Raw genomic sequence first — 72,089 nt, 5'->3', positions numbered from 1 at the left:
ACAAAATCCTCACACTGCCCTTTTCAGAGCTCGGTGATGGAGCTGTTGTCAGTCACAAAAGCCAGCCAAAGTGTGTTGGTGCTGAGGATATGGTTATGTGTATGATTTTCCTACATACAGGAAATTTGTGGGGGGCAGAATTGCACATGCCAGTACCAAACATGTTGGACGCTGTCCCTGGGGACCAATCACACCCGGCACCCCACCAGCAGGATGCATCCCAGTTTTAGTGCCAGTGCCTCTGAGCTTGGAGGGTTCTTCCTCCTGAAAGGCAAGAGGTGTACCTACCCCACACAAGGATGTGTGAGGATTAGCTTTCTGTAAAAACTGATGTCTCCTCTGTGGATTGCAATTTATATTGTGTGAGAGGCCTCACCCAGGTCTGGGTATTGCTGACAGACGGGGTGTGATGAAGGGCTCCTGGCCTGAAAGTGTTGGGACAGGTGATAGAGACAAACATGTGGATGGGAGAGGGAGACGAGAAGTGATGGATGGAAATACAGAAGTAGCGGGATATCTTTGTGCTTAATAGCTGCCAAGTGCTCTGCTAGGGCTATTTGGCTCAAATAAAAAGCATGTGAACACTGCAAAAAATAGAAGCAAAATACTGTAATTGCAATACAAGAAGCCAGAGATACATACTTATAAAAGAAAATAACATTTAAAGCTATTTTTAAGCCTTAAACTATTTTAAAGAACATTTAAACCTTTTAATTTTAAGACAGACTTTTGTAAAAAAAAAAATTTAAAAATCCATGTGGACTTCGGCAAATCCTGGGAACTTGCTCTCTACTCTTCTGTCTCCTAGTGGGAGAGCAGAGACTTTGTGAGGACAAAGATGAAACTGTCTGTGAGAGGGCAGAAAATCCCATGTAGAAACATCCTCCTTCACCCTGAGGGTGCTGATATCTCTCCTTTATCTTTCCAGACAGCATGTGTCCTGAGGCCAAATGAGGCCAAAGAAGGAGCTGGTCTCTCTACAAGGCACTGTGGTCCAGGAGTAGCATGCCACAGGATTTTTCCAGCAGAAAATACCAATAGGATCAGCACAGAAGTGCCAACTCCTACAGCCGTTGGGGGAGCCAAGGATATTGTGATTTTTAAAGGAAGTTTGTTACAAGGAGGAAAGTAGGGTTGTGGAAGAGGGCCAAGGGAGCAGCCCTACAGAGCACACCTTCTAAGGGATTGATTCGAGGGCTGTGGGGTTTGTGATGGGTTTCCCCATTAATCCTTATGCTTTGTGTGGCTGGAGGGGCAGATCCAAGCTCTGCATGTTCCACTTCTAGACCATATAGAGGGAGCTGTTAACTGGGAGACTGAGTGTTGAATGGGGCAGAAGTTACTTAGAGTTTCTTGTGAGAAACAGCAGTGACACCAAGTAGTCGAGGGATGTGTTACGGTTACAATAATACAATGATCCCCTTTCTTCTTACATTCCACCATTTATTAATCTTTTCATTCTCCAGTCCCACAGGCTGGTTATCCTCTTGTGTAGGAAATGAGTCAGGAAGGGTGCCACTGAATTCAGTGATTCATCTGAACTCCATGCAGTAAATGCTGTATCTGATAATTTCCTGTTCAATGAGTGCAATGAGTACAGGAAAAAGTAATAACCTTTTTCGTCTTCTGAAAAAAGTACTTGAATTAATCATTCATTTATCTTAATTGGGGTTTTAAAAAAATCTTTCCAGAAGAAAGCTTACTTACAAAAATATTTCTTTTACTTCTTACCTGTGATCATTACTTATGTTTAATGCAACAGCCAATCCCCCATGCCTCATAATTTATATTCAGTCAAGCTGCCGTTACAGTCATAAGAAAGATTTCTATTGAGTCCAGGGAGAAAAGGCATTGGGCCCCTAATCTACTGGGAGAGACCCTGGCCAAATTGCTGCACCCTCTGCAAAGGCCAGAAACAAAGTGAAGAAGATGGGACACAAAGAAAAAGAGGGAGAGCAAGTGAGCAAGCAAAGGAGGGATGGAGAGACATTCCCAATGGCGTTTCTGTGGAAGTCAGTGGCAATACTCGTACTGGTTCAGTCTGCAGGAACATGCCTTTAAGTAATTGAGCTGAGCCCTGCCTTGGCGTAGGATTAAGCTGCACAGACCCCATCCAAATTTCCCATCCTATTCTGCACTAAGCCTGACCTGACAGCAGGTGAGATCCTAGTGTTAACAGCCCACTTCCCCTGCCATTTCTATCTCCATGGCGAATGACTCACAAGTCCTCCCAGAGGTCTTTGGAAGCAGGAATAAATGAACAGTTTTGTCTTTTTTTTGTACGGAATAATTTTAAAATAGCAGGTACTTAAAACAAATTAAAGGCTACAGCTGTGCATAAAACTGCTACTTGTAAGCATTTTCATCCACTAAGTGAATCTAGCTATGCAGAGCCATTAAAAAGTTTTCCTCTTGCAAAGAAGAATATTGGGTGGGATTGCGGTTTTAAATCAAACTCGACTTTTTCACAGTTGTGAAATGGGAGGAAGGAAGAAGAGATGCAAGAAAAAAGGGGGGGAAAAAAGCACCGGAATAGTTGATCTTGTACTAAACGGCTCAAATCACATTCACTCAGAATTATTTCACAGAGGTGCCCATGCGTGGTCTTGCTTCCAAAGATCTCTCTCTGATGTATTTTACTATATTAAGCTTGGAGATATGAAATATAGCTGGGGGTGGTAAATTGCTTTGCTTGCAGCCATATCCACTGGGCTATAGGAGTGTTTGGGATCCACACTTGGGGAGTTTTCAGTCTTTAACTGTGGAGGTAAAGGCCCATCACTAATGCTGGGGGGTTAATTTCAGGATTTCACACATTAGGCCAGTCTCCATAAAAGCAAATTCCCTTGCATGGGTGGCTATGTGAGCGTGCGTGTTGCAAGTCTTTTACAGGAGGGTTGGGTTGCATGCATTGCACATAATTCAAGAAGAAACAGAATCTAACGGATGTAGGCATGAAATTCCTGCTGCCTAAGGCCTATTGAGGTGCAAAACTGGAAACTGGAAATCCCCAGGGGAACATGCACACTAATCTGTGGTCCCCACTCATATTGTAGGCGCTGCCATTTTCGTTCTAGCCAGAGACCTATTTCTGAAATGGAAAACAGCATTTGGGAAAGCAAGGGTCACCATCTCAGGTGTAGAGCTTTGCAAAAGGGAAGCCTGTATTTTGGGATCAGCTCTTCTACAAACACAAACTCAGACACAAAGGGTTTTGACAGAAAAAAAAAGAATACTTAATACGTTATGCACTTACTGGAAATGTAGACAGTTATGTCTCTAGTACATTTAATTCCAGATATGTAAAAGAGTCACTTCCAAAATAGCAGGTGGCAGGACAAGCCACAGCCCTGTTGTAATAGATTTATCACAGGCTTATGTGTACATCACCTCCCTTATGCCCACTTACACTCCAGATCTCCAAGTGCAAGCAAATCAATATTGTAAACCAAGAAACAGCTATGTGAGCTTGCCTGTGTGATGTTACCCTTCATAAGCCTAGTTTCCCAAGAACAGGAAGGACAAGCTTTGGTCAGTTTGGAGAAACCAATGGATTTTATGTCCACTGCACCTGGGCCAGAAGTCAGTGCTCATTCCTCATACTGTACGTTTGTTTCTCCAGCAGGCTGAGGAAAAACCCCATAGTGGTGGCAAATCAAAGGATCCAATTTACATTATCAGAAAATTTCTGGTGTATTTTGTCCTAAAAATCTGTGGTGACTTTGGTTCGGTAGCTTTTTACATCTTGCAGGCTCTTCAGATACTCAAAATCCTTGGTTAGGAGAGCTCTAGAAAGAGGAGAAAGTTCTCCGCTCTTACACATGTTTGAGTAACTGAGCAAGTCAGACTGCAAACCAACAGCAACCTGTGTGGGAACAGCTCCATGCTTTCATGAGTCTGGCACAAAGAAAAGGAGTATTTTTTTCTTCCATTAAAATGAAAGCCACAAGCTGCTGGTCTCCACTAAACTGCACCTTTGGATTATGTGTTTATATGAACAGGCTGCCCATTTTTACAATACCTTCTTTCTCACCTTTTCCTTTAGTTATCTTGATTTTTCTTGCCCCATCTTTGGTCATCCATATTGGTTACAACTACAGTCTCCCACTGCTCCCAGTCTTGGGGTATAGGACGGCACTAGTCAGGGTGAGATGGATGAGCTCTCTGCTTCCCAGACCAGTGGCGATCTGCAAGACATCCTGACGTGTCAGACGCTGTCAGACCCCCTCTCCTGCCACAGCGTAGCCTTCCCACTCTGGCAAGTGAAATAGGACCGAGACTGAGAAACAGTCACAAAGGGGTGTCCTCCTGACACCTTTTCCAGCCTTGTGTTTGGCCAGCTGGACAAAATAATAATTCAAAAGCAGGAAGTTACTGACGTATTGCCTACAAGGTTACGATACACTGAAGTCCACTGCTTGGTTTCCTGGTAGGATGAAGCAAATGTGTATTTGGTGTAACAGCTCCTGCTCTGAAGGAAAAGGCGAGGAAGAAGAGAGGCTGTGCCAGAGCCAGGCAGAGAGGAACGGTATTAAACTCTCAGCCTGTTCAGACTTTCGGCATTGCACTGCCTCTTCATGGTGAAAACTTTCACGTTTAAGCCAGGAACCTTTTATCCGGAGAGCTAATTTCTTTTGTTTGAAATGCCCAGGAAGCCTCGCGGCCCAGTGTTTTCACAGGGTTCCCTCCAAGTATTCACTTTGGTCTTAAGAAGATTTCACCTACAAGTGCTTTCCTTTTCTGATAGATCCAAACAAGGCTCCCCACTTTCTATGAAGATTAATTTAGATTTTCTATTGCAGAGGCATCCAACCCCCAGCCACGTGATTCCCCTCCTTTTGAAAACTAGGTAAAGCCTGTAAAGAGGCAGCTGTGTTTCAAGCTCTTTGAACAGTGTCTCTTATAGAAGAGGAGAATAGATAAGCCGTCTTGCAAACACTGTTAGTAGAGACCAGTAATCAGTGTAGAAGAAGTCTGCACTGGGAATGAATGTATCAATTTACCTCAGGCTGTGCACTTCAGAGGTGGGCTTTGCCCTAGATGTGGTATATTTTAAGCTTGGCCTGTAACCAAAATTAAACCACTTTGTTATGACAGGGGTTTGTTTCTAAATTGCAGATTTTCCCCTTTGTATGAGAAGGCACGCCAGTGACACTCTAAACCTGCCTCTTTGGGGTTTTTGTGTCATGAATACGTACATCACGCACATGAGCACTCATTGCTTATATACGTGTGCATACATAAATCTATCTATCTATAATAAATGAAACTAAATGCAATTCAAAACTTCCCTACTACCTATGCACATAAGCTGGCTATAAAAAAGTTGTTAAACCCCACACATTGTACAATACATAGATTTCTTAATTTGCACATGTTTCCTACCAACACTAAGGAAGGGATTCCTGGGAGCTGTAAAGCATTGTTATTTGCATTACACCAATTTTTACGTCTTTTTGGTTTTCTATTCCAGTGCTTGTCGGGTGAAAACCTTAACTCTGTTATATATAAAGCTAAAACCCAGAAGATTGAAAAGTGCTCTCTCTAATCTAAACCTGTGCAGACTGAGGTGAGATGAGTAAGTCAGTCAGCTGAAAAAATTCCATTCCTCTGATTCCTGCAGAATTACCACTAGCTGGGAACAAAGTCAAGTTTTCTGTAGCTGACTTTCAGAAAAAAAGATTTCACATCCTGCAGGAAGATAAGCACATCCCGTTCTGGGAGTGCATGGTAAGACACTGAGATGGGGGAACAACTCCAACTTCTCATTCCATAAAAGGAGGGAAAGCTGAAATATAGGATAGAAACTCTGAAGAAAATAATGGAGAACTTGGCTACTCAAAAGATCAATGATTCAAAGCCACTATCCTGAAACTATTCAGTGAAGCCACTTCAGTTGGAGACCTCTGGAACTTCAGTATGGAGGAGGCTTTAAAATTCTTTAAATCAAAGGTACAAAAAAAGTGGCCCAAGTCTATTCTAGTGAAAAAGAAAACATGGATAAGGAAGATGTTCAGACCAAATGGATAAATACAAAAACTGCTTTAAAAAATGAGGGTAGATGCAAATGACTACAAGGATGGAGAGTAAAGAGCAGGGAAAAATCTGAGAACTGTTCTAAGTAGGAAAAGTATAAGCATAAAGTGAGAATTTCCAAGAGTCAAGCTGAGGTAAATATTTTTTGGGAAAAAAAGGCAAGTAACAAAAGTTTAATTCAGAATACCTATTTAAAAAAAAAAATCACATTCAGTGAGAATGCCAGGCACTAAAGATCATTCATTTGATATTCAAATGAAGTTGAGTAGACTCGTCTTCTGAGAAACATGCTGCTGTTGGTAACAAGATGCCACATGGGAAGGTGACTATAGAAATGGAAATGGCCATGGCATTGAAAATGAAATTGCAATTGCAGTGGAAGAAATTTTATCAAATTGATCATATGAAGAAGTGTCACCACAAAAACAAGGGGTTGTAATAGTGGCATATGTATTTCAAAAGAGGTAGAAGACCACGGCACCTTTGAGCCCATTGGTCTAATCTCAATAACACATAAGAGAACAAATGCTGGGGAAAAAATGACATTTAAAAGGAAAGTGCAACAGGATGTAAAAATATGTGACAGAAGTTTATTGAAGAGATCATGTCAGACATTGAAATTTCTTTGATAGCTGATCTTCTAGATGAAGGAAATCTATTATATGTACCCTGTCTGGCCTTTGTAAGGTGTCAAACATGCTGACACATGGGTAATCTTTAGAAAGTAGAAAAGGTGGGGATGAATTCAAGTATTAAAAGGAAGTAAAGAACTACCTGCCAGAGAGGCAAAACCAGATTGTAATGAAAGCAATTATTAAGCCAGAGGGAAACTACTAGGATAATTCTTCAAAGATTAATCTAATATTCATGCAAATAACTACCTCACAGAAAGTATGAACTTCACCAGAATGTTGGTATGCATTGCCAATACGTAGGAGGGGCAAAATATTCGAGAAGAAATGGAGCAATAAAACTGGATTAGTGGTACAGAGTGAAACGTCCTGTATTTTGGGAGTGGTAATTGCTAAATGTTCTTTTTATCGAATACCGACAGATAGAGGGAAGATACTGTTGCTGAGCAATAGAGAGAGAGAATATTTTATTTTAATATTAGCCAAATGACAAGAGTTTTATAACAAAATTACACTTATGGAATGCTGGATGTTTAAAGCATCTTGTAAGAAATAGGCAAGTTGCTGTGAAAGATCTGACATGTTTAGTTTCTCAGCATTCCTGAGAGCTAAGAAAAATATTCCCAACTTCCACAGCAGGACCAGAGGGATGTTCAGCAAGTTCAAGGTTTAGCACTGCAGACACCCAAGGCCTGTACATGCTGCTTGTGTGACATAGACTAGATTGGTATTTCAGGTTTAAGAGCTATTAACAGCTATACGTACAGTTGTCCATCACTATTGCTGTCACTCCAGTGGGGAACTGGGATAAGACTGTTCTAGAGGAAAGGGTACATTTTTCTTTAGTTTTTTTTTTCAAGTACACTTTGGAAAGTAGTATGCAAATACTGAAGCAGATACTCCCCCATCTGAAAAGCAAACCTGAGTGGGTTCCCCTTATCATATGGGAAGGAGCTGCAGCAGCTGTGGGCTGAAAAGAGAGCCAGTGCTCAGGAAGACCCCCACCTCCAATAAATCTGTACTTGCAATACTGCAACTTTTCAGTAGGTGAAGACACAGCTTAGTGATTCAAGTGGTTTAGCAGATTTAGGATCCTTCTGGGTCAGATTAGACCTGGGACCATCTCACCCCATGAAGAGGAATCTGATGAAACCTACAGAAATAAACATAGATAGTTTGATACAGGCATGGCTGGGGTTACAGAAGATCCTCTCCTATTCAGTGTTCCAGGGGAGAAGATCTCTGACCTAAGTTATCTCTGTTTTTCAGTCATGGAGATGATGTTTTGCTTTCCACCACAAATACATCAGTGATACGGTCTAGTGTGGAATCCTTTGGGAGTTAAAAATATGCTCTGTAAATGCTATTTTCAGAGAATCTGAAACAGTCTTTGCTCTTACTACTTTCCACATGTCAGAGAAACCACTAAATGCAACAAAAGAGCAGACTTGTGTGCAAATCTGGCAATGGAGTACAAGAAGGATCATCAAGGTGTCTCAGAACTGGTCCTTCTCTGCTTCTGTTAAGTTAAAATTAAATTTACTATTGATTTAAAGAGAAGCATTCGGACTAGTGTTTTCGCTTCTGAAAAATCTAACTCCTCTCTGCGTTAGACCTGATTGCAACGTCTTATTCTAGACTGGGAAAGAGTTTCATGGCAGATAGCCTAAATTGCTTGTAGGCTTAGACTATGGAGCCCTACCAATCCATGATGATTTTCCAGCTATGCTAATTAGTGTGTTAATAGCATGCCTTGATAGGGGCAACCTGGATTCATGCCAGAGAAATTACTCTTCAGAGTGATTAAAATATTACACCTTTATTTTAAATAATCATTTGAGAGTGCTTTTTGTAAGGGTTATACTCAGCACAAGGTTCATTTGTATTTATGTTGCGGAAAATGGTATCTTAAAAGGTCCAACACTTCATTTAAACACTTTGTTACTGTAACAGCAATAATGAAGCCTCTAAACTGCTCTCTTGCGGTCTCTTTTTCTCTTTCACTCCTTCCGCCACAAAATAGAATAGAATGGGACACCCAGGAAGATAAATAAGCTAACCTGGAATACAAGCTTTAGCAGAAAACACACAATATATGAGATTGCAGCAATGGCCCCAAAGAAAACAATGTTACGGCTTTTTCCAGGAATGTCCCCCTGCCATATCCACATTAAGCCCTCAGTTTTCCACACCTTATCTGGAAAGGTTCAAAAACACACAAAAAAGATGTAATTTACTGAAATATAACAAAACTGTAAAAGCCAATGATGCATAGATTTATTGCAAGACAAGGAATACTGAAAACATTTGGCATGCTCTTCAATGCAACTGAAAAGGGAGGTGTTTTTGATAAACCTGACATTTACCTCTTTCACATTGCATCCCTTAAGACAGAGCTCCAAAATATCTGAAAGCATAGATTTTCTTCCACAAGTCAGGTAACTTGAAATAATTGAAAATGGAAGGTACTAGCAACCACAAATAATTAAAAACTCCTTTGGAAATATGCTGATAAGAAATGTTTCTAGTGAAATAAAGGAGGAGTTGAACAAGAAGAGAACAGCATAGACAGAAGGGGCAAAAATATTTGCAAATGTCGTCCCACTGATAGAAGTCTGTGGAGACAGCGACCATTTTTATCCCACCAAAGGTTTGCTCACTTCTTTAGCATCCACTAACAAAACTGAGAGTCCTACCTCGGCTACTTGAAGTGAATGCCACAGTATACCAGAATGGGTCCTGGACATTCTCTAGTTCGTTTTAAAAGTGTGATCTCCCACCTCAAGTTGAAACATCCTTCGTTCTAACTTAGGCCATCAGCTGTTACAGGGCCAAAACACTGAAACAAAAAAGGTCCTACCTTTTTAATTGCAAACATTTGTTTAAGATTAAAAAAAGATCAATCAAGAAATCACTGAGGTTGCTTTAAGAATTTTTGCTGACTTCAAAATGCCTGGAAGGGCTTTTGAATTGTAGACTATAAACTTTCAATATCTTCCTTGTATGCTTGTGCTTCAAGTCACCTTTAATATCACAACGATGACTACAACTTCAGAATACAAGGCCTTTACAGGTTATTTTTATATTTCATTTGCTTAGGGTGTTTTTGTCAAGCATTGTTGCTAAAGAGTAATCAAAATGTGAAACTAAAGCAGTTTTCAGATTTTTATCCCACCAAAGGTTTTATCCCACCAAAGGCTCATTTCTACTAGAATTTGCTTTATGAATTAAATCCTTTGGCTTTTAATGTTATTCTGTATGCCCTCTGGAATTGCTAGAGGAGCATAATGTAATTAGGCAGAAGATTGATTCATTTAGACTGAAAATTTCATTGCTCCAGAAGAGGAAGCACTAGTCAAACAATGTACTTTAATACAAGAATAATGAAAACACCACCCATAGCATTGCTACTACTTAAGCATGTCAACTGCACTCACTGGAAAGAACAACTCTACAATAAAGACATACAAATCTTCTTTTTGTTATCATTGTACACAGTGATACACCAAGAGCTTAAACAGAAAACAGCTTATCATATTAAATGACACAGTAAATTTACTCCCGTAAAAACTGTATTTACTAACAATCAATTCGTGATTCTTAAAATTTTCATATTTAAAAAGTGCAGTCATGCAAATTATAATGTGTATTTTGAAGCAGCAACTGGAATCAAATAGTAGAGTCTATCACCACAGAGGTCACAATGTAAGAAAACTCAGAAGTATAGAGCTTTTGTTCAATAGAAGTTTTACCACAGTGTCGAGGGAAGCAAAGTTTGGCTCTGTAAATAACTTCCCTTGGATATGTCCCATGATCCTGACATTTATAAATCACTATTTTCTCAAGGTTACACTAGTTACATCACCTTACAGCTTAAAGTCTCCCCCCTTGCACTCTTTCCACTGAATCTGGTTATCATACTTCAACTTGTCTTCAAAGAGCTTCATTGTACTGATCCTTGATACTTCAGTTGTGACCCTTTTACTGGTCTTCCCCTCTGCCCAGGGCTCTGCTGTTGACTACCTGCAATGTGCATCTCACAAGAGGTCTACATATATGTTAATGCTAATCCAGAGGCGTATAGTAGCAGTTGGGAACAATTTTGCAAGATCACCATCTTCCGGCCACCATGATAAATAGACCTGCACGAAATGTGATTAATTGGCAATAAGCTATGCATCAGGTGAGGCAAGGAGCACTCAACTCAAAACAAGCATGCCCTACAGAGGCAAAATATATTTGGGCTGCAAAATTAATTTGTTTGATCATCCTGTAACTACTGCTTGCATGTTAAATGTTAGATTCCCCATGCCCCTTTCTGGCTTTCTCTTTTTTCTAATTGAACTTAAGCTAGGGACACTTTCTTCTCCTGTGTTTTACACTACTGCTAGTAGAATAACAGAATAGTTTGAGTTGGAAGGGACCTTGAAAGGTTATCTAGTCCAACCCTCCCCCCTGCAATAAGCAGGGACATCTTCAACTAGATCAGCTTGCTCAGATACCCATCCAACTTGGCCTCAAATGTTTCCACGGATGGGTTATCTACAACCTCTCTAGACAAGCCGTTCCAGTGTTTCACCACCCTCATTGCAAAATTTCGATCTTTGAAGGGAAATTCTTTGTCACCAACATTGCTGCACATAAAGAACAAACTACACATAGTCATCACATTGCACTGATCAATCAGGCCACCAAATTTTTGCTGTTGAAAATAATTCCCTTCCCCTTCCCTTTCTCCATCTCCTACCACGTATCCTTTGAGCACAGTGAACTTGGTAATTTCTGACTGGAGGAATCCAATGTTGTAATAAAAACTGATAAAAGAACTGAAGCATAGAAATATGGATATTGGACACATTACTGCTTAAATTTTAAACTGAAAAGGAAATTTCATGGAAGCAAATACAAATAAAATTCCAACTTTATTTTTTAAGGTTAGTTCAGCAACACATATTTGATTGCTAGTCTAGATATACTCAGTGGAAAAGGAAATATGTCCATCAGTCCTTTGATTTTAACAGTTTTTTGCATGCATACTGCAATGTAGCATCAACAAAGAAGGAAGACCACTGTTTTCAACTGGTTATGTAAATTCATATTAGAGGTACATTTCAAAAAGTCTATGTGGAATGGAGTTCACATTTATTCTTCAGTTTACAGATGCTAGGAGTTTCAATGAGAAACAGAAGATGCTATATTGTCCTGCAGAGTTTTTGTCAGAAATGAGACGTGCTATCAACTTGGCATCACAAAATTAAACTAAAAGAAAAGAGTTAGTGGATACGTGCATAAATGGTCAAATGGATAACTGATTTCTTAGGTAAAAGCATGGCTTTTATAGTAAGAAGTCATGCCCTTGCAGATCTCTTGGAATTGCCTGAGTCAACAGATGTGGACAAGGGAGATATGGTTGTTACACATTGTTGGGATTTTCAGACGGTTTTCAACAAGATTTTCCCCCAAATATTCTTAAGGAAAATGAAATTGCTATGGGACAGGAGGGGAGGCTGTGACATATTTACATTACTGATGAAAAGGTGATGAACATGGAGAAAAAAGAAATCATCTTTCTTTTCAGAGAAGGAAGGTCAAGGACGGATTTCCCGTGATTTCTGTGATATACCCAGTGGATATCACTTACGCTCTTCAGAACTCGTGCTCTTCAGAAATCAGCTGAAAGAGGGGATGAAGTGTAAGGTGGAAAAACTGGTATCAAAGCTAAATTATTCAGGATATTAACAAACAAAGTCAATTGCAGAGCTCCAGAAGGAACTCACTATACTGAGTAACTGGGCAACAAGAAGGCAGATAAAATTTGATGCAGAGAAATGTAAAGTAATACTCTTGGGAAAAAAGCTATGCAAGTTTTGCATATAAAATGATACTTTTCAGGCTATCTACTACTATTCAGGGAAAAGATTTCCAAGCTCTAACAGAGAGCTCAGCGCTTACTAGTGGTGTTGTGGTTTAATGCCAGCTGGCAGCTAAACCCCACACAGGCACTTGCTCACTCCCTGCCAGTGGGATGGGGAGAGAATCAGAAAAGTAAAAGTGAGAAAACTCATGGGTTGAGATAAAGATGGTTTAACAGGCAAAGCAGAAGCTGTGCACACAAGCAAAGCAAAACCCAGGAATTCATTCACCGCTTCCCATAGCAGGCAGGTGTTCAGCCATCCCCAGTAAAGCCAGGCTCCATCGTGTGTAACCGTGACTTGGGAAGACAAACGCCATCACTCCGAACACCTCCCTCCCTCCCTCCCTCCCTCCCCTTCCTTCTTCTTCCCCCAGCTTTATATGCTGAGCATGATGCCATATGGCATGCAATATTCGGCTGGGGTCAGCTCTCCCAGTTGTGTCCCCTCCCACCTCCTTGTGCACCCCCAACTTGCTGATGGGGTGGTGTGAGAAGCAGAAGAGGCCTTGGCTCTGTGTGAGCCCTGCTCAGCAGTAGTGAATACATCCCTGTGTTACGAACACTGTTTCCAGCACAAACCCAAAACACAGCCCCATACTAGCTCCTACAAAGAAAGTTAACTCTATCCTAGCCAAAACCAGAACAAGTGGTCAAAAAGCAAAGGAATATTATGACAGAATACCATGTTTCTAGACAAACCCGGAATGCCCCTGCTTCTTGATTACAGAGGTAGTGTTGATTTCTAGCCTCTATTTCTAGGCAGATGTTACAGAACTAGAGGTGGCTGGGAGAGGGCCAGGATGATATGGGAGAGTCTGCACATGAGGAGTGACCATAATCTAGTTTTGATGATCAAAGAGTGGAGAGTTTTGGAGAAAATAAAAGCATTGACTTTACACAAACCACATATAAAATCCTAGGTGATGTGGAGATAGTGAATATGGAACATTATTGATTGCCACTGTAATACACGAAAAAAGGGTAAAACTAAGTCAGGGTTATAATCACAACAAAGGAGGTATTTCTTCACATGACCTGCAGGCAAGCTGTGGAACATGCTGCCATAAAGCTTTGTGGGAGCTTACAAAGTAATATGGTTTCAGAGACCTATTAGACAAATTAGTGGAAAGGAAGTTAATCAAGCACAATGCTGCTGCTCCCTTTGACTCAAAAAGTCTCCAAGCTGGAGACTTGATGTGAGGATGACCCAGGTACGTGTCCCTCTGGGACTACGCCACTGCATTACACTGGCTGGGCATCTGCTAGTAGCCATTGACAGAGGTGGGAAACCAGGCTAGACAGATCTCCACTCTGCAGTGGCTCTTACGTGCACATATACAGGTTTACTTGTAAGAAGGTATGTACATTTAATAAATAAACGTGTCCCCTGGGTTGTAAAGGCACTTGGTCAAATCTATAAGAGAAGATTCTGATTTCCAGAACTGAACGGGAATTGTTTTTTCTCTTCAGCTCAGGCTTCATCTGTAGGAATCTTTTTCCCATTGCTTATGAATTTACTAACTAAATAGACAGCATTGATAATGTCCAAGAAAGTTCTTTGATGCATACTCTTTACGCTGTGCAACTTCAAATATGAGGAACTTCATTCATTATATTGAAAATCAGAATGGTGCCCTGGTTAAAGTTAAAACTTAAGGCTTAAGTCAGCCTTGGTAGGAAGAAAAAAGGTATTAAATTTTTGTGGAAGTGTAACTCAGTAAACAATGTCACATTATTTCAAATTGACATGCAGACTATGTGCAGATGTGTGTATGTGCACTATGCATGTATAAAGTTTACAAAATTTACATGTGTGAATGACAAGAGAATAATTTGAAGAAAACCAAATAAGAATGGATTAAAACTTGCCTCTAACTTCATTATGTTTTGGGAGTTACCATTAGAGACAGGATTCATAACACCACATGAATTGCCATTCCTGTATTTTGAAGCAGTATTTTTTTTAAATATCCATTGATCTGGCATGCAGGGCTCTCAAAAGAGGTACAGGGTGCCATAAGGGATTCTGTACCTCATCAAACCTGTTTTTCTAGGGGAATTGTTGTTAAAAGATGATTCAGGAGAGGAAAGCTTCTCCCTTCAGAATGAAGATTATAAATTCTGTTGCAATATGGATGTGTCTGAATGCAAACCAGAAGATCTGTAATACACACTCACTACAGAAGCAGAGCCAGTCCCTGGGTTTAGCAGAGAGCAACCACTCCAGGCTGTCTCCCCTGCTCCCCCATCCTTTTCTGTAAGCATGTTGAAGATGAGGTATTATATTTGATGAAATCCAGGACTACAGATCAATACACCATGGAATCAAGATATGCTCTGGAAAATGTAGTTCCTGCGTCTTTAATATTCTCCATTTCCTTTTATCCTAACCTTCACACTCCCAGGAGCTTAATAGCTCTTAGTCAGCTTGGTGGTTCCAGTGCCCCTCTTCTTCCTGCTGGCCGACACATGCCTTCCGGCTTGCAATGTCAATGCACGTTGGACAATCTAATTTATAATCCTAAATCTTCTGGAAAGGGCTGCAGAGGCCAGGCTGTACAGGGCTTTCCAAATTAATTCTGAAAGTAAAACAGTATATGCAGCAGGCGGGTAACTTTATCTAGATTTCAGAGATTTAGTTACATGAAAGTGAGAATATAAAAATGCTTTCGCATGTAGCAGAATACTGTTGAACACATTTGGAAAGGATCAAGTCAAGACTACCTAAATCATTCAATAAAATCTGCTACATAAAACATCTAATAAATTGTAATGGCAAGGACTTGTGCAGAGAGGCTGAAATTCCAGCTATGTGCTGAAAATAAAAGTTTGGTCACATAGTCACTCTCTTTTCTTTTCTTTGCTGACTTTACTAGCCATTGGGCTGGAAGTGTCCAGTTTCACTGGAACACCACAGAAAATGCTTGGCACTGGTCTCAAAGGAGAAATGATTTGGTATGCTGTGATTTGCTTTATGATTTTGGGGATACTTTATTAATCCCTGAAGTTTCAAATCTCTTAAGACCATGATTAAATAAAAAAACCCTCTCCCTTGGTGCAAAAGCAACTCCTATCATTAAGGAAAATGATCATAAAACTCCTGTGACAAAGCAATAAGGATTTCATAGTAAATTACAGAGTTAAATAATGATAGTATCTCACATGAAAATAAAACTTACTAAATCAGTTAAGCACTCTCTAAGTAAAACTGGAATGCTGCTAATACAATAAGATTTTTGTAATCATGTTAGTAAGAATGATAGCCTTATGTTCCATATCCTGTTCCTCAAGTTCAGTACCTATAAGATGCAGTGCAACAAAAAACCCCACAGAACACGTACAAAGAATCTGGAGGCATCTGTTATTCTTTGTTCTAGCCAATAGGTATTTGATTAAATTGCATTTATGTGCCTTTTTGCTGCTGAACTGCCTTAAAGACATAACAATCAAGACTAGGAAGCTATTCAACATACGCAATAACAGGTATTATGTATTGTCTAAAGCAAGCTCTCTTAGAGACAGTCTATAAGATACTTGTTATTAATTTCGAGTTGTCATGATCCAGGAATTAAGTTCAGTTTGGGTGGGTTTTAAAAACCGGACGTTTTTTCTCTCAGTAATCTTTTTGAAAGAAGTAACGTTGTCCAATATGTCCTCTTCGTTTTATATGTGACTTGTGATGTCCCCATGATTTTAGCTACTAAGTTAATCTAGTTTCAACAAGCACTGCACAAGTTAACATGGAGGGACCTGGAGAAATTTTTGATATATCAATATAGCCTAAGCAGAAGCAAAGGTCTCCTCAGAAATAGCTTCCAGACTATTTTTGTCTACACTTTTAATTTTAATGTAGATCATGGCCTTCTGTTGCATTTGGACCTGTTAATTTTTCACCTATTAATGGCTGAGGATCTCAGTGAGGCAACAAGTCTGCATGGTCCATGCAAAAGCTGGCACACACGTTCAGTTCACGTTACGAGCAAGCTTGCTCTGCCTGGTCTTGAGCTTCCTGGGCATGGCTGCAGCGCTAACCATTTCTTTCCTCTGCAGCTTCGCTCCCTCTAGGCTAGGCCGGTGACTTAGCTTAGAAATAGGGGTCAAACTGTAGCTGTACAGTGGGAGAAACTACACACTGTAAAAGGACTATACACCAGGTCTCCAGCTTGCGGTTGGTGCTAGCTCCTCTGACAAAGATGAGAGTGGTAGGAAGGTATGACCACACCTGGGTGAAGTTTCAAGTGAAATCAGCTGCCCAATATGGAAGAGAACGTAAAACATCTAAAACCAAACCAAAACAGGTGGCACGACTGCTGCAGCACAAAAGACTAAGGAGCTGAAAGCTACAAACCTGTTCTTTTCTGGGTTGTTCTTGCAGTAAGACTGTGACTTCCATGAGCCAATATTTGACATAGTTTTTAGCTCACTAATGTCTGCTTCTTTTTCGATTGGGGCTCAATTCCAAGCACTCTGATATTGCTGAAAATATTTTTATCGGCGGTAATGGGGATTTGATTGGAACCAGAAGTAGTAGATAACAAGCAGGGGTTTGGAGAACCCTTTAACGAAGTAGGAGTACCTGAGCAGAGGGGAACAAAACACGAAAAAAGTGATAATAAATTACCACAGGGTCAGGATAGCAGTCTAATGACATCTGTTTAAAGCAGACAGTAATAGACAGTCTTGCCTTGAGTTTTAAAAAATGCATCTGATGTAGAGAATTATATGAAAAAGTGCATCACGGGTAACAAAAGTTGAGTCATAATTACCCAGAGACAACGGCACATGCAAATCCCACGCATTTCCAATACACAGATGATCTTGTGCATATTACTTGAAATACTCTTTACAACTGTAAATGTGAAGTAAGTCCCAAGCTCACTCCCACCCTCTTGGACTAGAAACGGCAACACAATTTACTAACAGCACCTGATAGGAAGTGTGCAACTTAAAAGGTACCAGTAACTTAACACTTTTCTCCACTGAAGCAGAAAAGACACAAACCAGCAACAGCCCAGATCCCAGTGACCGAGAGATGCTGCAGTGAGACATACGTAGGGCTGCCATCCAAGGAGGTCGGCTTTCCCCTTGCACTGCTGGTGGCAATGAACAAAAGGACACAATCGACCATCAGGAAGGAAAAAGTGCTTCTGGTCTGAAGTCTGAATGGGGGTCTGACATTCTTGAAAGAGCAATAGCGAGAGGAAGGAAGGAGAAAGAAGGTGTGATAGGGTGGGGAAAGGGATAAGCGATGTCCAGTGTGTGGGGTAGCAAACCTTTTGAAGAAGCCAAGGCATATCAGACATGAGTCACAAAAAGGAAAGAGGAGGAAGAAAAATGTGTTTAACTGAAAGACCACCATTTCTGGAGACTCCTGCAATAAAGCCCAGCTGACTATTCTCTCTCCTAGGATAAGCATTCAGGTTCTGGCACCTCATTCTCATGACAAATATTCCAGCCAGAGCAGGAAGAGACACAATCTGAGTATGGTTTAACAACAACTTGTAGACAGTAAAATAGGAAATGGTGCATACATGAAATATTTTTATTATGTCACTTTGCAGTCTTCTTCAGATGGCTTATCACTAGTCAAAGCCTATTCTTGTATCTCTGTCCTATTATTGTTATTTTTATTTTTATTGTTGTTATTTTTATTACAACAACAACAATAAAGTATTTTTCTCAGTACACATTTCAGAAGTACTTTCTAGTCTTCCTACATTTGGCACAATACAGCAAGTTGCTTACAAGGAACCTCAGGACTCTCAGCCAAGTTTTGAAATATGTAATCAGTTGCAAATGTTTTGGGGTGGCTGACTGATGAATGCAGTAACTTTACCATTTATTCCATTTTTTACCATTAGCGAATCTTAGACATTTTCAGGACAGCAGCACTTTTCCTTTTTTAGGATTAAAAATATCTCAAAAACTTTTGAAAAAGATCAAAACAGCTGTTTAACACATTGATTGGTCTGCTCCTTGTAATAATAAATACAGTAGTGCTATTATAGTGATGAACTTTCTTAGGGACTAAGGTACTAGGATAATTTCTACTGTAATAAAACACAGTGTCAAAATATAGTTACCTGCCATTCTTTATACTTTACAAAAAACACTTTCTTTCCTGTATCCTCGTTTCAGTTTCTTCCCGTCATAATGATACACTTCATCGTTTCAGTAAAAAATCAGCAGCTCGCAGAGCAATCCCCATGCTGCCCTGGGCCAGAAAGCTTCTCATTCATTCACCCTCTTTCAGTTCCAAACTTGTTTATCATTTAGAGTTGCTCATTTTTTTTTTCCATTCAGCATGTCACCTGTGATTTACATGAATAATAAAAGCAGTCAGAGGTGCATTGGTGAGGACTTGCATATTTTGGAAGGTGTATAAAGCCTTGTATGTCAAGGCATAAGCCAAGGCCTAAGTAATAAAGAGCTCCTATTACATCAACAGCTCGAGCTAGGATATTTTGCAACTCCTTCATGCTGTTGGCCCCTGACCACTCTCAGAATGAGTATGGACAAGGAGGATCACTGGCCTGCTCTGACACAGAAATTCCACAAGAGATTATTCAGATGGTTACAATTTATTTGGGGGGGTGAGTGTGTTCAAGAACTTCTTTCTCAGCTTGCCAATGAGGAGTGAAAACCAAAATGGCTCTGAAGAACAAATATATATTGTCACATCAATGACTCTGGCAGGCAGGTTGTGAGACTGCTTCCATGTCAGGGAAAGAAGCCCTTGGCAGAATACCTGCAGGGTATTTATTGGTGACCCTGCTCCTCCAGTTAGTAAAATTATCTCACCTTACTCTGAGGACTGGAAGTCAGAGATTTTTCTCCCCTGTTCCTATTTCAACACCAAATACATCTTTCTCATTTTGCAGCATGTAAAATACAATTCTACCGCTTCGGGATATGAACACGTTCACCATCCATTAATATGTATTTTCAGAATCACGAAATACTGCAGTAATAAAACAAACCAAAACCGTCCTTCAGGTAAATAATTTTGATTCTTTGTCCCCTCATGTCCCTAGATAAAGTCATTTTAATGACATGAGGGATCTAAAATACAACTATCTAAGGATTTTTTCATTTGTATCCCAATAGGCTTTGAAACTGTCATTGGCAGTGCACAACCTCAGTCCATAGCATGACACATGGGTGCACAAGCAGTCCAAAACCAGGTTCCGCTTTTGGTGTTGATGCTGACCCTGCTGCAGAAAAGGGGAGAAATCACTGTGCCTCACTATGTCTCTGTATCTTTCCTATCTTTTGTCTTATATTTAGACTGCAGGCTCTTTGAGGCAAAGGCTGTCTCTTTGAGAAACTACAGATACAGGGTAGAACCAGAGACTTTGGTCTGTTTGGGTTTTTGGGTACTACCACAATCTAAAAATAGAAAGCATCTATTTCTGAGCCTGGATGAATTTTGCAGCAAGTTGCTGAAAACACATTCCATCATCTTCTTGACTTCTGCTCTTTGGCATTCCCAATTTTTCTCTCTCAAAATAGGAGCTCAAACTCAGCTAATTCGGGCTGTCAAAATGTATTTCACTGGCACCATGACAGTTCACACCAGCTGAAAATCTGCTTTGCACATTTCAGCTTCTACCCTGTAGATGATGTTCCATAACTTGCATAGCCAAGCTAGGATTTTTAAAGTTACATAGCTCAACTACAGCAGGGCCAAGCCAGAAACAACGTGATTACTCTTATCACATTCTCTTTCCCTGTAAATGTGCGAAACTCCATGCTTTTAGCCAACAAATCTTACAGTGACTTTTGTAACTAAATCTCTGAAAGGTGTAGAAGGAAATGGTTTCTGCTTTTAATTTTTTAAATCTAGGTTAGTACACGCATATCTCAGTTTTTTTGCTACTTATTCTTAAAAAAGGAGATAAATTTTCTTGGGCAAACCCCCCAAACCTTCAGAGGCTTCAAGTTCTTAATTCCCCATCCCGAACTGAAAAAGCTGCACTTGTTCAGTGCTGTAACAGAGAATATAGGTAAATTTAAGTACTAAGTCTCAACTGTTCTATAGACTTCAAATTTTGAATACAAAGTACTGAAAGTCCCTAGCAAACTCTTCAAGAAATCCCATGAGTGCAAGAAACACTAAAATATTGAAGTAAATTAGAACAAGTATGTTAAGTAATTGCAAATTGCTAATAGGCATTTAAGAACTAGGAAAGCTAATATACTGAATACATTTTTCATCAAGTTTTATTTGGTTGTTTCTAATAAATGTCTAAGAAATCAGTACTCCTGTTGTGTACAGCACTGCATGTCTTGTAGCATTAAAAATCTTTTTCCACCCATACTGCATTGCAAATGTTTAGGAAAATAAAGGCTTTCAGTAGTTTGGGTGCCTAAATAAATGTAATTTAGGAGCAGTGGTGGAGGGGGAAGAGCTGATGAAGAGCTCATTCCAGGGAGCCCCCTGCAAGAAAATCGCAAATTTGCACATCATCCTAGTCTATACCATGGCTCTGTATGCATTATAAAGGTTGTAGAGAAAATATTTACTGCTGTGCTTTGAGTGTATGTTATAATAATGGTTTCTTTCCCCAAAGAGTGAAATATATGTGGATGGAGTTAGTGATAAAGGCTACAGTAATAAGACAAAAATCACAACACTGTGTTGGGTGAGTGTTACTACTCCAGGATGTCACTGGCAACCCAGAGAGTATCTGTTGGTCTGTGTGGTCTCATTGCTGCTCCTTCATATATTCTTCCAGCTGCTGCATGATTTTAGAGATACTCCCTTTTCCCCTTCCTCCAGCCTCCGCCTGTCTCCCTCAGCTGCATCCAGTGACTCTTCCTTCCGGCTGTATCTCCAAGCCTCCCAATTTCCACCACTGTGCATGGTGCTCAGTAGCTGCTTCTGGAGCCTTGCCTTCCTTCCTTCATGTACGACTCAGATCTCCACAGGAGAGCAGTTAAAATGACCATCCATTACTGCAAAATCCCTGGACACCATCTGGTAAACCAAACTTTCCATCTGCTTTCTCACATGGAGAAGATGCTTTGTAGTGGAGATGGTTGAATTTTCTTCAACTGACAAAAACAAAAACCAAGCACTAAACATTTTTATTAAAACCAGAAGCATGTTCAGGTCCTGGTATTTTACCAAGACACAAAACATATTTCCACAGGAAATTAATTTTTTTTCAAAGTTTCCAGCATCCCCCTCCCTTAAATCAGCTCTAAACTTCTTTAGCAGCCACATGAACTCTCTGATAACCTCACTGTGCCGTCACGGTGGAAAAGGCAGATGGAAAAAATTCTGACCAACACAAAGAGGAAAGGATGCCTCTCTACCAGGGGCATCCAGCAGTAGTTGTCTGCTTAATCCCCTTCTGTGCCTCTGGAAACCTCCCTACTGCTCACTGCATTGCTAAAGAGAGGATCTACAGCTGTCCTGCTTTGCTTGGAGCTACAGTACAGGGTGGGTAAAGACACTGTGCGTCTCCAAACAATGGTTATCAAGCCCTTGCAATTTTCCCAAGTCAGAATAAATTTTTACCAGCCCTTCTCTGGGTTCAATGGGATCTTTGCTGAAGCTTTTACGAGCATGGTGAAGCTGGGCTTACAAAGGAGCTAGCAATCAGGAGTGTTATGTGTAGCAGTGGTTTTCTCTTCTTTTTACAGCCTAAAACTCACTTGAAAGAGTTGGAAACACTCTGAGCCTCACTGTGCTCAGTTTTTTCCCATTCTTTGCCATCTCCCTGTTTCCATTGCCCCACTTTGCCTCCTACTTCTGCAAAAGCTGGTTTTCATGCGGGGATAACTCACAGGACAGCACAGATCTGGGTTCCACCTCTCACCTACAGTTTATCCTGTCTTGTTTGAAATTACAGTTGCCTTTAAAAAGCTTTTTTTTTTTTTTTTTTTTCATGGCTTAGATCATTATAACTAATGTTTGTAACTTCTATTTGGAAAGTTAGGTTCAGGCTTTGATCTTCTTTAAGCATATAACTTAGACAAAGTTGTTCTATTGAACTGAAAGAGACTTACATTCCTGAAGTCAAGTATATGCACAAGCGTTTTAAGAATTATGGCTTCAACCTAAGTCAATCCTAAACCTTACATGAATTTTGGATATTAAAAAGAAAAATGTTTTAAACCCCAAGTCTCTAAGGAAAGAAATAAATACTTATATATGTCCACTATATTATGAAAACTACTGTACTTGAATAAGACAGTCATGAATGTTTTTTAGATTTAAGAAAATAATTTTGAAATAAAATATATCCATACATACATGATTAATGTGGCTTCTCTGTTCTCTTCTGCTCAAATTATTTATATTCCTAGTGAGAGGGGAAAAATTCTTTCCAGCTAAAGAAGCAGCCTCTTTTACGAATAGAAATGAGCTTTTTTTTTTTACAGAAAAGTGAAAAAAGGGTCTTTCAGTTTGATTTTCTGACATCAAAATAATATGGTGCAACTCTGAATACAATCTTCTCTCTTTCCTTTCTACCATGTCAAATTTTCATAACAGACTTCAGCAACACTTAGAGACTCCAATGAGGCATTTGGTAAAGTACACACGATAAGTGGGTAGTCATAGCCCAAAGAGCCTATAAGGAGGAGACAGGAATGGAGATAACACAGACAGAAACAATAAAATAGCACAATTCAAATAGTAAGCAGGTCATCGCACACCCATTTCCTTGCTATCATAGCAGAATGATTTCCCAGCATATATATTTATCGTAAATATTCCTACAGATAGCTGTGTTCAGCAAGATCCCAAAGATTCAAGTCAAGAAAACTCTGAAGAGGCCAGACACTTAGTGACCAAAGAAAGAAAACTGGATAATATGGATAAGTATAATCCACATGTCAAGTAGCCACATTACAAAGCAGACATTAGCCAGGGAGGAAATGTTAGAACAAAAGGTTCTTGTAGGATCAGGTTACTAAAAAGAGAGCTCTTGAGACAGCCCAGTAATTTGGGCAAGCTCCAGAAAGTGAGGAAGGCTTCCTCTTGTAGGGTTCTCTCCCTTGCCAGCTCAGTACATGGTCCGCTTCTTCAGATTATGGAAGCTTTTTCACTTAAAGCAGTGTCTTAATCCATCGGTAATGTCCACATTCTCTTCTTGGATCATACTGAAGTTGCTACAGGTCTCTTGCATTTACATATAAAGTTTGCTAAAGGGTCCTGAGGAACATTTTGGGGCTTGCAGTAATTTTTTTTGGCTCTCCAGACAAACTGTCTGTTTCATGCTTATTCATAGCTGTGGGAGATTGGGCTCTGTGATCCCAGAGGTCTAGTCCAGGTTCCTTTCCACTAGCCAGTCCTCAGAGCTGTTACTAACAAGTCAAAGACTACTGACTGCTGCAATAGCATCTTTCTTCAGTTTGCCAAGGGATGGTGGCCAAATAGGAAAGACAAGAGTTTGCAAAACTAGACTAGTATGAAACAAATATGGGTGTAGGAGCCTTCAACCAACATGAACAGCTCAGAGTTGAGAAAAAATGGTCAAACTGGAAATGGTATAGAGACAGAAAAGGAAGAAAGTAGAGGAGTGCAGATTAAAGGGAGAATAACAAGGATAGCAGAAAGAGAAAACAGTCTTTTTGTTTGCGTGCAGATCCAGCTCCTGGTATGCAACTTCTGACAGCACACAGGCAACATTATGTTTTGAAACTTCAGTTTTCTGAATTTTGTCTCAAAATGGCCTTTTGGTCATGGCCTTTTCCCATGACCTGATCTATGCTGAAGATCTCTGGTAACAAATAAAACACCAATAGGTTATCAGGCACCAGGACACTGTGTATCTGAAAGGTCCGTTTGCAAAAGCAGCATAATGAAACCTCCAGTAAAAATAAACTATTAAACCCCCACTGCCTAAAAGCTGCCCAGTCGAGACAAAGATAAGTCTGGATTACTTAGTGTTGCCCTCACCTCCCCCCCACCCAAGGAGGACCAAGAAGTTCCCTGTCTCCCAGCAGCTGATGAGACAGGGAGTGGTGGTGCCTCCCCGCTGTGGGCAATGCCCCGAGGCGGCTCTTGGGTTCCAGCAGACTGCCTTGCAGGGGCTGAAATAACATGGACACCAAAGGAGAAGGGAGAGACGTGCCTTGACATTTAGGAATTGAACAGTACATTTTTCAGAAATGAAGGTCAATTCTTCAGGGCCTCGCCGTTACCTACTGCCACTTCTCCCACCTTCACCTGCAGACCTAGAGGTTTAAAAGCGGTTTCAAATCATAATGGATTCTTCAAGAATTTTTAAAAAATCAGTCTGAGGGTAGCTATCCAATGGTCTAATTTGCCAAACCGTCTCAGGAAAAGCCTTATAAACCCCTGTTTGTTCTTAAATCATGAAAAAGAGAGCAACTTATTTGCTTCAATATTGTAGATGTCAGTAGTGATCCCGCTCAAGGTAACAGCAAACTCCTTTTCAATTTAACCTCAGTGGGACACTTGGCCACGATTCTTTAGTACAGGTACACAATGATTCAGTCATAAGTTATGCTGAAGAGCAAATCAAATTGTATCGTTTTCCATTAGTGAGTAATAGACGGGAAATGTGAAATGTCATTACAGGGCTGGTTAACCATCTGGTAAAAGCTTCTGTATGAACAGTGCAGATGAACTACATTGAAATATTAAGGAAACATCAACTGAAGCTATTTAGCCCCTCCAGAGACCTATAGTTCACGCATGGTGGGCAGGTAATAATGTCCAATTATTCTGGAAACAACTAAACAAGTCACTGTAAAATTATCTCATTTGCACTGGATCCAACATTAAGTATTTTTTAAAATATTCATCATTCATTCCAGGTAACAAAACAAAACAACTAATCAATCTCCAAGGGACTGCCCATAAATCAAAAAGCCATACTGAGAAGCTGGCAATTTTTCATTATTCCAGGAGTAATATTTTAAAGCTGACAAGCTGACAGGGTGGTCCAGGTCTGTCTGTGACATTATCACATCTGTGATGAACAACCAAGCTTTACACAACTACAGGAGTAATTGTTAACGTTACTCTACCAAGTTATCACAGAACTTGCTTAAAAATAAAGACTTTTTTTTTTTTTTTTTAATCTGAACTGAATTTACTTAACAGGCAAGTTTTATTAAAATGAAATCTTGGACAAATCAAAGCCATGTTTTTATTACTACACAGAGAAGATTTGGTTTTGCAGCCCCTTATGGCCATTAGTAACAGCCTTTCACAGAAGACTCATCTTCTGAACAGAAGTGTACGTTCAGCCTCTACTTATTTCAGAGCAAGTTAATGTAAAAAGGTTAAAAATACTTCAGTGAATGGCAAATCAGGTAGTAAATTTGAGGTTGTTCTCCTTGCAAGCGGTGCACATTGATTGATCACCTGATAGCGATGATAGCGCATAAAAATAAGGTTGTCCATCACTTTACACCCCTGTCTGCTGAGGATGTAGTTCAAGACTCCATCAGTGTCAATTCTCTACTGAAATCAGAGTTGGTAGAGCTTCTGGTGAATCATGTTGGATGCTCATCTTACCTCCTAAACCACTCCTAACTGCTGCCATAACTTAAGGTACAAGCAAGCAAATCCTGAAAGTCCTTTAAACACGCTGTCTAATTCTATGCGGTCCAGGAGTGATTGGTTACATAGGTGGGAGGAAGATTTGAAAGAGAGCAGGCAAGGCAAAAGCACAGACCCTAAAAGTGTGGTTTAGCAGAGCAATGGTATTGAAGCATATATGGGTCTTCTTGTAGACATGCAATTTATCACCTTTTCCTTCTTTTTTCCTTTTTTTTTTTTTTTTTTTTTTTCAACTCAGAGCAAATACCAGCTGCATATACATATGGTTTGGGAATGGCTTCTGTTTTGGATAGTTCAGTTTAGGAGATATATTCCTCCAGGCTTGCGCTGCAACGTAAGTTTGTTGTTTAGGGACTCATCCACAGATGAGCAAGCAACCACAGAAAGGGGGCTCTGAATCACAGATTCATTTAGCTTGGAAAAGACCTTTAAGATCATTGAGCCCAACCATTAACCCAGGACTGCCAAGTCCACCACTAAACCATGTCGCAAAGCACCACATCTACACATTTTTTAAACACTTTCAGGAATGGTGATTCCACCACTTCCCTGGGCAGCCTGTTCCAATGCTTGGCCACTTTTTCAGTGAAGAAATTTTTCCTAATATCCAATCTAAACCTCCCCTGGTGGAACTTGAGGTTGTTTCCTCTTGTCCTGTCACTTGTTACTTGGGAGAAGAGACCTACCCTGAGCTGTCTACAGTCTCAGGTAGTTGAGGTGAGCAATAAGTTCTCCCCTGAGCCTCGTTTTCTCTAGGATAATCAACCCCAGTTCCCTCAGCTACTCTTAAGGCTTGTGCTCCAGACTCTTCACCAGCTTCTTTGCCCTTCCCTGGACATGTGATGACATCTAGTCACATAGGCAAAAAGACTTGACTGACTGATTTGTCTGAAAGCTTCTGTACCCAGTGTCATGCTTAGATTTGACTCTTAACTAGCTCAAATATTTGCTAACAAAAATAGGGGACAAGGCAAGGAGTGTTACTTCTGTTTGCATTCAGATACACACACAAAAGCAGCAAAATGCTGCTTTTGCCTTTGGTCTTTTTATTTTGCCCCAGTTCACTTTAGCAAGTTTACCATAAGATAAAAGTGCTTACTTCCCTCATTTTTGTCCACTTTCTTCCCCTGTTTCTTTCCCCCATTGTCTTTTCTCATCCATTAAAATACAAAGGATTAATAGGTTTTTACAAATTATTTCTTTTCTATTAAATTTTTGATAGTACAAGAACACCAGAAGTTTTAGAAATCAAATTGCTATATATTCAGATGTGGCCACTTGCATAACACAGCCTCTATTTTTGGACATTTATCCTCTCTACCCAAGCCTTTAAGCTCTGTTTACATACGCAAATCCCGTTGTGCTTCTCAGGTGCCAGTGGCAAGCAGAAATCATTAGGTGATTATACATTATCAATTGTCAAAAGAGACAACTTGCAAATTCACACACTCAAACTTCAGATCTGGTTCCTTCAATCTTCAGCAAATTTTAAGAACAAATGCCACGGCACAATTCTAAGTATTTTAAACACAGCTTTTAAATCGCAAAATGCTCACAAAGGCGTACGGTTCCATTGCCAAAAGCTTCATACTGCTGAATCAAAGGACCTCAGAAATGTTCTCCAAGTGATTTTTGTTAAACTTTCAAACTGCAAATCTAAGGCTACATCTACATTAGCAAGCATGTAGCCTGATAAGAGTGGATTTATAGAGTGAAAAAATGGTGTTGAGTATCTGATGTGCAGATGATACATGCTTCAAGGGAATTTACTTCAGGCTAGTTTTGTTCTGGGCCTGTGGATTGAATATGTAGAAATAATTGGAGTGCATTAAGAGCAACACTGGGACACATTGTCTGGTTTCATTTAATCCAAAGGGAATCCCGTTTGCATACTCAGAGACTGCTCTGTGCTGTGAGCCAAAGCGTGGTAAGTGGCAATGATCAGGAGATCACTAACGTAGCTGCACCCTAATTAAGTGTCAGTCTGATCCACCAGGAAGGTTCAAATTCACATTTCCTAAGACAATTATTAGCAAATTTAATTGGAAAATTTATATTTATGGTCCTAAAGAAATCTCAGTGATAACAGAACTTGTCTCTGAATTGCCAAAACTTCTTTGTCCTATTCTATGGATACTTTGATCAAAAATAAATTGGAAATTCCAGTGTGTCCTTGCAAAATTCCTGTATATATCAAACCTAATGACTAAGGACCAGGGAGAGAATTTGAGCCAAGTCATGGCTCATAACTTGATTTTGAGCCTGTTCCAGTAACACCACCCTGCCTCACGCCAGTTTGATTTAGAGATAGGCTTTGTGCCCAGCATCTAATTTTGTATATAATTACAGATTTAATGTTTGTAATATGGTCTTCGTGAAAGGCAGAAACCTCTGAGGAACCTTCAAATTATGCCAACAGTTTGAATAGCTGCTTAGGTTGAGACTCAAATGCTTAAAAAAAAAAGACAGGAAAAGTGAAGATAATAGATGTCTACAGCTCCAGCATGCTCACACTCCGTGTCTGCTGCAGAACTGGCCCTTGCTCCGTGCAGGAAGCTGTCCTCTGTACAGATGTGTGCCCAATGTTTAGATGTGGAAGTAGTGGACTGAGATTAAGATCACAATAAAACAGGCTTGATTTCAGCATGTAATGTGAGGATTATTGCCTGTACCTCAGAGATGTGTTTTCTTTTTGTGATTCCTTCTTTATTGGCATATGGATTGCTGAAAAACAGGAATTAGACCCTGTTAGTCAGCAGGACTGATTCTGCAGCTGCTTCTGCTGCCTTGCTTCCTTCACCCTCAGCAATCTTTAGCCATGCTGCATAGGCTTGCCCTCAATAACAAGCTGATATGACTGGCAAGTTTCTGTAAAAGATCCACAGAAAATGGACAAGTAAATACCAGTTGTAGACACAATGATGCAGTAACAGCATTACACCTTCATGTGTGCCTATAACCCTTTGTGGAAGATTGCCCTGATAATAAAGCCGGAACTAAATTTCAAAATTATGCAATAAACCTTAAGAGTAACCCAAATAAGAACTGAATTTTTTGCCTCAGTAGTTACTCACAGAGGAGACTTCGGCATAATCCTGATCGCAAACAGTAACCAGACTGGTATCTGCTAAGATAATATAGAAGATCATAGTGCTGCAGTTCTTAGAACTGAAATTGAGACCAGGGCCAGCTTTACTCTCTCATGTTTCTGGATGACACAGCTTGATTGGTGTGTATTTAACAGGCACCGCCAACCTTAACAGGCATATTGACTTCTGGGACTGGTAATATGACATACTTCGTTGACTGAGTACTACTCAGAAAGTAAATCAGAAACTCTTGGTTTTTACTTTTCAAATAACCTGCAAGGATTTTAAATTATGTAAAAAAAAATAAAAATGTAATATCTTCACCTACAGATTTCTTCATAGTTCTGATACCCTGAAGCAACTCCTATTGATATGAAAACTATTTTGCTAATAGTTAGCCAATAGCCCCTTTGCCACTTACCATGAAGAGGGAAAATCGGTGGCTTAGTTATCGCAGTCTGTAAACATGTGTTGCATCCCAGAACTCATAATTGTAATTACTAGCATACTGTTCAGTTTAGCTGCAAATTATATCCCTCCATATTCTTTGAAGTGTCATTTTAAAAGAAATTATATTCTATAGCAAAACCAGTGTTCAAATATTCTCATCTAAGCTAACCTTTAAGATCGATGCTCTGCTCCTGTTAGGAAAAGAAAATGGATTTTTCTTTAAAATTAAGCATTTTTGGCAAAGTCCCCCTCTTCAGGCTGTTGTTGTGACAAAAAAATAGACCTCTTTCACACACAGTCTTTTAGAGAAAATTGTTGGTGCACTGTACCAGCACTGAGAAACAGGCCATGTAGCTGAGAACAGATTTTGAACTGAGCCATATAAACTGTTTTTCAGCTGCAGGACTTTGGATTACTCCCAACTTCTGCATTCATGGAGCTCCTTGTCTAGGCTTTTACATCACCCAGAATCAGGTGAGACCAAGGTATACATCAGCCTGTCCCGCACCCCACTTCTGGGAGAAGAAAACCTGGCTATGTAAGCCAGAGGAGAGCCGTGGTGCAGCACAGCCAGGTCACCGGATTAAGAAGGATGTGCCAGACACTCCACGATGGCACACAGTCTAAACACAATGAGAAAACCATTTTAGGAGTTGTACCTAATAGGAATGTGAAAACTGGATGTGGAGATGTCCGTGTACTGCTCTAACCTTTCCCTGAGGAAGAAGAGGCTATGGAGAACAAGCACAGGAAGGTAAAATCAGAAGAAATATCAAACAATATTTACCTCCCAGATCAGTAAACGCTTGAAGCATACAAGATTGGGCACAAGGGCTCTTGCTAAGCAAATTAAGTCAGTGAGATGCTCTGTGCCAGTAGTCTTCCAAAAGAAAAGCCACCTCCTTGTACGGCTCTCCCGGTTTCTGATCATCTTTCTGATAACCACACTCTCCCAGATGCAGTGCAGCTACCATCCGTGTTCCCCAGCAGCTGCCTTGCAGGATCCTCTGCAGGACGGAGTGTTGCTGAAGCCCAGCAGCTGCCTTGTCCCACTCCCTTCCGATGCTGTTTCCAGCCCCCAAACCACAAAGAACCACTTTACACAAACCGCAAGCAAGAAGACTGTACTGCAAAACCAGCGCTCCTTATGCTGCAAGGGTAACGGCAGAAGATGATGTTGCAGAGTCAGAGTCACTTTGGCACCTTGCAGGTGGCAAAGGATCTCTACCACTCACTCCCTTAATGAAAATGGTAATTGAAGAGTTTTGCTTTCACAAGATTTGGTGTTCTCCCTCTCCATCTCTGTTATCAATCAATAAATAAATGTCATGGGGAAATGTAGGCGAGGTTTTCTTCTTCCTTTGAAACATAGAACAGTCCAGACTTTTTCATTTTAAAAGTTTATTCAGAGCATCTGACCAGCTCAACTACTTGACTGCCATCACCCATATGACTGTGACAATGCAGCATAGCCAAGGACAGCTGTGGTCACAGTCCACTAATGGCATGTTATGAAAACCCATTTTTGCAACAAAATATATCTGGTAACAAAATGTTCAGAGCTTATTACGTAAGTGCTTTAAGCAATGCTCCAAAGGAGTTCTGTGAAAGATTAAGTACTGTTTAGTGGGGAAGATGAGCAAGTCAGCAAAAACCAGGGATGTGAAAGGATATACAAAGATCATACATTAGCTGGTATCACAGAAAAATAGGTTCATTTACCCAGCTAGCAGAATGACAGTTGTTCCTTTTGTTTTCCCTGTCACAAGACCCTTTTATGTCACTAAAAGTAGCTGTGTATTAATAACTCAATTAAATGCAGGTCAGAGGTGACATTAAGAACCTCTTTGCAAGTAATGCTTGGAGCTAGAAGAGAAACTAAAAGGATTTGGAAGGAGTCAATCAACAGACATCAGTGAAGATTACTTATCTGTTTTCAAGCAAGAGAGATACCTCCAACTGAACGCAGCTATTTCCATTCCTCATAAATCAAAGATTTAAACGTATGTGCTACAAACCTCACTGAGTTTGTCTGCCTTATAAGTGGTTACAGCATTACAAAAAACCTGAACAAAACATACACACACACTCCCATTTTTGTGTACACGTGTGAGACATCAGGGTTCTTCACTTGGGATTCATGTAAAGGAAGATTTTTCAAACTTTCTTGAACTGAAGTGGTGGTTGAGAAGAGCAGGTTAAAAGAGGGTGCTGCACAAGGCTTGTCAAATGTGTCCTTTCTGAGACAGTGCAATATGGTAGTTCCAAGAAGCACTGCAGGGAGGGCATAAAGGGAGGTTAGCCATGATGCATCAGCTGTCCATTTTAAAGTAAATGACTCCAAATTAGAGAGTGGAAAAGCCTGGGGGAGATAAAAATATCTTAGCTTCCTATCCTGGATGGACATCTGAGAACAGGAGTAGAGAGCTTATGGATAAGATCTACTGCATTTCTCACTTCTTCCCTGCTAATGGCATTCAACATGTTGTATATCTCTCCCATAAAGAGTTACTTCAGAGCAGCTGTTTCCATGCGCATGTGTCCTCTCCCTTCCTAAATTCCACAGGTGCAGATGGCACAGCGGTGCAGACAGCACTCAGCTTAGCTCCTTGGCCGAGATACAAGACTCCCAGGTGAGGAGGAATAGCTGTCTCACAGCCATTGTCCTCAGGCACCATATCCCACTGCAGACCACTTGGTTTCAGCTGATTTCAACTTTCCTGGGCTATCGTTAAGATTCAAAACAAATAAACTGAACGTACAATGGGAGAGTACTACTTTCTTGCAGTGCCTAAGTTCCTCCAGGAGAACACTTCCTCTAGCAAGTCCTCCAGTCAAAGATACAGGCCAAAGGGTTTCAAATAAAGTTTCTTCAGACCCAGAATGTACATGTTTTTGCTTCAGCCGTTAGAAGAGCTTCTGCCCTCCAGTAGCTCTCCTGAGCAGCCCCATCACTGGCTGACTTGGCACGCCACAGGGCTGTGAAATTCCTCCATTCTCCATTTTAACCTCCATTCTTGGCAATAGCTGGAATTTGTTTTCAGAAGCAGAAAATTTCATTTTGGCAGCAGCCCAAGGGCAATTCATGAGCTGAGCTTGGGTCTCAATGCTATCACCACTTACCAGGGTTTAGTGAGACCAAGCAGACGATTTGCCTTGGGTCACAAAAGCATTAGTCCTTCCACACAGTGAAAAATACTACTATGCTTTCTCTTGCTTGACTTTTTCCATTCTTGATCTTACTAACAGTTATGATTTATTGTTATAATTATTCATAACTATTCCAATATCTGCTGTTTCACAGACACTGTAAGTCAGGTATAGTTCATAGGATTCCCCTGCATGAAAATCCCTGCAAAGGAAAATCATGTCACAGCAGCACTAGGAACTAGAAATATTATTGTATTGTACTCATTGTACAGCAATATGACTGTGCCTTGCTGTGGCTAGTAACACTCAACTACAAAGGGTTTCAAAGTTCAAAAAAATGAACAAATCAGTCTTACGATGGGCAGAAGAAGGTTCCTATGCCTTATGGAAGGAACAAGTTTTAATGAGATATGTTAAAGAATTATTCTTTCCTAATATCCTATATGTTTCAGAGTACAGTAAAATGGTATGTTTTTAGAAATAGTTGGTCATATACCTCTGCTGTTTGCTGAAATGGAAAGCTTTTCAATCCAGATTTAGAGACATTAAAAAATCCTTATTAGATCATCTGGTCCATCCTCTGCCAACCCAGAACCGTTCCCCAAATGCGTTAGTGGTTTGTCCGCTGCACTACTCAGTGAGTCAGGCAGTGGGACCTAGTGCATCCCCCTGGGGAGACTTTTGCACAATTTAGTAAGACTAGTCGGCTAAGAAATTTTTCCTATTATTGTTCTATGTAACGATGAGATCAATAGGGTGGATATTTGGCTTACCCTAGTAATAGCTGTTGCTGGCCTCCCTGCTGCATTTCAGTTTTAATTTACATCCTCTAATCCTCTTTACATTGAACAGCACTGTGCTTCCCTTAAAAAAAAATAATAATCTCATGCTAGCCCTGTATATCCATTACAGAATAAATAAAATAGATAAATGCTCAAATACCTGACCTACTTGTTCAGGCTTTGGGAAGGCTCTGCCAAACTTACAGTTCAGATGTATATCAAACATCTGAAGGAGGCATTCTCTCTTCCCTCATCACTTGCAATGGTTTGTTCCAGATTTTTTTGTTAAATGCTAAACCTCAGGAATATGAATGTTCTTTGCAAGAGGCAGTGCCTTGCAACTGTATAACAAGTAGATTTTTATAGATCTGCCAACTCTTGATGATATAGCGGCAGTGGGATTTATTTTTTTTTAAAAGTAAATCAAGAGTGAAATGTCTGCGAGTGAGATAGGCCCAGAACATGGGATCAGGAAAGCTCCAACAGCTGTGAGCACGGACAGATATGCTGGGTGACTCTGAACCCACATCTGGATTCAATGTTGAGCCGGGTCCTCTCTTTGGAATGATTTGCACCAAACACATCAGGCCGAAACATCCGTGACCTTTCCAGAGAGGCAAGGGTAGGGAGCTTAGCGGCTAATGCAAAGATCTGCCTTTTGCAGACTTGGCACTTCCTAAAGGGTATTTACTGGTGACAGCATTCACAAAACAGAGTGAAAATTTATAGCCTTGTATTCAAGAAGAATATTGGAGAAGTAATTTAGTAAATGCTTCATGATGCAGCTTGGCGGTAAACAAACATGTTTCCAGTTCAGATCCTGATGTCTGCAACGTCCCCAAGACAGCCTGACATTTCAACCCCACTCCTTTAGGAAGGGGTGAGCATCTAAAGGCTCAGCCAGCCAAAGGCATCACCAAGTCTTTACGCACCCATCTGACACCCCGGCTGCCGGCTCCCGAAGGGGCGAACAACACAAACCCCCAGGTTTCTTTGCTTGAACGGAGGAGCTTCGCTGTGGGAATGCTCAGCTCTGGGGCAGCGCCACGCAGCCACGCATCCCCGTATCCCCGCGGCCCCGTAGCCACGCATCCTCGAACCCCGCCGCCCCGACACACGTCCCGGCCCCGGGTGCGGGCAGGGACACTGCGGCAGCAGCCGGTAGCACCCGAACCGGCAGGGCACACTGACATCTAGTGGCTGCTTGGGGAAGTACTTGGTTATCGTCTGCGCTTGCCAAAAAAAAAAAAAAAAAAAAAAAAGGTAAAAAAAAAAAGCGCTTTGCAGGCCGCTCATTTTCAACCATCGGGCAGATGTCTGAAAAGAGCTGCTGAAGTCTGCGCTGACACTTGGCTTTACTGCTCCCACTCAGCAACGCACTGCTGTCTGAGAGAGCATCCACCCCCAGCCTTGCATGGTTTTGAGGCCAGGTGAAATTCCCACTGCATATTCCTCCTCACCAGTTTGCTTTTCAAGCCCTAACAAGCAGAGGTTGTAAGGTATTCCACATGGGAAAGGAAAGCATAATTCTCATGTTGTTGTGGAGATAAAGTGGTGGGAAACGTTAACCATGTCTACAAGGAACCATAGCTCCTGGGAGCCTTCCAACACTTTTTGGGCTGGGAGCTGTTATGTTCAGTCAAGTCCAATCCTACAACACAGGCGATTTTGTCTTCTCCCATTGAAAGCATGTATTTAAGAATTAGGGGTTAGAAGAAAAGAAAATCTTTATTCCTCAAGGACATTCATCACTATACTCATAGTGGTTCTTAAGTGCCAATGTGGGATTGACCTTCGTCATTTTCTGCAGAAGCAGCTCCCAAAAGGAAGAAGATGGCCCTATGCCACCAGATTATTTTCATAGAATCACAGAATGGTTTGGGTGGGAAGGGACCTTAAAGTTCATCTAGTTCCAGCCCCCCTGCCATGGGCAGGGACAGCTGCCACTACACCAAGTTGCTCCAAGCCCCATCCAGCCTGGCCTTGGACACTTCCAGGGATGGGGCACCCACAGCTGCTCTGGGTAACCTGCTCCAGTGTCTCACCATCCTCACAGTAAAGAATTTCTTCCTAATACGTAATCCAAATCTACCCTTTTTCAGTTTAAAGTCATTGCCCCTTGTCCTGTCGCTACAGGCCCTACTAAAAAGTCTGTCCCCATCTTTCTTATAAGCCCCCTTTATGTATTGAAAGGCTGCTATAAGATCTCCCTGTAGCCTTCTCTTCTCCAGGCTGAACAACCCCAGCTCTCTCAGCCTGTCTTCATAGGAGAGCTGCTCCAGCCCTCTGTGCCATCCTCCAGCCATCTTTGTGGCCTCCTCTGGACTGACTCCAACAGGTCCCTGTCCTTCTTATGTTGGGGGCTCCAAAGCTGAATGCAGTACTACAGGTGGGGTCTCCTGAGAGCAGAGTAGAGGAGCAGAATCACCTCCTGTGACCTACTAGCCACTCTTGATGCAGCCCAGGATATGGTTGGCTTTCTGCGTTGCAAGTATGCATTGTCAGGCCATGTTGGGCTTTCCTCCACCAGCACCATTTTGTAGCCTTTTTCCTCCTCCGACTCCATCCCCATCATGTCCAGCTCTCAGAACACCAAAACAAGTGGAGGGTCTGGAGAAGAATATTTACACTTGCCCAAGGTGCACTGTTTCTGAAACAGCTTTGGCACTAGCAGAGAGACAGATCCTTGCCCCAGCTCTATTTTGGCCACAGTTCCCACTTATTTTCCAGGTGCAGTCTACAAGTCCCCTTGTGAGGTCTGAGAGGGAAAAGACAATTCCAAAGGCTATAGCCAACCTAACATACCTTCCTGCAAAGGGAAGTGGCTCCCTGTAGAGGAACGTAGCAAGAGAAAGGGACAAGGAGAAACAGAGGTAAAATACTTTCAGTTACATACTCCTAACTTGAATTTGTTCCTTAGTTTAGTTGTGTCCCTCAGAGTTCATGTTACAAAAAAACATTGCGTTGGGTTTGCAGGGGAGTGGGATAGGAAAACCAATTACTCATCTTGGTCTGACACTGAAGACTGAACTCCCACGCTGTACAGCATACTGCTGTAAGTAAAAATTTGAGTTAATGATGTACATTAGATTGAAGGGACCCCATATTATCCAGTCATACCCAGCTGCACTGTTGTCTCCATCTCAGTGACCACCACTAAAAAACTCACAGGTTCCTTGTCTCTAGGAGACAGTAAATAGTCAGCTGAACTCAATGCTCCCATTCCAGCATTGCATCCTCCACCAAACGGTTAGGCATGCTCCGTTTTCTGACACCTCTCCTCCCATGACAAATTTTGACAGCTTGGGTCACGTACTACCAGCTGGTAACTGACACAAGACTCCTTCTAAGCAAAGGATCCCCCTACAGCATTTATATGTGCAAAGATGTGTTTCTAATTCCTGCTTTCAAGGTCTCCTTGAGCACTGCCCTCTGGTAGTTATTGTGCTTGTCCTCTGCAGCATCTCCTAATGATCCGTGTCAGATGATATGAGACAGTCCTGTAGGAAACCAGCTGATGCAGACAGCGGATCAGCTGTTTGCTTAGCATCCAGCAGGACAGCCCTGCGCTGGGTGAGCATGTCACTCCCTGCCTGTGGCTTCCCGGCAGCGGGTATACCGTTTCCCTTTGTGACGCAGTACGTCTCAGCTCTAATCAAGTGTGTGATGGTATTACCCTTTAGCACTTGTAGCCCACCAGGGATTATCACCATGAGCTGCTGTGCTGGTGTTTCTGAAGCGTGTAGAGGCAAGTTGCTGGGATGTCAGAGCTGTACAGAGAGCGTAAGTCACTGCGGTGGAAAACAGGCACTTCTTGTCTTTCCTATTAAATGCGCGGATGACAGAGAATGAATAACAAAGCTTGCTTGTCGTGTTTTCCTAAGCAAGGCATATATAAAGCTGAGTATTCGTAGAATGAAATGTGTAAGTTTAACCTATGTATCTCTCAGGACTTTTTTAATCAGCCAGGTTTTTAAAAAATTCCAGCTCCTGCACCGAGTTTATAAGAGTAGTACGTTTATCTAGTGCTGTTCAAAACGAAGATTCCTTGCCCCCCAAGTTATTATTAAGTGAGAAAAAAGTTGAGGCCACATCATGTTTTTAGAAGGTATGAGACTTCAGGGAGGGAGCAGGAGGAGAGTGATTTTAGGATGTTTTATTTTCACCTAAGGAAAACCAGCGTCTATTCTACCCTGCTGTGAACACAGAGGGCTGTTGTAACTATTTGGTGTTGTTCCTGTGGTTTGCAAATAAACAGCATTAGTAGATGAAATTTTTTTTTGTATCTTACTGATTACTTCTAAACAGCTTCACTTACTTCCATGACTGCAGAAGTCAACATCAGAAGTTTACACTGAATTTTAGGTCCAGCTGTGAAAAGCTCACAGTTTTTAAAGGATAGTAAGAGGGAGAAAAAAAAAGATATCCTCTACATCCAAATGAAAATCAGGCCAAAGATGCACAGATGTGCAAAGTAGTTGCATTTTGCAGTAATTGTCACATAGTATTTACATTATTTCTGTAAAAACTTCAGGTTTTGGAGAGCATTTTCTTGTTCAATTCACATCGTATGTTGTCAAAGGTCCATGGAGCCTTCCTAGCTTTTGGACATGTGTAGACAGTTCTGACTAGCAGAAAACGCTTGAAAGGAGCCAGAATACCCATTCACATACTCCTCCTGAATACATATTGAACACATCTTAGCCAATACTAACCTAAACAGAGCCAGCCTGTAATAAAGCCCAAGAACTTATTAATTCAGAATGCAGAAGCAGGTGCTATGACCCTGCTACTTCCGCAGTTTTGTAGTTTTCTTATGGTAGTTTTTCTTCCTCTCCTTTAACTGTTAGGGTAAAACTTACCTTTCCAATACACAGTGATGAAATGACCTGTAATTAGCAAGGGAACTCAGGAACTGAGGATACTAAATTCACACTCACAAGCCACAAAAAACTGCCTACTTTTCTACAGTTGTTACAGAAGCCAGCAAAGGGGAATAGAGACATCTACCTTATTAAGATCCAGTGGCCTACATTTTTTGCTTCAGGGAAGCGCTGATGTAGTAACCTGAATCTCATCCCATTATTTTCCTAGCTGTCTGCCAGTGCAGTTTATTCAATATAACGTCTTGGTGGTGCGTATCACTCAGCTCACTGCTTACATTCATGCAGCAATGCACCTCAGAGCAGTGGTGGCACAGCGAGACATGCACAAACCTTTCTCCATTAGGAGAAGTTTCCATTTTTCCTGCCCAGATGAAATTCCACTCGCAGGTGTGGATGTTTATTTGTAAGAGAGGGCTAGAGAGTAGTAACGTATACTTTATAAAAGGTCAGGCAAAAACTCTCATATAAGAAGCAAGCACGGCAAGGGAGGATTTAGATACAGGTTGAAAATTGTAAAACTGGCTTTAACATTGCTGTTATGCTTCCAAGGGAGGGAGAGAATATGTTAACAATTTTATATTAGAGGTAACCACGATACAACAGTAAGCCTTTGAGAAATCACCATGCCCCTCCTCTCTACTCAGGCTATATTTCTTTTTTAAGTAATAACTGAACTTCATTCACAAGTAAAGTCCTCAATACTTGAAGGAAATCTGTACACAACAGCATCTCAGTTCCTGAGTTGTATATGTAATTGTATGATTGAAATAGCAAATGCCATCAGTACAGCTGCATTTGCCTGTTAAAGCTGCTGTCTCTTAGATCACTGTTCAGTATAAACCTGTGGTTGGATGTTACTTCTCCCATATAGTAACACATAGCAATTGGGGCGGCGTTCGAAATCCACACTGAAGGTTTGTTCCCCTGAGGGTTATGTCATCACCTTGCTTACACACCACCTCCTCCACACTCATTTTGAATTTATCAGCCAACTCCAACCAGACTTGAGAGAGCAGAAGCTTCTGAGATACTGGATTCCTTAAGCACTTTATGAAACTAAGCAGCTAGGCAGAGAAAACTGTCCCTATGAATGCTTCCAATGTAAGAAAGGCAGCAGTAGAACTGCCTTTACTAAACAGAACAGAGACAGCACAGGGGTCCTCCCTACTCCACAGGAAACAAGTTCTTTCAGCTCACTTCTTACTAAAATAGGAGTACTTGTGGCTACCCTGCTGCAGGTCAGGCATCCTCTGTAATGTGAGGGCTGGGACCATCCTGGGAGACAGGGGGTCATGGCAGGTGTAGAAATGCAGCTTCCCAGGACCCCACCTAGAGCAGCAGCAGTACAGGACATTCAAAGGGAGATGGGTACTGAACATAGGTGCCAACTCATACACCAGTTACTCAAGAACCCTCTGCTTCCTAAGAAACAAAAGTACAACAGGTTACGACTTACAGTGTCTTGCCCCCAAATTTCCTTGGACTTACCTTGCTTAATTGCCTCAAAAGGGATGCACTTTTGGGCAGAGCAGAGAAAAACCTTTTCTGTTTCAGATTCTCCTGGGAAGAACAAAAAGCAAACATTATCCAGCATAAAGGACCTGAGAAACAAAACCATACTCACATGAGCTTTCACTCCAGCTACAAAGCAGCTTGGCTATGCTCAGTTAATCCAGCCACAGCTGGAAGACTGGGGAACTTCAAAACTTCTGCTTTAATCAGAGCCCATACAAGAAGTAAGTAAATGGTATAATTTTTTACACATGCTGCACTCTGCCTCTGCTAACCCTCCCTCCCCCAAGTACAGAAAGAGTAAGTCTCAGCCTGCTTCTCCTCACTCATTTCTGCATTTAAATTCCCAGTGAGGCAAAGATGGGGTCTCTCCTCTCCAACTTACCAACCCAAACAGGTCAGGCACCTCTCTTTCCCTGATTGTAGCCTTGACTCTAAACTTTTGAAGGGTAGAAGGTCTGTAACAAAGTTAATGACATTTGTACTTAATTTCTGGTGCCTCCCATGCTGCACCTAATCTTCCTGCAATATTTAACTATCAAAATTCTTAGTGTGGGCTAAAAACACCTGCTGCAAAACTTGATGTTTTCTGTTTGGCATAAAATTTTCAAGATTGTACTAAACTGTGAAGAAGTGGAACATTTGTTCTTCAGTATACTTACTCATGCACACACATAAAATCAATGCATGTGACATGAAGTGTATGTGGTTAATGTCATTCACAAAGATAATGCTAATAGAAGAATTTAGGTGACTATCGCTACATACCTGGATAAAAGGTACAAGAAGAAAAAGACTTGAACCAGTGACATCCTGCACGGAAGACTCCAATTCCTTTCACTGTTACTCTCAGAAGAAAGTAAGGGGAAATAACCCCAAACCCACTATTTCTGTTCATTCCCCAAAATATAACACGTCATGAGCCTCAGTGAGAGTTATTATTCCCCACCCCTCCTTTTGCAGGCGGTAGGTGCTGCCATAAATACCTGTATCGGATTGATGAGGTAAAGACAGCTTTTCAACCTTCATTCCATATTGCTTGTCTTTTACAGCTTTAAAAATTATGTCAATATTGCCTTAGCAGTATAATATTTTTGTAGTTCTCCTTGGGTCTATTATAAGTTTGCTTAAAGATAAAAAAAAGACCATAATTAATTTGTGTGAAAGAAAAGGCAGATCCTTAAATCCTTTCATGTAGGAAAGCAAACTGAAGTGTATGCTTAGTAGTGGTGGTAGTTAAGGGGTTTCTCATATTTGTCCTTTTCCCAAGAGGAAGAAGGTGATTTGTAAAAGCCCTTATTATATAGGAGGATCCACTTACAGTGTTTGAGGACATGAATTCAAACCCAGGCTGTGAGTTTTAGTATTCTTGTAGAGATTCTCATAAGCACTACTTATCAGCACCATGCTGCTAGAACAAATTCTTTGTTAAGAACTGGCTCGAAGCCTCCATTTGCAATACTCAACAACCACCAAAGTATTGCTATTAGTCACACAAACCCCAGAATGACATTAAATATTCTTCAGCTGGAACATTATCCTTCCACCATCCATTCAGCCAGGCACAGAGGCAGGCCTCATCGGAAATTGCCCAGTGCTCTTTCCTAACCAGCACCATACAAATGCTGGTTGCTGAGAAGTGCAGCTTTCCAAAGTTCCTCTGAACAAGAACATTAGACACTGAAGGCAACAGCACCTTTCCCATTGGCTTCAACAAGAATGGACTACATGAAAAAGCTGCTGCTGCTGGCACCTCACTCAACACAGACTGTTGCAACACTCTGCAAACTATCAAGCTGCAACAAGGTCTTTTACCATCTCATACCAACGTACTGTTCATGCAAGTCCCTTTGCTGCCTTCACCTCATCCAGAGCATATGTCCTCTCCCTTCTCACTGCTTCTTCCTCTGCTGCTCTCTCTTCATTGGCTGCCCAACCACTTCACTTAACCAGCCCCACCTGCACCTTGTCTACATCGGCCAACCCGCCGCCCCTGAAGCCAGCCCACAGTTGTACATTATCAATGCTAATTAACCCAGCTTCATTCCTCTACAACAGATCACTTCTGTTACCCATTACTGGTTTGTGTCTAGCAGACTCCAGTTGGTACCATGGTCCTTAGACACATGCAGTGGTGTGCTGTGTCTATTGCAGCCTTAAGCTTGGCATTTTTGTTTTGTCAGTAGTGAGGCATTTCTTTTACTGTAATGATCTTTTCTGGTCATAACGTTCAAAGTGATGTTCATTATGATGCAACAGGATTTGCACCTATTTTTACCAGCTGAGATTCTGCCCATCCCTGCAGTGAGTAGCATTTTTATGGGAGAATTCACCATGTGCTCCTGTTTCCTTTAGTTTTGTAAGTTCTTTGTCTTAGTGCACCAGCTCTGCACTGTCTTTAAAGAAAGGCTCTACAGCTGCTAGTTTTGTCATGTACTTGCCCTTTAGGGGAGCTCTTTCAGGAAGCAAGGGGTCATGTCTTTTGCCTCAGTCTCTTGAGTTAAATGTTGGGCAGATCTACAAAGATGTAACTTGGTATTCGGGCTGAATTTCCCATAACAGAATTGCCCGTAATCTCTTTATAAGCATTTCTAGTCACAAAATGAAGTTTGCAGCTTATACGAAACAAGCTGTAGAAAAAGATTACAATTGGTATATATTACAAAAGAAAATATGGTGGTTCTGTGCAACTGGCTGCCCCTCCTTGTTCCCCGCCCCCCCCCCCCGCCCCCCACCTCCCTGCCCCCCACCTCTGTAACATCAATCCCCTAATGGGAAGCCAGTCCAGAAGGTGCCAGCTTTTGCTGAGTTACCATGCTTGTTTCAGTTTGCTATTTATAGGTTGAAGTATTGGTCAGTAACAATAAATATGGCAGAAGAAATTTTGTCTGCTTCTCATTGAATTAAATGAGTTTTTTGAAAGGACTGCAAAAGATGAGTTTAGGACAAATGTGGAAAGTGACAACAGGCAGTGTATGAAATGCAGGTCAGTTCAATCAGTCACAAGGCTTACACTAAAGAATAAAACTGCTTTCTTGGACTGCAGGGTGGTCCCTTTGACTATTCACATGAGTAAGACAAGAAGACTTGACTCAAAAAAAAAAATGAATTGCTTAGATCCAAACCACTTCTTAGAAGATTCTTGAAAGGTTTTTTGAACAAGTTATTAAGAAAGTTACAGTGTAAAATCAGAAGGCAACACTTATACAGTAGGAAAAATACACTGGGTTTGATCTTTCTTACCACACCAGCCTTGCCTAAGAGAGATTAGCACTTACTATTTCTCCCTTACCATTTTGTAGGATGGTAAAACCTTATTTTTCAAGTTCATACAAGTGCCTAATCAAAACACCTTTCTGATGGGGACCCTGGAAGCGTATCCTGTTGATTTTGAAGTCTGTCCTTTACATTTCTCTCTACTGGGTTTGAGCCATGGCAATGGTGATACTTTTGGCTCTGTTGGTTTTCAAGATGTTTCAAATTCAGAATGCTATATGAGGAAAAGACCTTGAGACAGAGGCAAAAAGAGTTGTGGGAGTCATGGGGAACAACTACAAAAAGGATTTGGGGGAGATGGGGAACGTCTTTGAAGGCCAAACATGTTCACACCTCTTGAGCTCTTGTCCTCCGCCTGTATTGCTGCACATCTCCCTTCCCTGACTCTCTGCTTCAGGAACTTCTACCTCTTCCCTGGTGGCAAGGGCTCTGTATGTCCTATCACATTCCCTTTTCACTACCATGCAGTAGCATTCCTTATGCCTTATCCCAACAGTGTTTGCTTCATATCTGAGTTCTACAGTCCTGACCTACAAGGACCTTTATTTTCTTTTCATCACTTCTTCTCAATATCAGGAGTTGTGTGTCTCTCTGTGTGTTCATCCACAACTTCTTCAGTTGAATTTCCAGATAATTGAAAAGGGGGGGAGAAAAAAAAAAAGCTTGAATTTAAGGAAAACAAGAACAGAATTTTGTTGTGTGTACTGGAGTTTTTATGGAGTATTTACTGCTCAAATATACAGTGAGAGGCACACTGTGAATATTTCTGCTGAATCCTGTGGTACAGACTATTATGGAAAGGATGTAGCTCCTACAGTACTTAACTGTTTTGGAAAAAGTTATCCCCTGTCTTCTGGGATACTTCCACACACAAAAGACTTTTTGTTGTTGTGTTTTTTTTTCCTCAGCATGAAGCAAAGAAGCCAAGTAAACTACTGAACCCTCCACAGTAGAGCTGTGAGTCAGCTCCAGGGAGATTCTAATCAACAGCCTGTCATCTTGCCTGAGCTTTAGGAAGATGGGGGAGGTTTCAATTACTTTATCTTTTCTCAGGGAAAGTGCCTATCACCTGCTTTCTGGTGCCAAGTACATCACAGGGAGATGGGATACTCAGTCCTTGCTTTTAATTAAACCACATTCCTTTTTGAAGTTGGACTCAGCAGCTGGGAATGCCTCTTGCCTGCGCATAAGTTCTGTGCACTTTAGACTCCTAGGCTCCTTGCATGTATAGAATTTTAAAAATGTCCAAGGGATGCAGGAGCTCAAGCCACTGCAATGTAAAAAGATCAAGCCTCCTAAGTCTCTTTCAGTGCTTTGTAAAATGTGGACTGCTGTCTCTACTGATCATAGTGGGAAGAAGAAAGAAGAAAGATGGTCTGTGAGCCACGCCTAGGCCACTTCAAGAGTTTACAGCTGAAAGACAAGATCGTTGAAGCCAGTTGTTTAACTGGACCATGAGTCCAGTGGGAGTACAGAGCACTGGTGTGAAGTGCTTTCTTTGGCATGTCTGACTCAGGAGACAAGTCTCAGGAACCAGTTACAGGTTCTGAGTACCTTTTTGTGGTTAACTTCAGCTTGAGAACGTATTGCTTGCAATAGTCTAACTTGAAGGTGATGAAAGCATAGTTTGCTCAGCCAAGTTCCACATCCAAATGTGAGTGGCACAATTTCCTGGCTAGTTTCAGCTGAAATTAGGTGTTCCTGTTGTTATTTTGGTTTCTTGAAACAGAAAGAGCAATGGGAACCTTAGGTCTACATCCATCTTAGCTGAAGGATGGCCAGTCCTTCTAAAAGGGATGAAACCACAACTCCTGCAGACCTGTTGGTTTCTCCATTTTTGCTACACCCAGTGTCTTTCTCCTAGTTATTATCCAGAAGGGAGTTCCTTGTATCTGTTTTTCAACTTTCTTCAGACTGCAGGCAGCTAGGAAAATTGTGCCCGGGCATGGGAAAGAAGCAGGACTAAGGCTGCTGGGATGGTGGTAGTCAGTAACTCATGGGGTCTTGTTCTCCTGGCTCTTGGCTTGACACAGCCAACGAACAGGAGGAGGGTGATGAGATTCTGAAGAATTTCACAGCTAAAGGTCTGAAAGAAAGTCAAGAGGCATGGGAACTACTTTGTTGTTGTGAGACCCTTGAGGTGGCTTATATGGGCAGCCCCTGGGTTCAGATTGCCCCATTCTGGAGAAGGCACCTGTTTCTCTGGGCTGAGTCACTCCCACCAGCTGGCTTTCTTCTAGCACCAGCATAGATCTCTAGCTTGCTGCTGAGGTCCTGCCAGCTCCTATAGGCTGCATGTCAAGGATCCTTAATAATGCAGCACATTTCAGCAGCTTTTCAAGTTGTAGATTGCAGACTGTTGTTGGCAGTTTTTCTCTGAAATGAGCCTTACATGGGTTTTGACACTTATGGAGACAGTCGTCACTCAGACAGGTGAGAGTCACTGCACGGGAGTACTGATGGATTTGAAATCTAGCCTATTTCTGGCATTTCATACTACATTGTAAGGCCTTTCACTCAGAACACACTAAATATGGAACATTCTTACCATCAACACACAGCATGCTGAACACTCTTGTGCTGGAGATTCAAACGATATCCTTTTGTGGGTTCAGAAGACCTTTCATACTGAAAAGTTAGGTAAAATTTAGAGTAAATGCAAATGAGTGGGTGATCGGTATGTATCTGTTCTGTGTGTATTAGAAGAAAATGCAATTTGAAAGTGTTAGTTCTAGTCTTATTAACTTGGTTATTTTTGATTCTGAGCTCTTGCTGGAAAGACGTGTATTGAATGGGTCATGAGAATGGTTTTGCTTTTCTTTTTTGTTATGTCTGTAAAATTTGCAAATGCTCTATGCATCTTTATTTACTTTGCAATTATCCTGTCCAGTGCTTGCTCTCTTGGCCACATTTTTCAATTACTGTAATTCTCTTTTGGTAGGCTTCCCAGACAGCAAAAGTTGCAGCCGCACAATCTCAAAATGCAATGGGCAGCCACTGTCACAGCACAAAGCCTTGCTTTCCTCGTATTTGCCCTCTTTGCTGATATTCAAGACCGCGTCATGGAGCCTGTCCTGAAGATTTGCTGCTAGGGTGTGGCCAAGATTTGGGCTTAGATTCATGCCCTCAGAAGGGATCTCAGCTCTGCCTGGAGAAACTTCCTCCACAGGAAAAGGGAAATGTGGGAATCTGTTCCAAGCACTCCTCCCATCCCGCTGTGCGACCAGATATCCCTGTACCCCCATTTCTCCTTTTGTGCGATAGGAGTCATACTACCTACCTTCTTCTGTAAATCTCTTTCAGATGGAGGATTGGCTGTAGGCAGATAGCGAGTAAATATTGTTGCATTCGCTGGGGCAACAGAGAAAGCCTTCCGTACTGCAAATGTGCCTCGGCTCTCCCTGGGCGGGGGGAACAGGTACGTACCGCTGTGCTCACACACCCGGCGCGCCCAGCCTAACTTAGCCTTTCCTTTTTGCTGCAGGGTGGGAAGCACCCCAGATGCACTAGTTAGTATCCATTTAGTATGCTGTTTTCCCCATGGCGGCTGTTGAAACCTATTTCTGCTCACCTGACAATATAATTTTTAAAAGGAGCAAGACTGAATTTTTTATATTTCTGAAAAAATGATGGTAAAAGCTTTTACTGACCTATTGCCACTTGCCTGAGGACCTGGAAGTGAACTACAAATTGCATGTCACTCTGTGGGCCATTACAGATTCTGTGTGCCCCCTCCTGTGGGTGAGAGCTTTCCCGAGCTGCTGGCAGCAATGGAGGGATTTGCAACCAGCTCCCAGACGCGTGGGGCCAGGATCCCAGCTAGGGAGGCAAACCCGAGTCTTGGCCGTCCCCAGGCTTTGCCAAGATATTTGCTCCTGAAGAGTTGGTGGTAATTTTTCTTATCTGCTCAGAGAGGGAAAGAAATAAAGGCCCTAGTGTAGTGGCCTCTCCTTTAGGACCCAGAAAGTGCCCGATGCCCTCGACTCCCATCAATTTCAGCAAGCACTCAACAACTTATGAGTGACAGCGCCTGCCACGATGCGAGCCTTGCTTAGAATTTGGTCTCTCCATCCTCCAGTGCACATTCATTTTGTTTAGCTGGCTAAAAAATGGTGCCATTTTGTTGATCTATTCTGATTTATACCAGCAGCAAGTATAACACTTTCTGTGTATGAGTCTCTTCGGGTTTGCCTCCTGAAGGCAGCCAGGGGTAAGGAGAAGTTTGTTTTACTCTCTCACAGATGTGCCTCTCCCTGCAGTTCCTCTCTGCAAAAAAGCTCCATGGTAAAGAAAATCTACTCAAGCAACATCCTTCTTGAGGTTTTGCTTTTAGCATATTTTTAGTCTAGTTTTTTTCCCAAAAAGTGATTTCAGCATGTGTTATTCCCAGGACCAAAGCGGATTGCTCTACAGCTGAAATGGAGTGGTATAATAACAGAGGTTTGAAGTTCAGATTGCTTTCATGGTGTGCCCAGAAGCAAGCCTTGCAACTGTCATTATTGTCAGATAATTTTTCATTTTATTGATTTAACTTTTTCCCTGTAACTGGGGGATCACTGATTGTCAATAAGGACTTTTTTTTCCCCTGGACCATTGGGTGTAAGGCAAAATAACTTCCAGTATAGCAAAACAGTAATAATTGAATGGTGATATACACAGATGTGGCTGGTGAGGTTTCAGGATTGTTTTCCCAGTGGAATTTACACAATTCTAGAAGTCTGAATTTGTAATTTACTTTTTGTTTCAGGAGTTGCATTCAGCCTAAGAATACATAGTTTTTATAAACAGAATCTATTACAAATAACATACGTCTTTTTTGAAACAACACTTGGTAATAAACCCAGACCTCCAGTATTTTAAAGATATATGTAAAGCCTTGGTGCCAGCTACTCAAAAATCATTTAGAGACCAGCAACACAGGATCAGATTCTGCTGCTGTTCCTCAGCATGAGTTGTTTTTTTGTTTCGACTCAAGTCTTCTGAGGCTAATTTGCAATCAGATAAAACTTAGTGTGAGAAAGAGCAGCAGAGCCGGACCCCGAGTCACCTGGCACTCAGCAAAAATTGAAAAATACCAGAGGCACCTGAAATTTTCACTGAAGACTGGTGGTCACCAGCAAATAATTACTATTATAGTGGTAACAGTGAATCTTGGCTTCACTGGTCTTTTACTACTTTGAGTAAACAGTTACTTGCCAGATTATTATTATCTTGGCACTTGATGCAAAACCCCTGTAATTTTCCATGTTTCTTAAAGCTGAGTATACATTTATTGAATGAAAGCATTTATTAAACATATGGGGACAGATTCTCAACAGGCATTAAATAACTTTACCTCCATTTGCCAAGAACTCTTGCTTGTTACGTTTTATTATGCTGAGAACTGCAGGTTGCATAGGTAGAAAACGGTGGGAAATGGAAATAGGTGGAAATGCAGCTTCACTAGGAACAGCCAGACCATTTTATATCTCCTGGTGGCATGCAGATCTGAACTCCATGGTTTTGGATTGTCCTCACAGTTGCATCTATATTACTATCCATATTACATATCTATATTATATATTTTTCATGAGCAGCACAGAGATATTAAGTAGGGATTGACTATCCTAATACAGGAAGAAAGGGGCATACAGTGAAACTATGATATAGCAGGTTCAAAACATCAAGAAAAAAAAGACTGCTTTACCCTCTGCCACAGGACACTTGATATTAAACACTTGCATGGATTCAAAAAGTAATTGGACAAAATAATAAAAGTAAAAGTCATTAAGGTGAAACACTAAGATCGCATTTCAGGGTCAAGAAATCTGTGATAGCTTGCAGGGACAGTACTCTGGAAAAGCAACACTAGGTGCTTTTCCTATTTTTACTCTCTTTCCTAAATGTCAGCTATGTCACTGTTGGGACACACTACAGGAGTGGATGGATCTTTGATCTAACTCAATATAATTTTTTAAATTCCTATGGAAACCATGTTGTTTGAGCCAAAGAACGAGAAAAACTCGCACAAAGAGACTGCTGTATATTGAGATACACACGCTATAAACTGGATCAAAACCATAGCCCAAATTTTCCAAATTAGACATCTTCAGACATAGGATTTGGTGTGATCCCATCACCAGACATATTGATGGTACAAGGAACTACTAGGTGTAGAGCTATCCAGACTTCAGAATTCAGGCTGATTAAAATTAGCTGGGGTGTTTGGGGTATCTGGTAAAACTCTGTCTGTTCCACAGATAATCTCTTTTGATCTTCAGGAGAATGGGGCAAAGCCTGAAGCTCTCCTCAGCTTTCCTTACCCTGGCTCAACTTCCACTGAAACAAGTAGGACTTTTGCCCACATGAAAGCATTTGGACTTTTTCCAGCAATGACAAATATGAGTAGACAGGCCATCAACCTGGCTGAATATAGAGCACTATAAGGGTCAAAACTAAGATGTTGCAATGAAGGAGTCCTGACTCTATGTTAGGGGTTCAGAGGCACGAGTTAATGTGCACTACTGGTTGCTGGCATACATTCCTCAGCTCAGGTAGACATCACCAAACAAAAAGAGCTGAAGATTGATGTTGCTTAACATATTAGAAACATCTGCTAGCCCAAATTATGTCTTTATTTTGTTCTAGTCTGAGTTTTTCATCAGGTGAGGTCAGTTGGCTTGCACACTAACGATCATATCCTCTGAAAGCTTGTTGTTGTCAACAGTGACGAGAGAATAATTTGACACCACCCAGAATTAAAATCTTGGCCCAGGGCACATTTAAGTGAATGCTAACATCAGTGGGTGCTGAATTCAGAGATTGACACTTTTCTCCCTTTGTTTATTTGTTCCATTCCTGTAGTGAAAGAAACCCAGGTAGGCAAGTCAGAAACCATCTCGGGACAGATTGAAATGTTAGTCACAGCGAGGTCACACAGATGTCATCAAGAGGGCCCGTAGGCTTTTATTACCTCCTTTCTCTTTTGCAATAACTACTTTTAAAAATGAATCACCAGCCGTACAGCACACCACACTGCACTGCCTGCTTTATCTATCAGCATCCAGATGAACTACTGCTACTGGGCAATCCCAGAGGATGATTATTGCACAGCAAATATTAAGCCACAGGAAAAGGAAGGTAACGTTGTGTGTATGGAAACAGGCTTATATGCATATCCTTAATAAGGCTTTAAAGCAGTTGTGAGGAACGAGAGTTCTCATGGAGAATCTGATATGTAACATAAAGAAAACTTGACCCTTTTTACAGTGCCTTGCATACTGGGACCAAGCAGCTGCTGTGATCTTCACAGGATGCATGATATTGCAGTGATATGTGGCAGAATGGAGGACAAATAAAACAGAAAGGGTAAGGATTAGATAGTTTAGGTCCAAAAAGCTTTAAATGGCCCTTGATAACTCTCGGGAACTATTTATTGATTCCTTCTACTCACTGCACATTTCCATTAAGTGATTTCATTTCCTTGTTTCTCCTAATCACATCACTTGGTTTAGCAGTCTTTTGCTCTCTGAAACCCGGGGGTACGCAGATAAGTTCAGTTTCTCATGTGGCTATACTTTTTATTACATGTGAAAAGTTGATACAGCAAAAGTAACTCCTTGGAGCCAGCAGGTCTGGAGCTTTCATCATTATGAATCACTGCATCAAGGAAGCACCGGCGGGTTAATTGCTGTGTTAGTCTCAGTCAGACTAACATGTGGCTTTTTTCCATCCCTGTAATGAGCACTGATAAAGCCTTTGAAAGATGTGGCTGTCTCTGAAAAGTATATAGCCACTTTGGAAATAGTAGTAAGATACCAGTAATAATAATACTACTGCTAAGACAGTGATGCTAATGGTCAAATACTTGCATTGTAATAGATGACACTGCAAATAATCTCTACCATAAAAACCCTTAAACCATGCTGGGTTGTGCTGCTCAGAAACAGTGCCTTCATTTTGTGGGGCAGGGAGAGACTGGAGAAAGAGAGAGGGGTTGCTGCTTTGTTTTTTCCTTTAAAAATAAAGGAAGTGGAATGTCCTCAAGCCTTTTAGTTTGGCAACATGGGGAAAAAAGCGTTCCTTACTCTAGCTGACTCTCCTATGTCATCCCAGGGCCATCCAGTGCTTTTACCACCCTTGCCTTAAGAAGTTGCCAGCACGCCAGGTTTCTCACTAGCCAGCGAAATGACTCCTGGAGCGTGGGAGGTTTCTCTTCCTTCCGTAGGAGCAGGCAGAGGGTCTCCTCTGCTGCCTCCTGAAGCACAGCCAGGAGAGCACTGCTGCTCCCAGGGACAGGACGATCCCGGCCACCGTGCACTCCCCTGGCAGACCTTCCGGCCCGTTCAAGGTTGCTGTGGGCTGTGGCTCACCTAGACTGGCTGCTGGCACCACTCATCTCTGAGCTGGGGAAAAAATTTGCAGCTACGCTGGAACAAGAATGAAATGAAAACAGATATAGAACATCGGGTCTATTTCTATTGGCTCTGGCTGCTGGGCACAGTCTGTCAGCAACCTCTCATTCCCAAAAGGTCCCTCCTTTGCAGATGTTTAGATGCAGAGGCATCCAGAGCAGTCAACTGGACAGCACCGAAATTAATGAAAAATAAACCTACAGAATGGTATTTCCCATTCTTCGGAACACAGTAAAAGTGTTTACTGTTCCTTTCAGCCTCTAACCTAGATACATTCATCAGTGCAGGATGACATTGGCACATTGTTTAGGGAGACACATATTCAAGGAAACAAACCTGCATCACCATTTCAAAATTAAATACCAACATTCCAAATTAAATACCCCCATCACTGTGCATATTTTTGAAAATTAGGCTACCAACAGCATGAATCATTTTCTCCTATATAATGCTGAGCCCTTTGGAAGACCTTTGCTTCCACAAGGTTTTATGCTTTTCATAGCACAAATGATCTGCCCTTGTTTAAAAAGATACTGGTTTTCCACTGCAACTCTTAGTCATATTTGTATAGGTGACTTCCTGCAGTTAACACATCTGCTCAAAGTGTAGAGCCATGTGTCATTTAAAGTTAGTAATAAAACAGTTGACCATAGACAAGTGTGGAGTGTCCAGTCCCTTCTTGCAGCAAAGGGAAGAGGACGGAGTGCTGCGTGAGGAGCAGGTGCCTGCTGGCACTGCACCATTCCTTCGCTTTCAGATTTCGTGTTCAGCTGATGAAGGGTAAAAAGCCATCTCGTTGTGGAGAACCAGCATTAGCCTTCAGACACTGCTTAATCCTGTTTAAGGGGTTTTAAGCATTGCATGGGTCTGCTAAGCCCCCTCACAAGGGGAGAATTTTCACCTAAAAAGACCAGCTAATAAAAGGGGTCCCACCACCTGCTCACCCCCAGAAAACCTGCCAGCAGTGGGCACAGAAAAAAATTCTTAATTTGAGATGCAAAACGATCTGGATACAAACTGAGAACGACTCATGTTTTGTTTTAAATGAACAGTTTCTCTTAATTATTATGCTGCTGCTGCTTTATGATTCCATATAGACAGAAAGGATTGATTTCCCAATCATGTTCAGGGAATATGCATGCTAGCAGCCATTGGATGCAATTCATCACCTGTTTAAATCCCACATGCATCAATAGGAAAATTAAATTCCATTTCCTTTCAAGTTTAAATATCTCTAAAGATATTCCCCAGTCCAGGACAGCACTTAAGCAAGTGCTTCACCTTAGGCATGTGAGTGGTTCTAGTGATGTCAAGTGCTTTCCTGGACAGGACTGTGATCCATAGCAGATGTACACCTGCACCATTGAATGAACACCCAGAAAATACAGAAAAGTTAAGGCACCAGGGTACTAGAAACACACTTGATTATTTTTGAGGTCCTGCAATTTTGCTCCTGTCTGCAAGATTTTCAGTTGGAAAAAAACCCCCAACAAACCCAGGGAAATTAGCTACAGAAAGGCAACATTTCAAAAGCACATAGTTCTCTTAGTCTCTTGGGGAAAATTTTACACAATCCTAGTTTCAAAATAATGTTAAGGTTGCAAAATTGAGCAATCATAAAAGTCAGGAAATTTAAAAAGTTAGTATGTGTCTTTCAATGTTAGCTCAGCAATAGCAAATATATGTAGTGGGAGAAGTTTACACTTGCATTTTCTGTGTTAAATATAAACTTTAAAGTATTCTTGTTGACCATTAATAAGCAATATAAACTATATTAGGTATTTAATGTCTGTAAGAGGCATCTTAATCATAAGAATTTCCTGTCCTTGGAATTCAGAGGGCTTGGTTTTGAAATATAAAATGTCACTGTTTTTTTGCTGAGTTATTGTGGCTCTTTTCTCACTTATGGGTGGAAGTCATCACTGGGAAAGAAAGGTAATTTCACCTGCGTTATAACACAGTTCTCACATCAGAATAATTTTGTGATGTTTATGAAAGGCTATGATTTATATAGCTAGGGAACTGACTTAATCTTTTGGGTTTTTTTGAGAAGTAAGAAATTCTGTGGTAAAGAGACCACAGTGCTTCCCCCTTGCTGGCAGGAGAATTAAACCTCCCAAAACAAATGTGCTTTACCTGAATTAATAATATGGAGCTGTTCCGCAAAATGTTTAAAATACAGAATGATCTTTCCAGGCCAGATGTATGATTTTCTGAAATCTACGTGTCGTGGTTTAACTTACCATGAAAACCTAAATACAGTGTGATGGTAGTGTTTAGATAAGACAGATGTAGAGTGCAGTGCAGGCTTGGTACTGCAGAAACGCTGATCCTTATAAATGAGCTGTATTGCGCTCTGGGATTTTCCTGGCTGAGTCTTTCAAAACCCAGGCTAGATTAAATCATCACAGCTGGGGAGAAAATATCAAGAGTTAAATAACTACTTTATGAGAGTTGTAAGAGTGTGAAAGTTTTAAGAAGTTAAATAATTACAGCACGCTCTGAGAACTACAGAAAAGACAAATGAGTCTGTGGCCGACGGTCTTATTTATTCTGATGTCGTCCTGAAAGAAAAATGAAAGTGTCAGAGATGTGGGGAGAATTTCACACATGACCACAGATGTAGCTATCAAAGCAAATATGGGTCAAAGTGCAGCACTGAGGAGTCCCACACACGCTCAGCTCAAAGGAAAGATGACACTAGGAACTCAGCACTTCCACTGATTTTTATGTTACATTTAGTGCCCCAGGCCTAGTGCAGTAAGTCATGAGCATCTTGAGCTCTCTGTCAGCTTTCAGCTTGTTGGTTAATGGAACTAAGCCACCCTGGGAATAAAATATGTCTCCCGTTAAGATATGCAAGTGTGAGGACCTAAAGCTTTATGTAAAATTTCCGTGAGCATGTCACGAGTCCAAAGTTAAGGCAAACACCTAAGGGAGAAGACAACCTTTGTATCATGTTTGATTCCAATGTATCACCCCCTTAGATTCTGGGGGAGCTGCTCTCCGATGACACCGACATAAGTGAGTTCAAACCCATTCTCAGATATGTCTTCAGTGCACCTAAATGTTGTGTAAGGAAGAACAGGATTGTTTGGTCAATCTGGAGCTGCCAAATGTTGTCCAGAAATGCACTCACAGCAGCATTGCCAGCTGACCCCCTGGGGTCTGCCAAACCTGGGCAAGCAGCACCATGCGCGTGTGGACCCCCAAGGCAGCACAGGTGCCACCCGTCCCTGGTGCTGCCCGTCTATTCAGGCTAGGTGCAGTTTGTTCCACACACATAGGCATAGAGGATGGGCTGCTCAGAGGTTGCCTACATTTCTGTCTGGGAGTCTTCCTGAGGGAAACATGGGAACCAAAAAAGGCGAACAAATGAAATAAAAATGTGAGTGGACTGTGAATGCCCATGCGGCTGCAGGTGGTTGGAATGAAAGCTTCTTGGGCCAAAAGGGGGGCAGAAGGGAAAGATAAAGGTTGCTCTGGGACTGCACATGGAAATCATGAGGACACATCCTGCTGACTCTGGGCAGCTTAGCTCAGATCCAGCAAATGGCCTTTCCCTTCCCCCTCCTCCCTCTGCTCTGTAGCTACTGAGTGAAGCACGGCAGCCCAGATCTTATTTCAGGTTTTGAGATGGTGCATATTTTCTTCCTTAGATCTTTCAGCAAGAGAGCACCAGCCTCCCTGTGAGGGACTGCTAACACCCCCGGGACTAAGCCTGGAGATGGGGGGTCAGGAGGGGAGGGCTGGCTGCGCTGCTAGCCATTGTCTCTGGAAAGCCATCAGCAATCCTGGGAATGAGAGGATAACTGAAGATGCAGATCCTCAACAGGTTATGCTAACAGCAACCTGGCAAATTTGCTTTCAGTCTTTAACCACCCCTTTTTGAGATCAGTTTATGTAATGGCTGAAGGGGCAAAGGCAGCATAAAGCACAATACATCACTGAGCCCTGCAACAAAGATGAAATTAAATTGGGCTGAAAACTATTTCAAGCGCTATTAAGTAATGTAATAGCATGACGGTGGGGAGCAGAAGGGGAAGAGGGAGTGAGCTCAGGTAAGACATGGATAATAAAGTATGATAACTCTCAATAGGTACTTGCAGGGCACACACGTTAGCCAGGTGATTTTTTTAGGCTGATTCAAGGAAGTATGGCTGGGAGAAAGAGTATGAGGATTTGATTTGGCTTTCAGGGTATATTTCTAAACTGTGAAGCATAGCAGACTGCAGAGCAGTCATAGGAAATGTTAGAAACTCCAAGGCTTGAGTAATTTAAAAACAGACTGGGCAAATTCACCCAAGAATAATCTGGAGGGAAAAACTCTTGTAATTGGCAAGCTGTGCAAGTACAACGGTCTCCGGTCATAAATTATAATAACTCGGAAAGAATAGGTAGCCAGCAAGCTGCACACATGCGAATTGGGGGACAGGGCTCAAAACCTCTGCCTCCCAAGCTCCCAGAAGCCAAATACTGTGTTGGTGCAAACCGGTGTAGCTCCATTTCCTTCAATGAGTGACGATGCATGGATTTACGCTAGCTAAGAGCCTGGCCCAAGGGCTTCTGACCTTTGGGCTAAAATAACTCTATCATCTTGTGGTATTCCTGGGCAATAAATACTCTGATTTAGCTGTTAGGCTTTCATAATCTGACTGGGCAGCGGTTAATTCACCAGCTCACACTTGCAGACAGGAATCCTCCAGGGCACAGAGCCCCCCGTAAGTTCTGCGTCATTCCGGCTGCAAACCTTTCTGCAGATGTTTTTGCCCCCCTCTTTTTAATCTGAGGGCCCGATAAAAGGCCAGCCTACGTGCAGACTTCTGGTTCCAGCAGATCGTGTTCCAAAAATGGATATGGTTGTTTCCAACCCGAGGCTACAGGGCAGCTTTCTGATGTTGATTTGGCTACTTTTTTTCTGGAAGCAAAAGCGTCCACAAAGACACTGGTACACAAATAGAGTTTTGGTTCCCACGTCTCCTTATTTTGCACAAATTGAATGCCATGCATGAATACTGAGATGAACTATTATCTTGCCTTTCCTCTGTATGCTAGCTTACAATAAAATGCTCTACTAAGTTTAGAGCAATGACTTTGTGGTCTCACTGTTGATGAATTCACATTGATGAATATACCCTCAGTTAAAATTATTTCCCTTTTGCATGTGGAGAAGAAAAGCCAAAATTATCAGAAATGTCACTCAGTGTTTAGTGTTTGGCAAGTGGAACCACGTACCCGATTTTCATAGTACTGAGTATTTCATAGCACATTGCCTTGTCCCATCTCCCACTGAATTTCTTAATCGTTATGCTTTGTTGTGTTTGGTACCCCCTGAAAATGAATTCTAGCACCTGTGATTTGCCAGACACTCTCCAGGAGATCTGGGAATAATGTGGATAAAACACCCCTGACAGCAGACTTGTTCCTCTCATTTCCCTGAATACAACCCATTACTCCAGACCAAATGAGGTATGGGCTCTCAAGGGAAAAAGGCTGTTTTATCATGTACATATACAGTACTTCATAATGTTTGTGTGTTTGCAGACAGATCCAAATTAAGATCACCCAGACAGGTACTAATAACTCCAGCCAGCAGAGTTTCTTCCAAAGCCACAGTCAACATGTAAGAAAAGAGCCCATTATTTCTAGTATGTTAAGCTGACTCATCTAGCAGCGTCCCACAGGCAAACAAACACCTCCCAGATTCAGTAAACCAATTTTGCTGAAAGGATTGACTTTCTGGAATGAAGGTGTATAGCATGTATTTGCCACAATGCTCTTTTAAAACATTAATACTATAAATAAAGGGCAGAATTAAGCAGCCACATTGCATGTAGAGTACACTATAAATGTACCATTCATCATATCCTTCTCTATGTTATACTATACAGAGGAGCCCCTACCACATCATGGATGTTTATTATCCTTCAAAACTAATAACCTTGACCATGTTCAGTAAAAAATGAGGTCATGTGAGCTGCAAGTGGTCCAAGCACAAGAACTTTTGTTCACGTGCCAGCCAAATAGTTATATGCATATATTCCTCTGTCTGAACACATCAGTAATTTTAATATAATCACTGTTCATCTCTCAGAGAATTTTGCCCTTTCATTCTTTTTCCCATACTACAGATTTTATGAGTGGATCTTAAGACCCAGTTATAGATGTGACAAATTATTTCAAGTTTTCCAGTTCTTAGAGTTTAAATCTGACTACCATAGAGCAGAGTTGAGCATTTGAAGGTTTCTCAAGCTAATCATCCCCAGGCTGCTTGAAATCATAGGACTCTTGTGAAAGGTCTAGTCCAGATGAATTTGGAAATATCTACATGTACAAGTTTGGAAATATGTATGCATACATATGCATACCCATGTATACAATTTCTGGTTAGTGTCCCTTTGTTCCTTAACCCCGTTGCCTATTCCCACCATGCAAACTGCTTCATGTTGCAGTCATGGTCCCTGAGGCCTGGGATGAGGCACTGCCCAAAGCACCTTGGTAAGGAGTCTTGCTCCTCCCAGCTGCTCCTATTGACCTCAAAAAGCAGGTAGCACACCTTGAGGGCAATTCATCCCAGTGGTGATCTAAACCTCTCTCTGAAGGTACCTACCTCACCCACTGGCTATCCGGAGGACTGAGGTGACAAGACTCCAAAATCTGGGGAGTAAAATTACAGTAAAATGTGGACCTGATCCTTTTTTTTCTTTGCAGGCTTGTAGTTTTTCCAGGTCTATTGACTTCTATGTAGTTGTAGGGTGAATACGAAACTTTTGGTTCGCACCTCTATAAAAAACCCAAATAACATGCCCCCAAAAAGTTAAATACTTCTGTGCTAGAAAAAACATTTGGGATCCACTCAAGAGTATTTTGAAGGGAGAGAATTTTAAGGCCAGCGGCAACTGCTGCAGAGATGATGTGTGACTGGTCTCAGGCAGGAACAAACCATGAAATGAACGGCAGTACCGCTGGCGGCTGACAGCACCCATAGCCAAGACAGACGCCCAAAAGGCTGGGCAGGCAGATCACCCTGGCACTCTGATGAGGATCTTGTCCTTGAAGAAGGAAACAAGGAGGGGGCACAAGGCCAGTTACAACCCAATAGCACCACACGGCTGAAGTCCTGGAGGCTTTGTGGCTCTGAGGAGGGGTCAGGGCTTCTCCTGCACATCTGGCAGAGCAGCAGCTGTGCTGCAGTGCTCAATGTCAGCACTTGCCGCGAGGACTCGTTTTACAGAGAGGGGGTGGGAGTAGGTGTGGGATCAGGGTTGATTACAATGTGCCTTTCAAACTTTTATTGATTTCCTAATCTCTTCTTTAAAAAAATAAAGGGGGTCGGGGCGGGGGGCGGGATGTCAGGGAGAAAGAGAAGAATTTTGCTGTGAGCCTGGTGGGCTTTATTTCCCTCTCAGATCCACCCATCCTCGCCCACAACCACGGAGGAATCTCTTCTCACTGACTGCGAAGTGCCGGTTGGTTTCTGTCCCTAAACACATTTCAGCAGGTGTCAGCAAAGAAAGGGCCTGGGGAGGCGAAACAGCCGAACTCAAGTGTGGGAGCAGGTAACCTCCTGCCTCCCTGGCAAATCCACCACCTGAGCATGCCTCACAGCTCTGATCCAGCTGGTGCTTAAACAAGGGCCCAGCCTTAACCATTCAGGCTGTGTGAGATGAAGCAAGAATGTAAAATGAGTGTAAACTTAAGGGCCAGGCTCAGCTCAGGTCCACAACAGGGAATACTTCAGGCCTGACTCTCCACTGGTCTGCAGCTGGTAAGGATATCTGCAAAGGACATCACCACATCCATCGCACCACTGTGCAGAGGCTGAAATCGCCAGATTCCCAGCATTATTTTTGAGCTAATTGGTGCAGAATTTGAGGAGCTGAAGTAAAAACATCGGTTGGTAAGAGTGCGCAGAGACATACCAAAGTCACCAAATTAAAATTCATTGGCAGAACCATCTGCAGCTCAGGGGATGAGAGGCACTGCAGACAGTCTGCACAAGCAGCAGCAATTCACAGGTCTGGAGAAAGGGATTGGAAAGAGCAGAAACAAAAGGACTGATACGGGTGGGGAAATAGTAAAATGAGAAACAATGAAAGACACAGCAGTAAAATATGCATCTGTCATTTAATCCTGGGTAAATACCCCGATTAGTGACATCAGCTTCTGCTGCTTATTTGGAGCTTACTTTGGAGCCATGACTCTCAAGGCTAACACAGCTGTGACGCAGCCCAGCAGAAAGTGCACCCGAGGATTTATCCTAGCTATAGCTGTTCCTGTACAACACGGGCATTAGGCAAAACTGAAATTTGTATAGAAAAGTTGTCTTTTCAGCTCTTGTGCTGATAAAATTAAAGCTGCCAGGAGCTGGCAAAGCAAGGAGATTCAAAATTTTCAGTTTCTTTTCACAAATTTTCACATTATTTTGCATTCACTCACTGCTTAGATGAGCTTTGAAGGTCATGAAGGCTAAACGTGTACGCTGTCTCTTCATCCATTTTTGGGGCCTTGACACTGGGCTCTGTCACCCCATGTATTGCCATGAAGACACTGGTGTTCATCAACCCATGTCTGCTGCAGGGGTTTAGTTCAGCCAGCTCAAAGCTTCTCACCACCACAAGCCAAACTGCACCAAGAAGATGAAGATAAAATGATTTGTCTGAGATGATGGGCTTGGGCAAGAGACCAGGAGGTTATCGGTGTTACTGCTGGAGGGGGTGCAAGTAGACACCACTGCAGCTAAAATGGGCTTCCCCTGGAAGGAGTGTCTTGCATCTCACGTACTCCACAGCAGCTGAGATGTGGGCATCTGGCTGAGCCAGCTAAAGGCAGAGATGAGCCATTTCAGGAGCATACTCCATTTGAGAAAGCCATCTCTGCCTTCCCTGGCAGCTGTGTGCTGGGCAGTAGCACTACTGCCTCCCCTTACAAGTAAGCCGACGCGCTACCAAATTTCACTGTTTTTTACCCCAGACAGCTGTCGTCTTCTGCCCTGCAAAGGTTGGCTCTGGTTTGCCCACTTTCTAAAAAAATAGTAACAAACTCCATGCCGAAAAAATGGCTCATCTTTGTTCTTGTGTTTAACTAGGTCAGCCCATGAGAAACATCCAACCAGCTGCTCACCTGATCCTGCTGTGGTGGTCATGTTCCTCGCCTAACCTGTTAGGAACAAAGCTGTAAGGTGAGACATTTTAACAAGGCCATTGATGTTCTTGGAGATAAACTTGTTAAGTTACTGCTGGTTTTGCTGATTGCAAGCAGGGAGGGGAAGGCTGGTCCACAGCAGTTACAGCATTGCTGAGCACCAGGGGCAGCTGGCATTTGCTGAGAAAGGCACATGGAAAACGTGATGCCAAGCAAGCAGGGCTCATTAACACTGGTTTCTTAAATTAGAAGGTTCTTAATGGCTAATGTTTAAAAATAACACCTTAATGACATCTAAAAATAGCTGCTGCCAAGCCCCAGAGTATTCTGACCTCCATTAAATTGGGGGTCCATTTCCCGTGACTGGTGGTGTAAATCACATTTACCTTTTATATCCTGTTCTCCTTGGGATCAGCTGCGAAGCCTGATGCCTGACCTTGAAAGCCTGTTTGCAAACATGCAAGAGTAACCTAGAGCACTTTTCTGAATGGTGTGCAATATGAGGATATGATGTGCAGGCTGAGTAATTGGATAGAGTATAAATTCAGGTTGCACGCATCTGCAGATGCAAGCGGGGAAAAGTACTGAGGGAGTGGAGGGCTATCAGACCAGGCAGAGACCAGGGATGTGAAAGGTGGTACTGGGGGTAGGGCCTAGGACTGGGACTGGGACACAGGAGACCCAAGCTCCATTTCCAGCTCAGCTCCCGATTTCCTGTGTGACCTGGGTACATTCCTCGTCCTCCTGCTGTGCCCCAAAGGTATGTCTAGATCTCCCTGATTCTGGAGAGGTATTACCAGGATATGTCTCTAAGGTGTGTGGCATGCTGAGATACAAGAATGATATGCCTCACAGGAAACAAACAGTAATATAAAAAGGGAAAAAGCTGCTTAATTTTCCTTATGCTTAATATGTGAGCCAAACTCAGTTTATCTGGACGGCAAACATACATTGAGGACTTCTGGAGCTCTTACCCAAGCATGTGGTGAGAACAGAAATAAAACACCTCCAATACTGCTGGAGATAACCATTTCCTTACTTTTGTTGTGCTCCTTTGTGCTGTGCTTGACCCTAACCTGTGTCTCGTCATATTGCGATACTCTGTGATGGCTGATACAAAGAGAGGCCTTCCCCGGCAGAATGCAGAGAAAACCCATGGCACATACCTGGGACAATGATTTCTGACATTTGCATATCAGAAACCACTGCATTTGTCTCACTATTTGCAAATAAGGCAAATTACTTCAGCAACTATGTAAACCCAGTTATTTTCCTTTAAGCATTATGTAAAAGCATTTGAAAGGCCAGAAAACCCTAACAATAGGAAAATGCCTTCCTAAATCTACCCACACTAAAGGAAAACTGGTCTTCGGGTTTTCTCTTCCTTTCCAGTCAGAGGCCTGGGTACTTCTCCACAGATCCTGTCCAATATTGCATTCCTCCCCATCCTACGTCTGCACACAGCAGACACGTTCCAAACAAAAGAAAAGGAACATGTATAAGTATAAGACTCAGCCTGCATTGCTGTCCTGCCTAGGCCATATAATCCCTGTGTTTTTTAATTTTTTCCTTTCTTTTGGCATAAAGTCCAAGGCAGATTCTGGTTTGTTTCTGGAAGAGACACACCATCTTGTTGTTATGCAGAGTTCGGTGCATGCCGAGACAGTGGTCTGGAGACAAACATCGGCACTGATGCACACCTCAAGCACTCCTGCCTCATTAGTGAGATAAGGGGAATATAAACCAGCTTTCACTTTTCTCCCTCTGCATTATTTTGTTGTTCTAACAGTCTACATTAGTTTGCCCAGATGGTTTTCCTCCTTTTGTCTGCTAAGGCCCAGTCCTGCAAACACTTACGCTTTCTTCTACAAACATGCATTCAGTACACGCATGGGTCTTTGCAGAAATGGAGCTTAAATTTGTTTCTGTTTCTGAATTCCAAGTTGGATTTTGATGCAACAGTTATTTTATATATTAAAATATCAGGTTTCTGCCCACACACATAATGCATGATGTATAACAGACCTTGCAAGGCAGCCATTGGAAAAGACCACTTAATCTGCAATTTATACAGAAGGAAGAGTTACTATTTCTTGTTTTTCAGCTAGAATTTATACATGACTGAACTGTGAAGGTGTTGCTTCTCAGAAGCTCTCTGATGTACATCTGGTTTCACATGCTGTCATTTTGCCCACAACCTAAAATCATAAGCTGAAACTCCACAGAGGCTAATGAAAATTATTCCCCTTTGAGTTGCTTTATTAAACTGCAACCTCAAGAAATACTGGCAAATCAGGAAAGCGACTTTAATCCAATACTTGTTATCCTCTTCCACAGGTTTTAAATCACTCTCTTTGCACCCTACTTTGAGAAAATACACTCTTATTGTTTTCCTAGTCCTGCTATGACCTTCTGGGAATGTTTTCATCATGTAAAGCAACCTGCAGCTCCCTACTTTATAAATCTCATTCATTCCAAGTGCTAACACTAGCTAATTCTCTGCTTTAGAAAGGAAATCATGTTTGTTTTTTTGAAGAGTCTGCTGGGAAGAGGGATATTTGCATTTAAAATATTTTTTTCCATTTCATAAATTGTCTTGAGTTTTCTTCCCAGTGGGCAACAGAGGACTGTTTATATAAGTGAAGAGGGAAGCTTACTTTCCCATTACTTCCACAAAAGTACGATTAACAGCGATAACTATGCTAATTATTGAACTAACTGCACTTGGAATGTACCTTACTGGCTGGAGAGGTAATGCATTTGGGTAATAATTAACTCCTTTTTTCCTCAATTACCTTTTATTAGGAGAGCAGAAGGTGTCAAAGTAAAACAGCTGCATATCTTCCAAGAAAAGCTTGTGTTTTCTGAAGGAATTCAAGCAGAGGTGCTTTATTAAGAGAACTAGGCAGGACAAACATTAACATGGCAAGCTCGGCTGTTCAGTTACTTGGCTTTGCTCTAAGCCTGCTCGGCCTAATTGGGACATTAATTGCTACTATTCTGCCGCACTGGTGGCGGACGGCACACGTAGGCACCAATATTATAACAGCTGTGGCCTATATGAAAGGGCTTTGGATGGAGTGCGTCTGGCACAGCACCGGCATCTACCAGTGCCAAGTCCACCGCTCCCAGCTGGCGCTGCCCCGTGACCTCCAAGCCGCCCGTGCCATGATGGTAATTTCCTGCGTCCTTTCTGTGCTGGCATGCGTGATTGCTGTCATTGGTATGAAGTGCACGCAGTGTGCCAAGGGGACTTCTGCCAAAGCCTCCATCGCAGTCACTGGGGGGATCATTTTCATCCTGGCCGGTCTCGTTTGCCTGGTACCTGTTTCGTGGACCACTAACGACGTCGTTACAGAGTTCTACAACCCCATGCTTCCCAGCGGGATGAAGTACGAGATAGGTCAAGCTCTTTACCTTGGCTTCATCTCGGCATCTTTAACGATCCTCGGTGGTGCTCTGCTGTGCACATCAAGCCAGTGTCATGGGAATGAGACACCTTACCAGACGCAGCCCAGCAGCGTAAGAAGGACTGCTCCCTCCTATAGACCACCAACTGTCTACAAGGGAAACCACGCTTCTTCCCTGACATCTGCTTCCCATAGTGGCTACAGATTAAATGACTATGTGTGAGTTCCCTAAGATTTGCCTGCAGGACACAGCTGCTTTATAATTTCTGTGCATGGCATAAAACAAAGCTAAGATGGCTTTTAATTTATAAGGGTTACAATACAAAGTTTACCATTGTTCATTTCTTCCTTTCCTTTCTTTCCGGACAAAGAAAAAACGCGAACACAAAACTGCTTGCTGCAAAACCTGGAAAATAAATACAAAGGAGGCTGTGATATTCCAGAGACAGCACATACCTGCCTACTTTCAGTTAAGGTTTTGAAGGCAGGCAGTTCAAGAGCAGTTTTGCTAAAAGTAATGGTTTGGTTTGTAGTTTCTGCCCCGCGACAAGCACTAAAGCCGAACGGGTTGCAACTTGTTGTTTGAATACTGTTCCTACAAGATACTGTTTTGCCTAAAACAGTGAACTTCATCATGAGACACAGTGATTTTCAGCAGCGATTGCCTGCTAAGTTTATTTCCATAATGCATGAATGTTTCATTATGTCAACATATTAGTTTTGCTTTGACTTAACTTTTTGTTTGTTTTTTTTTATAGTCCCTTGAAATATGAATTGCAATAGCATTATGACAGATGTATTTGACAGTATGTTATAGCCAATATTTTAAATTATACTACAATGTTTTGACCTCATCAAAATAAATATTTTGAAACGAGATGGTGCATCACAATGCAAATAAACCATCTCAGTGGATCAGAATCGGGTTTTTAGAAATGTCAGAACAAAACTAGACATTAGATGTTAAGATTTTATTAAGAAAATGAAAAAGAAAAAATTAAGTACCGGAATTTGTCACTGAATGGGCATTTAGCTCTTTAGCAGATTTAGCATTCTGCACAATTGATGCATTATATAGATCAGAAAAACAATTTCTATAATCTTGTCCCAAATACCATGTAATGACATGTACTCACTTCTCAGGCTCAGCCCTGATGTTTTCTGCATGGGGTCTTGACTGAAGGTGCATTAGGGTTAATATTTCCGTCTATTCCCAGTGGCATTTGGGGAACTTCCATTTGGCCAGGCTTTGGTGCACAAGGCAGCCTCTGTGCCAGCAGAGGTTACACTCAAGTACTGTAACCACTGATTGTCAAGAAGAGTATAAAATCAAGACATTTACTTCTAAAATCTTTGCAAAATGCAATCGTTCCACAGTGTGTTCAAACAATTAAAACCCAAACCAATGAACAAAGAACCCCAGCCCTCTCCATTTCATGTTACAGTGAAGTCCAGTACAACATGTACTGTGACGTAAAACCATCACAAAAAAGAAAAGCACTAGATTCCTGTTAACCCCAGAAAGATATAGGTCTCTCCAGAGCAACATATGAACCAACACACTGCCATTTAATAAGGTTAAAAAAAATACTTCCAAGAACTGGAAGGCAATGCTTGGTATACTTCATCTGGCAAAAAAACTGTTTGCTATTATGTTATCACCTGGTAGCATCTCCAGACCTGGGATCCTTTCAGCATTTCCTCTGGTTTCATTCTGAACCTCCCCTTCCATGTCTGATCACCTGGCCATTTTTTTCATGTTGATTTGAACTGTGTTTTTCAGCATTGATGCAAGTTATCATCATCACTGTTTTTAAAAAAACAAAATGGCATTTCTAAGCAATTTGCTGAGACCAACAATAACAAGAATGATCTGGGACCAGGCTTTGGTGATTGAATGTTACAAGTGATTATAAACTCATATTTTGTTAACCATAGCTATTATGTATGATGTGAAAAAACATTGTACAGAAACTTCACTGAGGCTGCAAGCATCTTCACAACTGATTCTAATGTGGAAGGAATGGATGGAAACTGCTTTGACAATGGCTTCTTAGGGAAGATAGAGTCAAACTGTTCATAGTCCGTTATGTTTTTTCTGAGATGCCTTTTTAAGATGAAAGGTAGCCTGATGAAGGTGCTCAATTACATAGGATTTTTTCTGTATTTACATTACAAGAGATCTAGGCAAGTGATTACAATATCAGCTTTGAACAAGGGCTTTGGACAGCCGTGAATAATGGAGCACAAGTCCAAGTGCAGGAAATGGCTTGTGTCTCATTAGGTAGTATGTTTACTATATACTGATAGATTATTTTGCTTGCCAAGATGTTTGTGCAGTGGGAATACTTATGTGTAGTACTATTCTTACTGCACAAATTCCCAGCCAAGCAGGATACGTGACAGTAGTAAGAACAGTTTATAAAGTCCTGGCAAAAATACCTGGAAGTGCTCTGATGTCAATAAAGAGAGGCAATGGTTTCTTTCACAGGGGGCTGTGAACCAGTGGATCTCGTTCCATACTAAAACTGACATAAATTTCTTCTTCATTCTTTTTTTAAGCTGTCATTTGAAACAAAAAGCATATCCATTCTATCAGCCTTAGAGGTCTGGCTGCAACTACCCCAGACCGACGTAGGCATTGATAACTCGCGCTCCTGCCCTGCTGCCACACAGATCGGTGGCCAGACCTCGCTCTCCGCTTGCCTGGAGCCTGTCTTGGCAGTCCTGCACCGGCGGTGCAGCCAGGCAGTGCTCCGAGACCTCAGTCAAGGACATCCCCACTGCCTCTCCTTGGCTGAGTAATCCCTTGGTCATCAGTGGCATCGATAAGTGACAGTGTCAAGGAAAGGGGGTGAGCTTCCTGGGTCATCAAGGCACTGTTTATGGGGAAGTACTCCTTGGGCAGCTATAACTCAGCAGCAGGGGAACAGGACAGGACAATGGATGAGGACTGCCACATGCCTAATTCTGTCCACTTGCATCCATCGGGTTTTTGCAGAGTCCTGTGGAGGCAGATTTTTTTGGTTATTTTTTTAGAGAAGTACAGCCTGCTTTTTGCCTCCAGCTCACTAGAGCTGAACTGCCAGCCTGCCCTCCCAGGGGAGGCACTGCAGGGAGGCAAGAAAGGAAACCAGGGTGGGCAGAAATTCGTTTTAGCAGTGCAGGCATTGTTTGTGAATGTGATTGTGGTTACACCACTTTTTAGTCAACTTCAGTGCAATGTTCCTGGAGAAGCAGGGGTGGAAGACTTGGCAGGGAAGCGTAGGTGGAGGATGGGATATGCCAGTGAAAGCATATTGCGGTTAGTTCTGGAACATCATGAAAAATTGGGGACTGCTTCAGGATCAGGTACAGATGGATGCATCTGAAACAGGGATGGAGGCTGGGCTCAGAGAGGCTGGCAGCTTCTGAAGCTACAAGGAGCTCTTTCAAAGATGCATCTTAACCAGGACCAACATGTGGGGATGGGATGAGGTCAAGAATGCTTCTCCCCACCTTGGCATCCTCCCTCAGGGCTGGTGGACTATGTGTTCTCCAATCACCTTGGATTTTACCATCTAAAATATGGCAGTCCTTGATATTATCTCACAGAATATGCCAGATGTGTAATTCTGATTCAGGGTATCACAAACAACCAAATACAAATCAAAAGAAATGAAGAGAAGAAAACATTTTAGTCACCTCTAATACTGCTGCTAGAAAGTGGCTAATAGACCAAAGGAAGAAAATGTGCCATTCTGTCACTACTGAGCCTGTGGGATTAAAATCAGAAGCTCCCTCGCAAAACAGTATCCTACCAACCCCCTTCATCTGCAGGAAAGGGACCTGACCAACAAATTGTGATAAAAGACTGGTCTAATGACATGAAGGCTAGGTTGGAGTTGGACACAGAGGTAGACCAAGACCTTCCTCAGATGCATGGCAGGTGGGCAGAAAAAAGTGATCTAGTTTTTGGCTGGAAGTACAAGATACGTTAATTTCAGGCCCTGAAGAAACTGTTATGTTCAAGCCTACCGCTCTGCTCTGCAGAAGTCAAAACACTGTGGTGCTGGAGGAGTACGTAATGCATCAGTGAGTGTTAATGCCACTCAGACTGGAAGTCATTGCTAGATTTACATCTGGTAGTTTACATGTAGGATACATCAAGAGTGTTCATGTCCCTGCAGACCTGATCCACAGTTTTAACTGTGTCTTATGCTGAGCTTCCACCATGATCCATGAGTTGATGCAGCAATCTACTGAAGTGGTGAGATTGCATTTCCCCTGCCCTTGCTGCCCCAGCTCCCAGCCACAACTTTGCACTTTGGTCCTCTCAGTGAATCAGTTTAACAAGGCAGAAAACAACTACATCAAAGAATGGCATCATTTTCTGACACTGTAGTTAACTAACATAGCGAGTGGAAAGGTGTGAGGAGAGCCACAAAAGGGATGCCTGGGAGGGCAGGAGCAGTGGGAAAGGAGGAGCAAGGATTGGAGTAAGTGAGCAAGGATTTCCCCTTTTGGTCAGGGAACAGCTGCCCTGAAAAGCAGCACCTGAGATGCACCGTGACAGTCACTGTTGCAAATCCAGAGCCACTGGCAGACGGAAGCTCTTTGGGTCGTGAACTGGTTGGTGTATTTGTTCTGTTTTTTTCACAATGCCTAGTGCAAGTACTAAAGTGAGGTAACTGATAAACCATAGCAAAACTTCACTAATTTCTTCAAGAAATGTGTCTGGGTTAACCAATAAGATGAGGAAATGAACCAAATGCAGTAATTAGAAGTTCTGTTGATCTAAGACAAAAGTTATCAGACCATTCCTACAGTCAGCTGCTAATTAAGGTTTTTCACATAGGTGTACTAAGATTAATGGAAATTCTGTGTCCACCTGTAAATATCTACTGCTAATTTCCTGTTTGCTTTGCCATATATCCCACGAGATGATTTGTATAAGAATGATAGGCAAGGGTAAGGTGTTTCATGAGGTCCAGGAGCAGCTTAAAGAAGAACTGAAAGCTTATCCTTTTTTTCTCCCCAGCTGATCTACTAAAATATGTTATCTCTTCCTTGCATGCCTTGCTTTGCTATGCAGCATAAGAGGTATGTTCTTTTTCACTCATTTTCTCAAGATATTATTCATATAGCTTAGTCCATGTGTTCCGATTATCCATATTTCCTATTCTTAGCACTAAATGGGCACCTGGTCATGTTGATTCCCAGTTTAATTTGTATCGTTTCCTATTCTTTTGCCCATGACATCAGAAGACATGCTTGAACCTAATGAGGCTTGATCCTGACCGAGCATAAATCAGAGGACCTCAACTGAGGTCATGTTACCCCTCCTTCTTCACAGTAGATCTAGATGAGGTCTCCCCCTTCACTGAGAAACCTGGCAGTTTGTAAGACAGTTTTCCGTATACTCAAACGTATGAATAGGCTTAAAATGCTCCACAGAGAAGGAAGTTAAGATACGCTGACTTCCCTCTTTTTCTCTTTTGAAGAACATTTCCTGAGGGAAAAGGTAGTTAATTTTATTTTCTGCTTTAAGCATGAGGAAATTACATTCATTTCATTAGCTCACACCTAAAAGATCTTTGGTAAGCAAACTGTTAGAAAATAGAGTGAATAAAAAGAGTGAATAAAAGGAGTGAATTGATACGCAGATTTGATCTGTTAAGAGCATATGTATATACTTCATATATGTGCGTGGATATATAAAATGGTAAAATTCTAGCTTGATTGACTTTACTGGGGTCAGAATTTCACCCATAAGCTTATTATTGTTGTCAATACTTCCAAGTCTATTATAGAGCTTTTAACTAAAAGGCCTCCAGAGCAAAGAGTATCAAAGTCATGAGAGTTTTGCCCCTGTGAGAGAGATGGCAAGGAAAGACTTGCAATGGCCATTTCACAAAGTGTTTCATATTGAGTGGTTGTAACTGGTGGCATGTAGAGTGAGTCCTCCCTCCCACTTGAGTCAAGGACAATCAATTTTATTTTTAAAATGTCATAATCACTGGTATTGATCAACGCTCCCTAATGGGGGTGCTCTCAAATCCATACTGGCTTGGGCTATCGCCACTTCCCTAGCAATTCAGGCTCAATTAGGCTGCCTTGCTAATGCATGTCAGCTTTATTTAATTGCTCTCAGGCCTGCAGTGTGAGAAAAGGGCAAGCTGACAGAGTAATCCCACACTTCCACTTTGCAGTGAGCTGCCTATTTGTTTTATTTGTTCACATTTTAAAGGGCTAAGCACTTGTTATATGGAAAACACAGGAGAGCAAAAGTCAAGAAGTATTAATAAGCCTTGGAAAACAGAGTTAGAACTCAATTGCTTGTGCAAAGAATTGCTGATGTTTCAGTACTTTGAAAAGAAGATGGGTTTTGTAGCTAGGGTGCTGATGAGCAGCATTTGTCTCATGGAAAACTTAGCAGAAGTTGAGTGGAAGCAAATGTCTTCTAACAGCTACATCCTAGGGAAAACAACTTGTTTATTTGTTGGTTGGCTGATGATAATGTGGCAGAAGCAACCTCTAACTGAGGCTGGTAATGAGCTGGGGATAGTAGGGTGACGGTTTCTTCCATAATATTTAATATGAATGTTAACAAATGTTAATAAATTAGGAGGCAGGGGAAGAGAGGGATGGCAGCAAGCCAGCAAAAGGGAAATAGCCATTAAACACCTAAAATCTCTAATCTGTGAAAGTACATGCGCAGCTCATACTTCCTACAGCAGTGCAGCTGTGAGCTGAAACAAAGAAATCACCTATGAGTACCAAAGTGCCTGGCTGCAGACAGAAGCTCTCACGCTTTTACGTGTAGATCTGAAACTAAATATTGGAGTAAGAAAAATGCAGGTATGAGTTATGTGAGGGGAAAGACCTCCAGGGGGGCTCCCTAGAGCATGGTGCTCCCTTTAGAGTTCAGCTATATGTGCCTGGCCACCTTCCCACCTCCTGGCTAAAGGTTGGGTTTGTTGACAGAATAAAGACGTCAGAGTAATGCTTGGAAGGTGGAGTAGACTCACTCCCACGAGTCCTGGACTGTCAGCTCCAAAACCTGATGTGTATCTTGGGAATCAGACCTGCATCCAACCATAAGCGGCAGACTAAGGTTGCATTTTAATTTTGTTTCTTTCTAGTTTTATTATTGCAAGTGTTGGATGTTGCTAATCAAATGTCTGCCTGACATTTAGGGGAGGGGAGGCAAGGTACATCCAACAGATTTTGGGTGCCTTGATTCCTTGGGGCCAGTGGCTCTGCCTGCATGATGGTGTAGTCTGTCTGGAGGAACCTGTGTTCCATCTGTGGCCTGGAGTAAGCTGCAGGATTCAGCCAAGCTGCTGTTTTCTCTGCTGCCAGCTAGGGGCTTTGGAAAAAGCATTGTCCTCAAAATCACACCTGTAATCCTGTCGCCTGGAAGAGGTAAGTGGCAGCACCTCATCTCCATAGCTCTGCAGTCCTGCTGCATTTGCCTGCAGAGCTGTGCCCTGTGCCATGTCTGACAGGACTATAGTAGGACAGCATTGAAAAGACAGTACGAAAAGAAACTCACTCCAATACCAGGGATGATGTGGTTTCTTGCCTCTTTCTGTTTTTCACTGATTTCTTAAATTTTTCATTTCCTAGTTATGACAGTCCTTTCTCTTGCTCCTGTTTTCCTCTGCTCTAGACTCTCCAGGTTGCTTAGCTTATGAGTTCACTTCTCTTTTGGTTTTAAATTTGCTGAGGGCGGCACACATGACTCAATTTATAGCAAAGAATACTGAAACCAGCCAAGACAGGCAGGGAAAAAGAAAGATGTGGGCTTCAGCCTGAGATTTTATTTCAACTGGGCTGAAAACATTCCAATGCTCTACAAAGACATACCATTACTGGTGCATG

General features: G+C 41.8%; 1 protein-coding gene across 1 annotated transcript; it reads left to right on the top strand.

The window, feature by feature from the left end:
* Positions 1-63,624: 63,624 nt before the first annotated feature.
* On the top strand, positions 63,625-64,446 carry CLDN14 (claudin 14). Its single transcript, XM_056329194.1, has one exon. The coding sequence runs from the start codon at positions 63,736-63,738 to the stop codon at positions 64,444-64,446; it is 711 nt and encodes a 236-aa protein (XP_056185169.1). The 5' UTR covers positions 63,625-63,735.
* The last annotated feature ends 7,643 nt before the right edge of the window (positions 64,447-72,089 follow it).

This window comes from Falco biarmicus, chromosome 2 (assembly GCF_023638135.1).
Source record: "Falco biarmicus isolate bFalBia1 chromosome 2, bFalBia1.pri, whole genome shotgun sequence".
NCBI lineage: Eukaryota > Metazoa > Chordata > Aves > Falconiformes > Falconidae > Falco > Falco biarmicus.
This window is presented reverse-complemented; position numbering and strand designations above follow the sequence as displayed.

What these genes read in the sequence shown, in the direction of transcription:
- CLDN14 (XM_056329194.1), top strand. Translation starts at nt 63,736, where the DNA reads ATGGCAAGCTCGGCTGTTCAGTTACTTGGCTTTGCTCTAAGCCTGCTC.